The sequence below is a fragment of the Rattus rattus genome, chromosome 6, assembly GCF_011064425.1.
Source record: "Rattus rattus isolate New Zealand chromosome 6, Rrattus_CSIRO_v1, whole genome shotgun sequence".
Lineage (NCBI taxonomy): Eukaryota > Metazoa > Chordata > Mammalia > Rodentia > Muridae > Rattus > Rattus rattus.
Genome location: NC_046159.1, coordinates 7,339,111 through 7,411,199, shown reverse-complemented (window position 1 = coordinate 7,411,199; position 72,089 = coordinate 7,339,111). Strand labels below are relative to the sequence as shown.

At 39.0% G+C, this 72,089-nt stretch overlaps 1 protein-coding gene across 1 annotated transcript; it reads left to right on the top strand.

The window, feature by feature from the left end:
• Positions 1 to 16,977: 16,977 nt before the first annotated feature.
• LOC116903125 (solute carrier organic anion transporter family member 1A4) lies at positions 16,978 to 66,421 on the top strand. The gene is made up of 15 exons (XM_032905477.1): positions 16,978 to 17,064; positions 28,113 to 28,230; positions 31,771 to 31,912; positions 34,013 to 34,145; positions 38,137 to 38,240; positions 41,927 to 42,073; positions 47,089 to 47,187; positions 48,287 to 48,508; positions 53,877 to 54,041; positions 55,566 to 55,761; positions 57,915 to 58,080; positions 58,295 to 58,467; positions 61,666 to 61,730; positions 62,699 to 62,816; positions 64,706 to 66,421. Exons 2-15 carry the CDS (start codon positions 28,171 to 28,173, stop codon positions 64,899 to 64,901), a joined length of 1,986 nt encoding a protein of 661 aa, XP_032761368.1. The 5' UTR covers positions 16,978 to 17,064; positions 28,113 to 28,170; the 3' UTR covers positions 64,902 to 66,421.
• The last annotated feature ends 5,668 nt before the right edge of the window (positions 66,422 to 72,089 follow it).

Here is a 72,089-nt window from a genome sequence, read left to right as displayed (position 1 = left end):
GGACATTAACAATTTCCATTTTTAAGATAAAATAACTTGTATCAGATGAAGTGTTTGTTTGGATAAGAATATTTTTAATTACGGGAAAATTAAAGTTAGTACATGTTCGCTGTGTGACATAGGTAGAACATGTGACCATGAAGTCAGAAAGCCCTGAATTCTTTTTTAAGATTTTTATTTATTTTATGTATGTGAATACCCTGTAGCTGTCTTCAGACACGCCAGAAGAGGGCATCGGATCCCATTACAGATGGTTGTGAGCAATCAGGTGGTTGCTGAAAATTGAACTCACAACCTCTGGAAGAGCAGCCAGTTCTCTTAACTGATGAGCTATCTCTCCAGCCCAGCCCTGAATTCTTACTTAATTCTCTAGTTACTGAGTATTGACTTCACTGCACCTGTTTCCTGCTGTAAAATATGGGAAACAATTATTATTTTGTGCAATCAGACATATGTCTCTGTGTGAAATAAATGTATAAGCTTGCTTAGAACATAGTAAATTCTCAATAAGCATTATCATTATTTTATTTTTATTTTTATTGCAAAAAGAGCATAGTAAAATCAAATATGAGTTCAGTGCCTGGAGTAATACTTAGAAAATTTTATCTTGACTATATGTAAATATAATTTCGAATCTCGGGGTTAGACAAGTTTCTTCACTAGGGCTGAGAAACAATACCTTCTTGTGGCCATATTTGGGATTTTTTTTAAATGTGAATCTGTAGTTCATTTTATTGGAAAAGTAAGTTGTACATTATCTTAATTTAAATAAATTGTGAAAAATAACTCTCTAAAAAAAAAAAATCCCAGTGCTCTCCTTCGTGATTCTCATACTGAAATTTGCCACAAACTACACGTATTGTCTTTCTCCATCATTCATATCCTTGTAAATATATTTTATTTCCCATACCCCGCATAAAGGCAATTATATTTTTCTGATTATGGTAGAAGCTAATAGAAAACCCACATAAAAGCTGTAGAAAGTGTAGTCATAGTTGTGTTGATTTCCCTTAGAGAAATATCAGCTCTTGACTCATCAATGCAAAGGGAACTCCTGAGCTTGAGCTTTTGGCAATTTACCAGCATTGTCTGGGGTTGCAGACATCAAAGTGGTTTACAAAATGGAGACAAGATTTTTGGTGGGAGTGATGACAGCATTAATTCAAGATACCCTCTGTATCTCATTGTCTTTCACCGTCAAGAGGCAGCATGACCTCAGAAACCTCTTATAAAGAAGAACAAATAATTAGGGCTGGCTTACACTTTCAAAGTTTTAGTCCATTGTCTTCAAGCATGCTGGTATGCAGGCAGACATGGTCCTAGAGAAGTAGCTGAGGGTTCTGCATCCTCATCTGCAAGCAGCAGAAGTGAATGCCACTCTAAGTATAGCTTGAGCATCTCAGAACTAAAAATCCTTCCCCAGAGTAACTAACACACTTCCCCCAAGAAAGTCACACCTCTTCCAAAGCCACACCACCTCCGAGACCACACTTCCTAATAGAACCACTCAACACTTAGAAGCATTCAAACACTTGAGTCTATAGGGGTTATTTCTATTCAAACTGCCACATTTCACTCCTTGGCTCCCATAGACTTGTAGCCACATTATAATGTAAAATTGCATTCAGTTCAATTTCAAAAGTCCTCCTAGTCTATAAAAGTTTTAAACGTGTTTAAAAGTCCAAAGTCTCTTCTAATCATCCCCTGTAAAATCAAACTGAAAATCAGATCACACATAATTCTAATATAGGATGGCACAGGATATATTATTACTCTTTCAAAATGGAGGAAAAGGGCATATGAGGAGATACTTAAACCAAAACAAGACCAAAAAAAAAAAAAAAAAAGAGGCCAGTCAAACTCTAACTTCTGTCGTGTTAAAATGCAGTTCAAGTCTCCAGCTGCTTTCTGCTTTGTTGACCTGAACATACCTCTCTCTTCTAGCTGTTTTCATTCCATTAGCAGCTTTATTGGGCAGGTGTCTCATGGCTGTGTTGTCTCCACCATGTTGGTGCTTCCAAGGCAACTCAGGCTTCACCTCCATAGCGTCATATAATGACCTTCCAAGCCTCTACACAGGGTCAGCCCTGCTGCATAACTGTCCCCTGCAGTGGAGTTGCTTAGTTGCAGAGGGAGATTCCATAACCCTTTCCCCTATCCTTAGCTCTAAAGCCAGAACCTCATAGCCAAAGATGCCACATTCCCCTGCTTTCTGTGGCTAGAACGTGGCCCCCTTGTTTAATTATATCTTCATCAGCATTTTTTGTTATTGGATATTTTATTTATTTACATTTCAAATGTTATCTCTTTCCCCTCTGGAAAACCATATACCATCCTCTTTTCCCCTGCTTCCATGAGGGTGCTCCCACACCCACTCACCTACTCCTTCCTTCCTCCCCTCCCTGGCATTCCCCTACACTGGGGCATCTAGCCTTAACAGGACCAAGGGCCTCTCCTCCTATTGATTCCTCACAAGGCCATCCTCTGCTACATTTGTGGCTGGAGCCATGGGTCCCCACCATGTATATTCTTTGGTTGGTGGTTTAGTCCCTGGGAGCTCTGGGGGTTCTGATTGGTTGATACTATTGTTCTTCCTAAAGGTTGCAAACCCCTTCAGCTCCTTCAGTCATTTCTCTAACTCCTCTATTGGGGACCCAGTGCTCAGTGCAGTGGCTGAGCATCTGCCTCTGTATTTGTCAGGCTCTGGTAGAGCCTCTCAGGAGACAGCTGTATCAGGCTCCTGTCAGCAAGCACTTTTTGGCATGGCAATAGTGTCTGTGTTTTGTGTCTGTATATGAGGTAGATCCCCAGGTGAGGCAGCTTTCTGTGTTCAGTGGTTTTCTTCACTGCCAAAGCTTGGTTGTCCTGAAACTCAATCTGTAGATCAGGTTAACCTCCAAATCTGAGATCTGCTTTCCTTTGTCTTGTCTCCAGAGTGCTGCTACTAAAGGAATGTATCACAATTCTTGGATTTGAACTATTCTTTACTTTCAGAAATTGGGAGCTCACCTGGTGGGATCTTTCCCCAAGGTCACCAGTTCCTTTATATCATTTGATATCAGACTGTTCTTTAACTTGTTTATCTCCCTGAACTCAGGACTTAACTGCATTCTTCTTCCCGATTCCTCTTTTCTCCTTAGATGGTACATTTTGTGTACCAGCTTTTTCCTTTTCATTATAGATCTGCATATAGAATGAACACTAATAACCATGCTACAAAGTCAATACTAGGCTGTTTTGAGATTTTTCTGCCAGTGCAGTTAATCTGAAACTCTTCAGTTTAGACTTAAGCAGACTTTGTTAGACAGGAGCACTGGTGAACACACTGACTGCTCGTGCTTCAACAGGATTTGTCCCCTTCACATCTGATATGGAAACTTAATCTACATCATGCATTGGTAAGAGAGATCATGGGCTAGCAAGTCAGATTGGGGAGAGGTCATTACATGGGGGTTCTGCCCTTTGAATGGTTCAATTCAGGCATCTAATTAAAGAAAGTTACTTTGAGAGATTGTGTTATAAAAGCCTAGGTCTACTATGCCTCAAGTTTTCTCATATGATTGCCTGTGCTGCTAGCACTCCACAAATCCATGGTCTTGTCTTTGATACATCATTCTTGGAAGAGATATTAAGCCCAAGTAAACATCTTTAAAATAGTAACCTGAGCTGTGTTTAGTACTGTTTCATTGGCAGCAGAAAAAAAGAGCAAACAAACATGCTAACCCTGATGCTTGTTACAGTTCTACCAAGTTACATGTGCTACCTACATGCTACCAGCTATCTACTATCCTCAGTTGTTTTTCAGAGTTAAATCTCCATTTGAGTCTCAAAGAGCCTTGTTCTAAAATATGCTTTCCTTTTTGTTCAAAGATTTACTTAATTTTATTTATGTATATGTGATTTGCCTGAATGTGTAGCTAAGTACCATGTGTGTGCAGTACCCATGGAGGCCTAAAGAGGGAATTGATCCTCAGAAAGGGAGTTACTTACTATTATGATCCACCACGTGGGTGCTAGCAACCAAATCCAAGTCCCATCCAAGAGCAGCAGGTGCTCTAAAGTTGAGCTATCACTTCAGCCACCTAATATGACAACTCTCAGAGCCATCTGTGGCCATCAAGGGCAAAGTCATGGAGCTTCTCAAAGTACATACCACAACAAGGTATGTTTGGAATTCTACAGTGATAGACTGGTGGAGGGAATGGTTGTAGACCTTGTTTCTATGTCCTGTGGAGCAGGCTTTCTTCTTTAAGTTCTTATAAAATTCTCTTTTCTTATCTCCGTTGGGAAATCTGACTGTTTTATTCTACAGAGTGTGAACTTGTACTCTCCTGAAATCTCAGCAGTTATTCCAGAAGCATTTTTACTTCTCCATGGCTGAATTTTAAACTTTGGTTGACCCATGTATGCAGACAGAGGGGCAAAGGGAAGGAGAAATATAAGGGCATTTTAAATGTAAAGGTAATTGTAAAGACAGTTGTAAATGTGAGATGAGCACACAGTTTGTCAAAGGCTAAGCATATTTGTAAAATGCTACCTCTATAATGTAAAAATTTCCAGAAGGCCCATTTGGAAAACCGCTTGCTTTGCCTGAAAAGATTCCACACCTTGTGAAGCAGGTGTTCATTTGCTAACAATGCCAAAGTTTTCCACTACAGTGACTTGTCACTTACACTCGCAAACAGCTCTCCTGTTTGCACTTGAGTTGGCCTGCCCTCTCGTCTTAAGCAATTACTAGTTGTGGGTTGGGAAGACAACTCAGTAAAGTAGTTAAAGTGCTTGCCAAGCAACCATGAAGACTTGGAGTTTAATCCCCAAAGTCCTTGTAAAACCAGGACCTGTATGGCAGCACATAATCCCTGGATACAGAGGAGTCTCTGGGCAAACTGGCTAGCTAGACTAGAAGTGGGATTTGCTTTTGAGAATCTTCCTCAATAAGCAAAGTATGAATGATCAAGGAAAATTCCCAACATCAATCAATAGCCCTCCATATGCACATGCTACACAGGTTCATTCAGGCACAAACAGCTACACACACACACACACACACACACACACACACACACACAATTTACTTACTCCTTACTTCTCATACCTCCTACCAGAAAACCCTTCCAAATATTTTTCATAAGATCCCATGGTATTAATATCTTTTGTATTTTTAATATCTTGAATATCCTTAAGTAATCAGCTTCTCATATGAATAATACCATGACCTTCCCTCTCATTTTAAAATAACTTCTGTTTTTCTTCTTTTATTCCTGCATTAGCAGTTGTCTTTATAGTCAAAATTTTAAAATTTTACTTACTGGGTGTATGCATGTATGCATTTCATGTGTGCATCCATATTAAACTAAATCGTCAGTTTGTAATTTGAGTTGGAAACCTGCATCTATGTTTGTCCTCCTTTCAAGTTAAGAAAATATACACAGCATTAATTAAAATGGAGTACATATATAGATAGAGACTTCTCAAGAGAAGAATCACAAATGGCCAAGAAGAACTTGAAGAAATATTCAATATTCTTAGCTACAGGGCAATTCAAACCAGAAGACTCTGAGTTCCATCTTATAGCTGTCAGAGTGGCGAAGATCCAAAACATAAGTGACAGCTCATGCTCATGATGATGTGGAACAAGAATACTCCTCCACGAAAGTACAAACCTGTACAGACACTTTGAAAATCAATGTCTATTTCTCAGAAAATTGGGACGTGATCAACAAGTCCCAGCTATACCTGGGCATATACACAAAAGATGTTCCACCATCTTATAAACCTTGCTCAATTACGTTCCTAGAGGATCTAGACATAATAGCCAGAAACTGAAAATTACTTAGATATCCTTCAACCAAAGATTGGACTTAATGTAGTGGTACATTTATGCAATTGAATATTACTCAGCTATTGGAAACAGTGACATCACAAAATTTGCAGGCAAATGGATGGAGCTAGAAAATATCATCATGAGTGAGGTACCCCAGACCATGAAAGACAAACACAGTATGCACTCATTTACAAGTGACTAGTAACTACAATGTAAAGAATAATCATGCTGTAATCTACAGACACACAGAAGCTAAGTAACAAGAGGGGCTCCAGGAGTGGCAGGTGAGAGGATGCCTGGATTTCCCTGTGAAATACTAATAGAATAAATATTGTAGGTAGACTTGGGGGCATGGCAACAAGAGGGATAAGGTGGGAAAAGTATAGAGGGAGAGAGTATTAGGAGAGACAACTGGAACTGGGGATCCATTCAGGGGCAAAATAAAAACCAAGTGTAGTGGAAACTGCCAGGAACCTATTAGGGTGACCATAGCTAAGATTCCAAGTAACAGGGGATGCAAAGAATGAACCAGCCATCTCCTATAACCAGGCAAGACTTCTAGTGGAGCGATTGGAACACCAACCCAGCCACAAAAACTTTGACCTACAATTTGTCCCTCTATAACCACTGCCATCCCATCTGCTTTCCCCTTTGTTTCTATGTGGGTTCTCCCCTACCCACTCACCCACTCTTGCCCCAATGCTCCAGATGTGCTAGTAAAGGTGACATAGAAACTGTAGGAGAGGCTGATCGGTGACTGGTCTCCCATGAGACCCATGCCACAAGGGTGAGCCTACCCATACCACTGTCTGGTGGATGAGAAACTAGAGGCTTGATAGTACAGAGACCTAGGATAGAACCAAAGAAAACTGGCATACACACACACACACACACACACACACACACACACACAACCAATGAAATGATGCCTAATAATATTCTACTATATTCATGGTGCCTAATCCAATTGTCATGAAAGAGGCATTTCTCTAGCTATTGATGGAAACAGATGCAAAGACCCAGAGCCAATCATTAGGTGGAGTTTGGAGAATCCTACTGAAGAGGTTGGACACGGATTGAAGGAGCCAGAGGGGTCAAGAGCAGTACAAGAAAACTTACAGAATCTACAAACCTGGACTCATAGGGGCTCAATAGTGAGGAAGCCTGCATTAGTCTATTCTAGGCTCTTTGGACATATGTTATAGTTGTGTAGCTTGGTGATTTTGTAGGACAGAGGGAACAAGGACTGTTTCTGGTGCCTTTGCCTGCTTTGGGACATGGTTCCTCCAACTGGGTTGCCTCATCTAGCTTAATTTTTTTGCAAAGTAATATGACTTGTTTGGTTGATATTCCTGAGAGGTCTGTTATTTTCAGAAGGGGAAGTGACAGAGGAATGTATGGCAAGGGAGTAGGGGGATGGGGAAGATGTAGGAGGTGGGAGGCAGAGGAAGAGTATGGAAATTTTGGTGAGGGTGGAATACATAAGAATTTTTTATTAGTCATTCCATTCTTTTATATCTCAATTGATATCTCCCTTCTTGGTTAACCTTCCACAGTCCCCATCCCATCTGCCCTCTCCCCCTTCCCCTTTGTCTCTATAAGGATGCTCCCCACCCACTCACCCACACTTCTGTCCCACTGCTCCAGCATCTCCCTACACTGGGGCGTCAAACCTCCACAGAACCACAGGCCTTCCCTCCCACTGATGTCAGACAAGGGCATCCTCTGTTTTGTAAATAATGTGTGTATATGTTTGCTTGGATAAATGTGTGTGTGACATGTTGTATTGTGACCTCAGAAATGAGAGCAGGGTGTTGGATACCCTTGACCTGGAGATATAGGTGGTTATGAGCCACTATGTCGGGGCTTGAACATATGTCTTCTGCAAACACAGCTATGCTCTTAACCAACGATCTCTCTCTAGTCCCAACTTTTCTTTCAGTGAGAGAACCTAACTGCTCCCTCTCCTTATACAAAGGATTATGCATGCAAACAAATAAAGAGCTGTGTTTGTATAGAATATCTTAGTAAGAGGTGAAAGAGTTAAAAAACAAATTATCTATATATGTTCCCAGAAAAGGTGTTTAATAGCTGGAGTAAAATGTAAGGTCTCATGTTTCTACTAAATGGAATGACAATGTACTGTTTAAGTCAATCTAGGTAAAGTTCTGGCCAAAAGCAAATAGGAAAACATGACCAAATCCAAGCAAACACCAAGCAAGAAGTTCAAACAGTATTTCTCCTTCCCTACAGTCTAGTAAACAAGCATTCAGAGGACAAAGTGCTAAGAGGAGACAAACAGGGTCAAACCAAAGGGAATTACAAATAGATATAACAACTGTCCTTGGTTAATAATTTTAAAAATGTGGCACAAATTCATTTGAAAGTTCATTTTTACTTTAGTGAAGTAGGAAAGGTCAGAAATGTATTGATAGATGGATGAAAAGAGTAGTTTAATGTCAGCCAAATATGTTAGAGGAAACCCAAATCTTGAAATAGGAAGCTAAGTCTTTTTAAGGTTACCTAAATTGGATAATAAGAAGGAAATTATTTTTTGTAATGGGGAAAAGTTTATTTAAATGCAAACCAGTGTGAGTTGTGGAATAAGAGGTGAAACAAACTAAGAGTCATGCTCCATGAGAATTAAGGAAAAGACATGATGAGACATTTTGGCTAAGGACTTAGTTCTTCCTTGTATATATTTCTTTTGTTTTCTGGAGAAATAATATCTTAATCTTCTTTTAAACTTGTTTTAACTAATTGAGTGAGTAGTTTGTAGTGTAATAGGAATCTATTTTCATGGATGAAAGTGAAGGATAGGACTACAGAATGGAGGACCACACTGACCAGAACTGGCAGTGTCAGTGGCTCCTTATTGCGCACGCGCGCGCGCGCGCGCACACGCACACACACACACACACACACACACACACACACACACACACACACACACACACTGGAAAAGTCATCTGTGACAAAGTGTCCTATGTGAACAGGTGGAGAGGACTGAAATCAACCAAGTAGTGAATATATAAAAGCAATGGGAATTTTAGATTTTAGCATGTGTGTTGGGGACTGTAGTAGGCCTCTGTGTGCATGGACTACTATGACACTGCTGTTTTCATGGTTGCTGAAGGAGGATCTGATTGAACTAATACTGTCAATCCCTTTTGACCTTTATGCCCTTCAGAATGCTTGCCATTCCAAAAGACCTGGGTTCACTGAGTCCACTGATTAATTTTTTACTTTCAACTTTGTGCCTCTGTGGCTAATCAAGGAGCAGGTAGGTTCTTGTTTTGAGGTGGCTTCCAAAGGATCTCAGAGTTCGGATTCTAGAATTTAAATATTTGGCAATTACACATTGAAATGAGACTATTGCTTCAGCTGGTCAAATGTCTTGCAATCAAACATGAGGATAGATTCCAAAATCAAAATGTGGTCAACATCACTTTCATACTTAACATGCTTTAATGATATGAAATGCATATATGTGAACACGGATTACAATCTACCCAAAACTTATTATATTAACAACAGAGAAAATTGATCATCGTAAACACTTAAGTGAAAATGCCCCAACGTTAGACATGTATTAGAGAAACTCAAAACTTTGGTAGTTAAGGAGTGGAGAGTGTCAGAAGCATTTGTCCCCTCTGTGATCCATAGTTGACATTTGGAGGCTTGCTACCCTTTGGAAATAGTGTTTTAGCAACAGAGACATTGTTTTCTAAGCAATAGCCACTCTGATGGTGTGTTTCTCAACATAGCACATGAACCCATGATGCAGGAAGCTCTACGATGGGAGACTAGGGCAATTGTTTAGCTGGTCAAGCGCAGCTATAGAATCATAAGGACCTGAGATCAAATACAAGGGACCCAAGTATAGCTGAATGTGTCTGTAGTACTAGCTCTCACACAGAGACGTGCACACACACACACACACACACACACACACACACACACACACATACATACATACAGGCACCCATATACAAACAAACACATCCAGAAGTTCATAAAGAAAAGACAATAGTATGAAAGTCAAGTAAATATCCTGATGGAGTTACAGCCAGATACTTGGGTATTCACACAAAATGGAACACCAAATGGAGCACAGTTACATTTGACCCCATTATTTGTAAAATTCATTGGTGTTGCAATGCTGCAAATATACACATAAGGGGAAACCTCTGGAATGGTAACAAAATTTCATTAGAGACACAGATCAAACAAGGGCATCTGTCAGTAAGGTGCATGACTTTATAATATGATAATGAAAATCCATTATACAACATAATTGAGGAATTCCAGCAAGAGAATCAACTACCCTTATAGAACCGAAGGGAATGTCATGGGTTTTTAAGAAAATGTGCTTGTCTTTGAATATAACACAAACTTTACCAATGTGATTGTTCTAGAGAGATCTCAGAATATAAATGACATTAAGAAGAATATCACTTACCCATCCTGAGCAAACTGAACTGAAATCTTCTGTGTCCTACCTAAAGCTTCTTGTCAAAGAAAATGGCCAAAATACCCAAGAGTCTAGAGTCTAGAGTTGGTTCTTATTCTTAGTCAATAACACATTTCGAACATATTTTTCCTTAGTAAAACAAGATGTAAAATTCAACCTCCTATACCAACTGAAGTCAGTTTCATCATACTGGAATAATGTCACCCTAACTGTCTGTGGAATCTCACCACCGTAAATCTCACGGTCTTCCCTGAAATGATAAGTAAATTGGTGTTTCCATTTTCTTCAGTTAGTAGAAGACAGTAGTGTTCAATGTAGTGTCCAATGGGAGATAGTCCCTGATTGAGGGGAGTCCACTTATATTTCAAAGTCAGTCCTGAAGTAGTCTGAAGTTTGTTAGGTGTTGAAATTAAAGAAGGTTCTTAACAAGAAAAGAAGTAAATTTTTACAGAGATATTTATATGCTATAGGCAATAGAGGTATATATTTATTGGCCATCTGCTGTACACAGGACCATGCCATAGCTACTGTGTGTAGGACATAGCACGTGCTCTGTGTAGCTAGTTCTCATACCAGGAAGAAATCAGCACAGGACTGGAAATAACTAGTGTTGCAGACATTTTAAGGAGACACGAGAAAAACATGAGCCAGGAAAATAAGAATTTGGCAGGGGGAGGGGGAGGGGAGGAAACAGTTTGACTTAGTAAGATTATTCGGTGAGTAAAAGCTCTTGTCACTAAGCCTGAGGACCTGAATCCAATCTCAGAAATCATAGGATGAAAAGAGAGAACGGATTCTTGACACTTGTCCTCTGATCACCCCACATGTATGCAATGTCACTCCTGTGCTTGCATTCATGCACAGAAACCATTCACATATTCACACCAACAATAACTCAAATATTTTTAAAAAAATAATAAAAAGATTGAAGCTAAGATTTAGATGCAGCAGGGCAACCAAGTCTCCTCTTCAGATCCAGTGCTCTGTTTTTCTGAACTGGGGTGTCATGATTCCCTACTTCTGTGATTCATGTTCCATCCCCCACTGGACAGATTCTCCTGTGTGTGGAACACTCCTAATACTAAAATCTGAATTTCCTCCTTTCCCCCTCTCCCTAACTTATTCTATATATTACTTATCAGACTGACTGAGGCAGAAAACAGCCTGTGGGTTCCCTTTGACCTTTGCCCTTTCTTCCTGATGTAAGTCCATCCCCAGAGGTTGGTGTTACTGGTATTACTGGTGTTACTGGTATTATTGATTGGACTTCTAAAAGGTTTTAAAATAGATGACTCCACCAAAGGTATTTTACAGAAAAATGCATGAAGCTTGTTATGATATCTGGAGATAATTAATACAAACATCTTGTTTCTTACATATGACGTCATTAACGTGTGATATACGCTTTCTGTAGTCATGGTGGTAGTGAAAATAATCTGTTGACTAAATCTGAAGGTGGCATGCTGTGGCTTTGCATTAAGTTGCTACAGTCCATAGACGCTGGTATGGCGATGTTTCAGATTTCGAACCGAAGGACTTAACATGATTTTTAAAGAATCAGTAAACTTTTATGATGTTCATTTTCTTTAAAAAAAATGGAGGACATAAGAGAATTTTTTTAAACTTTATTGTTAGATTTTTTCCAAGTGTAAAACACCCAGGTAGATTTAATTTTCTTTACTAATTTCTATTTCTAAATAGTGTTTCTATTTACTATTTCTATTTCTAAATAGTGTTTTCTGAGTAGTAAGTCCACATAAAGAGGGACTACGTAAAATGTTTGAGTCAAAAATTAAATTTGAGAATCAAGGGAAAATAATTTAACCATTTTTAAGCTCAAGAAGTTCATCAGTATAGCTGGGTTTTTTTGTTTGTTTGTTTTTTGCTTCCTTGTGGGTTTTTCTTTCCTCCACTCTTCTTCATTCTTTCCCTACTCCTTCAACCCTCTAACACTAGACAGGGGAGAAAAAGAGAAGGGAGAAGGGGAAAACGAAGAGTCCCCTGAATCTAATTTCTTTTTCCTTTTTGTTTCTTCTTTGAGCATGACGACTAAGATACCACAACCAACCTCCCTGAACTATTAACAAGCACCATCCACCTCTCCAGGCCCTAGTATTTTTATACCCTCTGAAAAGTTTCCAGAATTCCTAATGTCACACAACCGTAGAAACCATCTGCAGCTGGCAAAACTATTTCTTGGCTAGAGCACAAGTCAAGTAACAGTCAGCTGCTGCCGTCTTTCTGAGGCAGCCCCACCTCCCACACCTGGGACTAAAACAAAAGTGCATTCTTGTAATGTTTCTGTGTTTTCTAAAGAAACTAAAATCCCAAAATTCTCACCACATTCCCCTTTCCCTGCCATCTGTTTAAAGCTATTAGCTGGACTATTATAAATTATAAATTTATAAATAGAGACATTCTCAGTGAACTAAGCGATTTTGGGGTCAATGACCAAGGTTTTCAGGAAAGTTCTGCTCGATTCTAATCTTTATCAGTTTCAATGGTATCAACAGGTTTTCATTTCTTGTATATATAGGATATAGATATATATAGATATATACACACACATATGTAAATTCAAGTTCCCAGTGCAATACTTTTGCAGACTTCCGTTCTGATGTTCACATCCTTATAGAATGTCGGCTGACTGAAGGCCACAGCATTTTCTACAGCCCAGTGTCTCTCAGCTGCTGTTATTCCTTTTCCATTGGCATCCAGAAAGCTGAAAGTAACAGCACGATTTATTCAGTCTCTGGGGGAGGGGAGGTGCATCTTTTTTCTTCTTTTTTTGTTTTATAAGCATTGCCTTTAAGGTGCAATTAGATCTTCCTACAACTGCTTGTCCTGTAGAATTGTGTTTTATAGCTGTAATTTACTTTATATTATAATATGCAAAGAATTTCTTCAACTGACTGCAGACATATATAGGGGTCATTGAGAGTCTTAATTTATACAGGTATCCCTATCATAGCCATTGATGTCAGTCCACGTGTAATTACAGGTCACCCTTTGGAAATTCAAAGCACTTTCCCATTGAAATTCCAAATATATATCAATGGTGTGGTGTATAAACTCTAGTTTTCTGAGTTCTGCAGAAGGAAACACATCCCTCTGCCAGATTTTTTTCTTTTGGTACTACTAGGGCCACTTTCAGCAGGTGATGGAGTTTGGTTACACGAAGAACAAGTAAGATATTTTCTTATAATTTCCTTGGCTTGTTTCCAATCTATAAAAACATTTCCCTTTAAATATTTATCATTAACACGGTGTTTTTTTTTTTAAAGGGATTTTGGCTTCTAACGCATTTTCTATCAATATTCATTATTTCCTTATTTTCTTAGGCTAATGGACCTGGCAAGCCTCTCTGAGACCAAAGATAGGTGATATGTAATGGATAGTTTCTACACATGGTTGCAAAAATGACACGTTGGTACTCCTCATGCATACCTTCTTTATCTAATAAACACAAGGGCACCTGGCCACAAATGAACACTGAAAGTTGTCTGACGGTCTGGAGCGAATGCCTGGCAAATGACAAGTTACACATACACAGACCTCTGAGGAAGCCAGGCCTTGGTTATCTCCGACATTGTTTCAGAATCCCAGTTCCTTTTGGGAAATGTACACAAGTAGTTTGTTTTCCACCTCCCACGTGGAAATCTGGACAACCCTGCTCTGATGTTGATGGTATGCACAGGCAGGGAGGCATTCTAAGCAGTGACTCGAGACACCTGTGGGTCCTGTGGCTCTCAGTAGGGAAGAGGAATCTGGACTTGCTCATTAAGCTGAAATCTCTGTAAAGCAAAATAAGAGAGCAAATGAGAATTAACAGACACCTGAGTGAAGTAAAAGCAGTTAGATAAGAATTCGCAAAAAGAATTAAGGTTCAACATTAGTCTGGCAATTGTTTAATTTATTTTTCCTTTTGAGACAGGATCAGCTTCTATACCACCATGAACTCCAGGCTTACTTTGAACTTACTTGCATCTTCCTGCTTCTTCTTCTGCAGTATAAAAATTAGGGATTATAGGCTCATGCTCCTTTTGTCATTTTTTTTAATTATTTTAATTATTTTATTTATGTGCCTGTACACCTGTGTGCAGATGCCCATGGAAGCCAGAAGCAGGATTTCAGCATTCCTTTCTGGAGTTCCCAGTGTTTGAGTGCAACCTGATGCGGGTGCTGGGGTCTCATGTGCAGTACTCTGGCCAAGGAGCAAGAGTTGTTAGGGAGTAGCTCTCTAGCTCCTGTACCACATTTAACTAAAATCAAATCTTCACTGATACTTACAGATAACAGCATAGAAATTATTAAGAAGAATTAAAACTAAATGTAAACCCATTCAGAAGAGTCTGGCTTACCACTTACACACAGACACAAGAGAAGGGTCAGATTCCTACAGTTAGTCAGAGTCTTCAGGGGTAAATATTGTCTTTGACACTTATAACCTATGTGACACTGGACAGTGATTCAACCCGTCTCTACTTTAAATCCTACGTCTTTAAAATTGGGTGACAATACTCCAGCCACAAGGCTTTAGAATTGAATGCTCTGATGTGACAGAAGTTTCCAGAATAATGCAAAAAAAAAAAAAAAGGTGAAGCACGTCAGGTTAACGTTTATTTTTTATTAACTATAATCTCCTGTGATGTCCAACTTTATTATAATAATATGTTCTCTAAATGAGATCAGAGCTTTCTTTCCAGTGTAGCAGCAGTCCGCGTCAGGAACAAAGACTCTTTTAGACATTTCTTATTTGTTAATCACTCAACTGAAAAGCACATATCCCAGACAGAGGCCATATTACTCTGAGCTGTAAATAAGCAGGCGTTTCAGAGTGTGGTGGCTAGTCTTTGGCAAGTACATCTACTTACTGCCTGGCAGTAAGCCTCCAAACACTTGGTCTTTTCCTTGTGGATAGACTGTGCTCTGAGCTCTGATGACTGCGGCCTTTTTACAGCACTACTGAAGGGATGAGTTCACGCATCCCACTCCGTAAAGAGCCCAGTTGACGCAATGACAAACATTTATGTTTTGTGTCACTCAGAGGTGTGTGTATAGGAACTGAGAGCTGCTTAAATAAGCAAGGTGCTCTCCCCTGATTGAAATCAGAATGGCACTGAGGACCAAAGCCTATTATGCAGGAGCAAATAGCTACCATTAGCTGAATGTTGCTTGTGCACCTGTTTTATAATAGGAATTAAGCCTATTTAATTATGCAGTGAGGATTATGGCTGTCTTGATCAGTGTTCACGTGTCTTCCATCAATTTTCACCATGCCTTCCTCATTCTCTGCCTCAGAGACTGACATATGAAGCTTAAGTTTGTTATGTTACTTTTTCATCAGACTCTCCTAAGATTGTTGTGGCTGGGAAATAGTTGCCTGACATTGGGATTATGGAAAATTAGTAAAAAAACAAAAAAAACAAAAAACAGGGCCTTTCTCTTTCTGATACTACCTTTAACCTTCTTTTTAACGCCTTGGTGACTGTTTTCCCGCATTTCTGCTGTCTATCATGATTCCTTCGCCTCCCTTGTACTTTGAGAAAGAGAGATGTTGTTTTCATTTACAGGTAGAGAACTGAGTGGCCTGTCTAAATGCACACAGATAGGTGGCGAGCAGATCTTCAAATTTGTGCTAATTTTAAACAGGTGTGGTTAAATTAGTTCGCTGCACCCAAATGAAAGACCGGACTGGCTTTCATCAATCTCTTTTTCTCTACGAAATTGACTGAATCAGGGCAAATGCTACCCATTGCCACTGAGTAACCCAGTCTTCCCAATAGCCGCTGAGATCTCTTGAAAGCAAGCTCAAGCTGTTTGTCTTCAGTTCCCTAACATCTACTACTGTGCTTAGAACTTAGTAGGCCCTCAATAAAAATTTGTGTAATGAATATTAATCACTACCAGCAGGACAGTGCATTAGGGAGCCTAAAGCTGCCTGGTAAGACTTAGGTAAAAAATGTGGAAACTGGCTTGTCCTGCAACTGTCTCCTCTTTTTCCAGATAAGTTTGGCACAGGGAGTGACATCGATGCCATTAACATCTGGCTCTACTAAAGGCAGAACTCATATTTTGAATTTCCTCTTCTGTTTCTCAGTTTAGATTTAGAACATACCTAAGCTGACAAACTGGCTAGATTGCTGGTGAAGGAACGGTCTATGTTCCAGGATTATTTTGCATGGTAAAACCACATGAATTGGAATTTTCTTGATATCTGATAAGATTTCTGAGGTACCTGGAATATAGAAAATAAAATGTACATATATATACATATACGTATATATGTATATACATATGTATATACACACACGCTCACACACACAGACACACACAGAGAGACACACACAGACACACACACAGAGACACACACAGACACACACACACAGAGACACACACACACACACAGACACACACACACACACACACACACACACACACACACACACACACACACACACACACACACACACGTGGAATTTTGCATTGTCTCCTTTGGTTTCTGATCAGAAGGAGCTGACCAAAATAAAATCACTCGCTAGGAATCAAACAATTCATTGTATTTCCCCAAGTCCTTTCTTGGCAAGTCCTTCCTTGGCTTGGTATTGGTTGAAAGCATTTTAGCTGGAAGGCGTCCAAGAGGCTGTCTCTCCCAGTTAGAGGCAATCTGAGGATTCTGAAAATAAGTGCTTTTCGTAGGACTTTTGCTGCTCTGACTTTCTTTTAGTCTCAGCATGGAGAGGACCGTCTTCTAAAGCTTCTTCATGTATGTACTTCTTACTTGGCCATGGTAAAGCAAAGCCTTTGCTTCCTTAATTCAGTAGTGCAGAGTAAATGAAAAGGACAGCACGCATTTTCTGAAGCTGAGTGTGTGGATACTGAGTGTGAGTGAGCTTGTTTGTTCACGTTGGACAACGCCGTATTCTCCTGTGACTGAGATGTTATTAAGGCCACCAACCAGAGGGTGCTGCTGACCCCTAAGAGTTTCTGCTTAGGGAGGGGAGAGTGCCTGGTGAAGGAACGGTCTATGTTCCAGGATTATTTTGCCAGGTAGTGACAGTTCTAGAGGTCTGCTTTCCAGGATGCTCACCCAGGAAACTACACTGCATTCTCAAAAGAATAGGGCAGATAGATGCTCCACCAGATACCTTTAAAACAAAGCAATGCAAAATGTTTCATATTTGTGCCCAGGTTTGCCTGAAAATGGGTGCGATGAACTCCTATTTCTCATGTGGATGCTAAAGAGGGGGACACATCGCATAGCTAACTGCTTAATTACAAGTGCAATGTCCTGCTTTCATTAGCATTCATGATTGACTTGGGTTTATTGGTGATACTGTGTGATCCTGGGAGCAGGAGTCATTGTTTAAACAACCCTGTGCTAACAAAGGACGCTGTTTACATGGCTGTCACTCCGTTCACATTTCTCATTTAGGATCAAAGAACTCTACAGGGGAATACGGCATGATTCAGAATTTGGTTATACTGGCTTCGCTGAGTCAATAAAACAGATGTTCCCTTACCTCTTTTTCTCTATAGACAAGTTTAAGATGCATCTAAAATATATATTTTTCAGAGAAAAGGTTGGCACATCAGAAGAAAGTAGAGGTTAATTTACTAACATTAAATCTGTTTTCAAGTGCCTGACTTTGTATGATGTATTTACACTCAAGACACTTCTTTGTAAAATTTCTGAGACAGCAAAAGTGTTTTTGAAAGAAATCTTTAAGGTGGTGATAGAAACTACCACTATCTTCTAGAGCCTAGACCCACTTTCTCTTGGCCAAAAGATGAAAAATAGATATTCAGAATAGTTATATTTTAAACCACCAAAGAATGTGAAAATAGCTTTGACATGGAAGAGGAGAAAAGTTCACTCTTACTGTTGAGTAGGGAGACCAGTCAGGGCTCAGACAAGGACAAGGAGAAACAGAAGAAAGGCTGATGAGAAATTGCTCTAGGGATGACAAAATGAGGCAGGTGGGCAGAGTTGAGGATGTAATATGTCAGCTATATTCGAAGTAGATTTGAATTACGAGTTTTCTCTCTAATGGAAATCTTCCCCTTTCTACCATTTGGCTCCTCTCAAGAAGTTAAGTGTTCCTGGAGTTTTATGTGGGAGCCTTGAGTCTGGGGTTTTCATTCAAGTGTTCGCTTGGGACTGCCAAGATAGTTTATGTAATGTTCATACATATATTGTCAATTTTCAACCCTATTTACATAAGTAAGTTGAACCTCAGCCTACATGGCCTGGTTCAATCATAGTGTGTTTATTTATTTTTTTATTCATTTATTTATAACAAATTTTAATTTCCCAGGAGAACAATAGGATCCTGGGGATCTAGGTCCAAGCAACTTTCTCTGGTGTTTGATCAGTCTTGAGCAATTCAGCCTTCTATAGAACAGCCGGCTTGTCTTGTTACTTGTTGAATACTTGTGTTTCATGAAGTTAATAGCACAGACCAAGTGCTCGATAAGGATTTGTTGTAGTTGAAAGGCAGTGAAGAGAACTAGAGTCATGCAGCATGGCTCAGAGCTCTGATAAATGTTTAAAATTATTTATAAATTCTGTATTAATTATAAAATAAACATTATTTGGAGAATTTTCAGTGCTGTGGACACAGCTGAGAAATCATATGGATATGTTAAAATAAATTTGTAGATTAATTATGAAATTAAAATACTTTGATGGTGCCAAAAATTATTTTACTTTAAAGATACAAGATAGATAAAGTTTGATAAGACTGGAAGAGTTGAATAGAATTCAAGTCACCTTTCTGCATGGCATATAAATGCTAGTACTGACATATTGCCTATACAGAGAGGGACATGTTTACCTATATATAATATGTAGGTCATAAATAACCACATCTAGTTCTCTTTTTAGGTGTCTGGTCTTTTTCCTAAACTCTACATTTTTAAACCTATTATTGTTGAATTCCTCCACAGATGGTAGACTTATTTATTGTTTTTACTTAGCTTGTTTTTAATGATTAAAATTCAGTATCTCCTCAGGTTTCTTTGAAACAACAGCGTCTCTGAGTGTTTCTCTTTCTGAGACTCCAGGGAAGTCTTGGAATGCAAGGAACTCAGGGAGTAAGCCTGGTCACACAGACTTTGTTGGCTCAGCGAGGCAGAGATTTACTACAAACACAATGGATGTCCTTACTTTCTTTTTTGTTGTATTTAATCACATTAATAGATCAATATGGAGTGAATTTGTTTGGGGTTTCCATGGATCAGAAGCTGAACATATTTTCTCATAGCTTGTGATACCGCAAAGCCTCAATGTCATCATAAGTGGACTGCATCGTTCTTTGACTGTGGAGCCAGTGACAAATGCACAATTCGATGGGAAGGCGTTCTATTGTTAGACTCCATTATAGTGCACTGAGTTGGGATAGGCATTCATTCTCAATCCTTAACAGGAGTTCCTCCTATGGGATTGGAAGAAATAAACTCCTTTAATTGCAATTTGTGAGAGGGTCACATGGCCAGGTCTAAGAAACCTAAATGACAGTCACTGTGAAAGCCACAGACTCAGTACTACAACTGCAAAGGAAAACAAAAAACAATGTATTTGCATTCTTAAAGGCAGTAGCTTTCCAGTGAGTTCAAAGGGCATCTCCTGAGTCTCATATGCTTTGACTAAAGAATAGAAAGCTTCATTTTATCCAGATCACTTGTTTACAGTCAGAGCCTAACAAGTTCCAAGGCTATCTTTAGTATTTTCAAAGAATAAGTATAGTTATTTGCACTGGCTTTTTCATTAGAAATCAATCAACTTCAATCTTCTCCTATGGATGTGTTTATAATGACAGTCAAAACTTTCATAAATAACTTTATAACATTCAAGATATTGATTAAATTGTTCCTATTCAAGAAATTCTTCTCTCTCTCTCTCTCTCTCTCTCTCTCTCTCTCTCTCTCTCTCTCTTTGCTATAAGTGAATTTATGGGTTTGAGTTTAAGAATATGTATGTGTACACGTGCACATGTATATATATATTTGCCAGTCAGGTCCAGTTCTGGCCTCTGGGTGTATAGGTTGGACACAAAGTAATGAAGCTTAGAAGAGTTGGTGAATTCTACAGAATCATGGCTGACATGAGTGCCCCCTCCCCCAAAAAATAGCCTTCTCACAGATGGTTTTCAGTGAAACAGCTCTCCTTTATTGGGGGTTACAAAGACTATTAAAACCTTGGGGAGAGGTTAGTGGTTTGTGTGGGGGTGGGGTAGGGGGATAAATGGACATTATTGCCCGGGGCTGAGGTGCTAGGAATGCTTCACTTGCATGAAGAGGAGTTCCAGGCACTTGCTAGACAAGCAAGACAAGGGAGAAAGTTAAACGTTTGATTTGTCTACCAGGCTATGTGACTGTGTCAAGAGTAGTAGAGTTACGTATACAGCAGAGGATGGCCTTGTTGGGCATCAGTGGGAGGAGAAGCCCTTGGTCCTTCCAAGGTTCGATGCCGCAGTGTAGAGGAATATCAGGGCAGCAAGGAGGGAAGGGGTGAGTGGGTGGTGGGGGGAACACCCTCATAGAAACAGGGGGAGAGGAATGGGATAGGGAGTTCATGGATGGGAAACTGGGAAAGGGGATAACATTTGAAAGGTAAATAAAAAATATCCAATTAAAAAAAGAGAGTAGCAGAGTTGGGTGTTGTGCAGGTTATATTGCGGGGACATGCAGTCACAGAGCAAGGAGGGAACAGTCCTAACTCTTGCTGGTCTTGGGATGAGGTATTTCAGGGTTGGGATGTGTCTTGACCTCATTCTTACTACAGACTAGCTCCCCGTGTCATAAAGCTGGCTAACCCCACATCTCCCCCTTTTTGTTTTATAAAGGGGTGGTGGTGTCTTGATCATTATTCCTTATGATGGGAATGGTTTAGTACTGAACCAGAACCCAATTGCCAGTGATTTTTACAGTGCTACTATCTGTAATTTTAGAAATTAGATGAGGCAGGATGCCAGGTGAAGTGGTGCTCCAATGGCCAATAAGGGGCCAAGTAGGTGCCTGGAGATTTTCCTTGAGGTCTTTGAACACTTACATGTTTTGTTTCACCAGCTCATATGCATGGACATAGAAACAGCATTCCTTCCCCAATACAATGCATATCCCTCCCTGTTCTGCAGTCATTAAGGCCAGAGCTCTCTGGCTTTGGAGAACAATCCCCATCAGGTACTTGACCTGTCATTGGAGGGACTAAAGACTGTCCATGACCTGTTATGCTTATTCTGAAGTCTTCATCCAGGTATTGTGTCTTGTCCTTTTGTTCTGAAAACACAGACTTTTGAACATCACACTGTAGGTACATTTCTTCCTTAGCACATGTATGGAATGGGGGGGGGAGCATAATCTATCTAATAATGACTCTCTGCTCTGTGCTTGAGCAGGTGAGTCTGTTAACTTTATGAGTCTGTTGGGACTGCATGACCAGACCGTAATATAAACTTTCATCCATGCCATATGAAACAATGGCATGTAATAATAAGTCATGAGGAACAGATAGCCAAAGAGATTTTTTAGCTACACAGAGACATACATATCTTAGGTGCTCTCTTGAGCTCTTCCCATATAGAGGAGACAGCATTTACATATCATGTTTTGTTGTTTTTATATGTTTCCATCTTCGTGTCTGCAGCCAAGATTTTCAGAAAGTCTTTCCTAACCAAATCTAAGTGTTATTAGATTTGAAGCTACAAGTTTTTGCTTCCTTTTGAAACAAGAGAAAAGCTTCTTCCACACAGTTCTTAACACATCCTTAAGATACATAAGCTGACTTAACTCATCAGCCCTTTCCAAAATGTAGTACATTTAGCATCTATGTTATCTTTCTCATCAATATTCAAGAAATTTGAATTCAATAAAGCATCATTTATCCCACCTTCTTAGTGCAGCTGAGAAAGGAAACCTATGCTAACCTACGTGACCTGTATAGAGAAGCATGGAGAGACAATATTTTGGAGAATGAGGATGTGTCTTGGTGATCCTTTAAAATGTAATGCAAAGAAAACCTCAAAAAGCTTAGAAATTATGTACCTAGAATCAATTTTACTCCCATCAAGAAAATATATCAGTTTGGAGATTGCTAACTACTAGGATGTATCGTAGGTAGCTTAGTTATTAGAAAAATTCTGTACATTACAAGAGATGACATGATGCCAAAATACAATATTTTTGTCATTATCAGTAACAGCTTGTCTGTGTAAAATAAACTGGCTCAAATGAATAGTCTTACTTCTATTACATTAATTAAAGATTAAATAATAGAAACAAAATAAAGGAGGACAAAATATCTCTGTATAAGTTTTTGTACATATTTCATATTGAAACAACCTGTTAAATATATTGGTAAATAAAATCAAAATATACTAAAGTAACTTTCACCTATTTTGTTAGCTTTTAATATGGTTACTGAAAAATATAGAATTATCCATAGTTTATATTTTATTTCTATTAAATGGTGCCTTTTAAGAGCATAGACTTTAATTAGGTTGATTGATACCAGCAGCAAACCTATTTATAACAGCATGCCTACAGAGCAATATAAAATAGATTAGCATATTGGCAGCCATTATCAATCATAATTCTGTGTTTTTATTTATTTAGTAATTAAAGACTGCATTTGTAAAAAAAAAAAAAAAAAAAAGGTAAAATACGAGCTAGTTACATGGACCTTAGTAATTTTAGATCCAAATGGAAATATGTTATTTTAATGTTAACCAAGGTATATTGACCAAATTAGCATGAGTACTAATCAATCTTTTCTTAAAGACAGACCTAAATCTATAGTTGTCGATATATAAAATTTCTACAGATCAATAATCTAAAGTTCCCTTTACCTGGGAGAGGTGGATCCAAGATTATTTTCTGTGGCTTACAAGGATTTTTAGGGATATTGAAACCTACATTGTAGAGAAGGCAATAGATGCACACCTTTGTGTTACATTAGAACATTGGGAAATGGCTTTGCATTTAAAGCACAAACATTCTTTAGTTTGACTTAAATCCATCAAATGGGGCTTCTTTTCCTTATCTGGAAGAGTGGGTGTATATAAATTTTACATTTTGAGTCTACACTTAAAAGAAAGCCAAAGGAAACTTAACAATCCTTAGCTGTGGCTAGGATGTTATCAGAACTTCATTGTTCACTGTAAAGACCCTGAACTTTATCTAGTACATTGTAGCGGATACCTCTGGAATCCTATGATCATCACCTCAAAATCCACACCAAATCCATATTGAGGCATTGCTTTATTAGTCTGAAAGGAGATACAATATCATTTAAACCATCGACTTTAATTCTAATGCTGTAAATCTTTTAAAAATGGTAAAGAAGTTTAAAATCACCCTATTGTGGTTTTGTAATATTAAAATAAAGTAGTTTTTATGAGTAAAGGCATAGAGCATAACCATAAGTTTCAGGAGACAAAACAACCAAAGTACAATTGAGTTTGGTATCCAAGCGATCCATCTGTGATTCCTGTAAGTTACTTTTAGTCAGAGTCAATTTTCTTTTAGCCTCAGCTGATAATTTTCATCGACTACTTAAGTCCAAATCATTACGTTAATTTTTAAATACATAGCTTATTTTTTGAGTGGTTAATCTAATAGTGGGTTGTAGCTTGTCCTTCAATGTGTCCCATGAAGGGAACATTGGCAATCAGTTATTTCTGCTATTAGGGAGGAAGAAACACAAAAGGAAGCAACAGGAAAATTCAAAGTTTCGGTCATCTGGTCCAAGTGGCATTGTTTCAAGCTAAGGCATCACAAGCTGCAGCTTTAGCAGCAAATCTCCACCCATCATTCTTATATAATTCAGGATTTGCAGCTCTGTGACCCTTAGCTGAAAAGCTGCTAAGTAACATGTTTGCTCTGTCTACGCAGAGAGTTTAACTTGGCAGTGAGCATATGAGGAAGATCCTTTCCATTCTTCCACCATTCATTCCTCCATTCATTCCTGGCTTGGGAGAAAGGACTTTTGGGGTCTGGGCCCACCCTGACATTGCCAGCTAATAGCTCTTTGTTTGTTTGTTTGTTTACCACCCCCCCCAGAAAGTAGACCAAGCAAGGAAGAAAGATGCAGGGGGAGGGCGTGAGTGGGGTCAGGGTGTGATCTTGTGAGCCAGAGGGTGGGAAGACTATCTTCAAGCTGGCTGAGGCTCGCTCAGCTGCAACACCTGGCTGGCTGAACTATGGGAAAGCTGCCTATTTAAATTGGTGATCTGAGTTTGCAGGGAGTCCAGCCCTGGTGGGATGGGCATGAACTGGGAATGCCTGAAAATCAGGACTCTTGACAGAGCCAGGAGTAGAAGGAGTGGTGGAGCTAACTAGGGGGTTAATTGGATTTTTCTCTGCTTTGGGATAGGGAAGGGAAGCCAAGGGCTATGTGGCATTTCCTCCTATCTATCAGTCTATCTATCTGTCTGTCTGTCTATCTATCTATCTATCTATCTATCTATCTATCTATCTATCTATCTATTTTTGACAGAATTGTGAAAAGTGAAGCTTTGCTGGCCAGTGGAGAAGGGGAAGGGGAAAGCCACAACTTGGAGTTGGAGATGTGGTTCATCTGCCTTTGTAAAGGAGCCCTGCAGAGTGCAGGGCTGTTAGCTGGCAGGAGGGGAAGTTGATGGGGCCATGCAGCTTCATTTTGGGGGATTTTACGAAGGCCCATATTTTTCTAATCTGAGAGGTTTTTGTTTTGTTTTCTGTTAGTTGGTTGGTTTATTATTCATTCATTCATTCAATTAATTCAAATTAATTAATTTTTAAATTAATTAATCAATTACTTTATTAAATTTCAATCTATTTATTTATGTGATCCTCATAATAGAAATGGAAAGGAAACTTCTGTTCCAAAGAAGAACATTTCTGCAGACTGACAGTACTCAGGGGATTCTCGAACAGCACCAAGACATCAGCCTGCTTGCAAGCTTTAAGCGTTCCAGCGACTATCTTATATGGTATTTACTGGTCACTCACTGTGTTGCCAGTTTTTTGCTTTTTTTTCTTTTTGAGAAAAATATGGGGAGTTTTGATGTCAGGGTTCAGGAAGAGACTTAGAGACCTTTACCTAATACTAGAGAACACCCTGGCCAGTTAGCCTTTTCGGTGTTTAAAACTAAAAAAAAAAAAAAAAAAAAAAAAAAAAATAGACTACCAATCCTCGTGGACACTTGGGCTTTTGAGTTGATGCCAAAGGTGGTGGCGGAGTGTCATTCACTCTTCCCTGCTTAAACCTTAGGTCCTGTTGAATCCACAGGGGCAGCAGCAGCTGCCTTGGATTTTGATTCTGTCCACAGAGTAGGCAGGTTGTAATTGAGGGAATGAAATATGGTTGGTTGGTTGGGTCCCACGGGATCTGAGTTGCATGAGTGCCAGCTTGTGGAGGGAATAGTCTTCTCAGAGATGGTTTTCAGTGAAACAGATCTCCTTTATAGAGGGTAAAAAGAGCTATGCAAACCATGAGGAATAGTAAGGGATGGGATGAATGCACATTATTAGCTGGTGTCAAGGTGCTGAGAGTGCTTTGTTTGTAGGAAAAGGACATGTCCTTACATGAAAAGAGGAATTTAAACCTGTAATTTGGCCACTGGACTATGTGACTACATCTATGGTACAGAAGTGGGGGTTGTACAGGATACATGCACCTGGAGATGCAGACTCAGAGCAAGGAGGGAAGAGTCCTAGCTCTTGCTAGTCTCAGGATAATATCTTTAGGGTTGAGATATATCTCAGCTAGCAGAAGTCATGTAGGGTAGGCTGTGGCAAGCAATTGAGCTTCTTGGAGATGATCCACCATTTTGCATGGCTGTGATAAGTGTGCTCTGTGAGGGAAGGGCTCCAGAGAATTCATCCTGCTCATATTGGTCATATTCATATTGCTCCTTGCTGATATGTCTTCCATGCTCCCCACTGATGTGTCCCTCAAATATCCAAAATGGCCTAGTTTGCTCACTGGGTCTATAATCACTCTGTTGGGTAGCTTTCCTGCAGAATCAATGTGAAGATGAACTTTCATGTAATGATGCTGTTTAGACACATTGATGATTTCATCATTTTTGATAATGATCTCATAGAACTGCTGGATTGATTCAAGTAATTTTAAACTTCCTGGGGGCGGGGGGGGAGAGGACCTGCAAATAGACTTCCATGTCATGAGATAATTCCAAGAAAATAGGCTTGGAACAAATTTATGATCAAGGAAATTAGTCCTTCTAGGTTAGAAATGAGGCTACTAATCTCAGTAACTGAAGGTCATAAACTGGGAATGGGCAATTTATTAAGGGTAAAATGACTGAAAATAAATGATTGACTAGTTTATCTCTATAAGACTTTAAAAAAAATAGATACCAGGCAGATGACCAGCCTCTTGACAAAGTCTTGTTAACTTGTAACATTAAAAACTATTGCTCTAAACTTATAATGAACTTGTGGAGCTAGAAAATAGATAAGGAATGTTTAGTCAGATATGACTCTTAATGGAAAGACATGTAAACAATTCTGCTGTAACTTCTTAAACATTATTGACTTATGACATGAACCATTGCTTTAAACTTACTGTGAACTTGTGAAATGTAAAATTGCTTTGAAAACCATGTAATCAGTTACTCTGCAGTAGCAATTTTCCCTGTGTATATGATAATCACTTTCATAGCTGTGAGGTAATTTATTTAGATAAAGAACTTCTGTCTTACAGGGTATAAAAGCTGAGAGCAAACATGAAATGGTGAAGAAGCTCTTTTCTGCTTCATCCAGTGTATATATGCGTGCCTGAATTTCTCTCTTTTCCTTTCTCTCTGGTTCATGAAGAGTTGACTTGCTCCAAGCCTGCCTGTTACTTGACCAGAAATAGGTCCCTGAGTTAAAGAGCTCAAGTAACTAAGTTTATTTTTCTAACCTTCTGCTGCTATCAGCAGGAGTCAATTGCCAGAAGCCACCAGCTCTGGCCCTGAGAATAACAAAAGAATATTAATTGTGAGAAACTATCAGTTCTGGCCCCAAAAAGTACCTGGGTATCAAGGACGGTCCTTGACACTCAAACTCCTTCTTGCTAAGGGATTGCTTCCACAAGTCAGGTGGTTTTCTGGCTCCACGCATGTGCATATTATGAAGGCCTGAAGGCAAGATCATAGCAGGTTGGCACAGTGCTATGTTCCTGATGTCTGAGTCCTCCCAGGGTTGAGGTTACATTGCAAAGAAGCCCAGCTATTTTGCTTGGTTACTAAGAATTCAAACTAAGATCCTCAACCACTTTGTTTACCCACTAATGCACCTGTTTTTAATTATCAATTCTACACAGGCTAGAGTCATTTTGGAAGAGGAAACCTCAATTGAGAAAGTGTTCCAATGAAATTTACTAATGATACACCCTGTGGTATATTAACTTGATTGGTGTTTGATGTGTGAGGGCCTAGATCACTGTGCGTGGTGCAAACCCTGGGCAGGAAGTTTTGGGTTGTATAAGTAAGCAGGCTGAGATTGTCTTAGAGATCAAAGCAGGAAGCAGAGTTCCTCCATGGCCTCCACATTGGCTTTTACATCCAGGTTGCTGTCTTAAGTTTCTACCCTGACTTCCCTCAGTGATGAACTGAGATATAGAACCTGTAAACTACCATAAAACCTCTTCCTTCTTACTTGTTTTTGGTCCTGGTATTTCATAATAACAACAGAAACAAATGAACTGAAATAAAATAAACTGAATAGAACACCCTAGCCCTAAGAGAGTTTGGGCTGTCATTGTTTTAAAGAATGACTTATTACACTTTAGTAAATAATTTAACTATTAACTGTTTGTTCTCTCAGAAAAACAGCAGTAAGATTGTTTAAGGAATAGATATCTGGAAACAATCAGAAGAACAACATGGGAAAATCTGAGAAAAGGGTTGCAACCCATGGGGTCAGATGTTTTGCCAAGATCAAGGTATGGATTATTTCTATATATGGATGTTTATAGTCATGGAAGTTTTTTGAAACAATCATTGAAAATGCTTGTAATATTTCTCAGTTTGCATGAAGTTTTCCAGCACAAAAGCCATTTACCAAGTATGTCCTTAATTTCTCCCCTTAAAGACATTGGTTTTCTAATTACAGATGCTTAGTCATGATTATTCATCCAGGAAAATTTATCAAAATGATTTAGAACAGGGGTTCTAAACATGTGGGTCATGCCTCTTTGCAGGTGTCAAATGATCCTTTCAAGGGGGTCACCTAAGGTTATGAGAAATCACAGATACTATATTAGAGTCTATATCATCATCAAAATCACAATTATGAAGAAGTAACAAAAATAATTTTATGGTTGGGGTCAACAGAACTGGAGGAACTGTATATAAAAAGACATGAGCATTAAGAAGGTTGAGAATCACTGATTTAGAGGGTCTTAAAGGAGAGTGGGGTTTAAAATGCATTAGATGTGTATTATGTTGTGTAATTTAGCATGAGGTCAGAGGTCAATCAGTGCTCAGCCTTCAAGGGTACCTGACATAAAATCAGGGACCACAGCTAGGAAAGACTTTCCTAGAAGAAGCACTCTGTTGATTAATATGGAAAAAATGGCTTTGTGATCCAGTCAGATAAATATTTTCTTCAAGCATTGGCAATGTAATAATTACTATTTATAAGAAAACAGATCATTCTATTAGCTGCTTTAGTGGTTTTCAGTATTTTAGATACAAATATTGTTCTTATACTTCCAAAGGCATGTTTGTATCACCAAATGTGAACTTACATTAACCCAGGAAATTCGAGCGCTGATCAATTTCTGCAGAGTCCTCATCATCCCTCTCTAAGCTTCTGCTGCCTAAGTCATCCTCACTTAACCTTTATTCACATGTAGTAGAATCCATGTATTAATATAAAAGAGGCTTCAGGCTCAGCCCCTGGAAAGTGATTACCTCTAATGATTTACAAATTATGAGAATCCAAAGCCCTTCAAGGTATCCTTCAGTTCTCACAGTCACTGAGGAGCTCAGACTCCCTGGCTCCTAACCTTCCTCAGATGCTTACTACATGTGTCATTTTGTACAATCTATTCACATCTCTCTGTATCTCTCACTGTTTCTCTCTCTCTCTCTCTCTCTCTCTCTCTCTCTCTCTCTCTCTCCCTCTCTCTCTCTCTCTCCCTCCCTCCCTCTCCCCCTCCTGCTCTCTCTGTGTGTCTGTGTTTACTTATCTGCGATATCTAATCCTAGTGGTATGAGGGATTAAATTCAGGCGCTCACACATGCCAAGCAACTCCTCTGTCCCTAATCGCCACCTGCTCCTCCATTGTTAAGATCCTTTAACTTCTCTAAATTTGTGCATTATTTTATTTATATGGGTACTTTGCCCTTAGGTGTGTTGGTGGACCAGTTGTATGTCTGATATCCTTGGAGACCAGAAGATATTGGATCTTCCGGAACTGTAGATACAGATGTTTTTTGTTTTGTTTTTAATTTTTTATTTACTTTTACATTCCAGATTTATTCCCCTCCCAGTCCATCCCCCAACTATTCAAAATCCCATATCTGCACTCCCCGCCCCCAGTCTCCATGAGGATACAGGTGTTTTTGAACCACCATGAGGCTGCTGAGAACTTAACCCAGGTCCTCAGAAAAAGCAGCCAGTGCTTTTATCTACTGATCTGCAATTTCATCTTCAAAGTTAGCGTAATGATGAGTATTATAACTATTAGTTTCTATTACTAATAGCATTTGTAGAAAGACATCATGAGGTTTCATTATAAGCACTACTTCTCGAGTTTATCTTTGGGTACCATTGTAGGGTTTCTATTGCCACAAAGAGACACCATGACCAGTGCAACACTAACAAGAAAAAATATTTAATCGTAGATGGTGTATAGGTTCATCAGTTTATTTTGTTACTGTCATGGTAGGAACCATGGTAGCCTGTGGGCAGACCTGGTGCTAGAGAAGAAGCCTAGAGTTCTACATGCAGATTGGCAGGCATCAGGAAGTGAGGGAAACTGGTCCTGGCTGTAGCTTCTGAAACTTCAAAGTTTATTCCTAGTGACATACTTCAACCAATAAGGTCACACATACTGGAACAAATCCACACCTCCTAGTAGTATACTCCCCAGTGGCCAAGCATTCACACCTATGAGTGTATGGAAGCCACTTCTACTCAACACCACAGTTACTTTAACTGGGAGTTCAACGACAGTAGATGTTGGTGTAAATAGTATGGGGAAATATTAAAACCATGGGTTTTCAAGAAAAAAAAACTTATAGGATTGTTTTAAAATAATTAGATTTCTGTCCTCTGAGTTTAGAAACATCTAAAATATTTGCATGGTCAAAAGGTCCACACTGAAGGTCCTTATTCTTAAGTCTAGAAATAAAATCATTAAGAAAAGTCTTCCTTGGGAAACATCTCTAGGGTGTGCCAGAGACCTGGGATGGTGGAGACTCCAGGGAGTCTATGAAGGCAACTCTAGCTGAGACTCCTAGCAGTGCGGAATCTGGAGCCTGAAATGGCCACCTCCTGTAACCAGGCAGGATTCCTAGTAGAGGGACAAGGACATCAACCCACCCACAAAACCCACCCCAAATTTGTCCTGCTTACAAGAAGTACAGGGTCAAATATGAAGCAGAGAATGAGGGAAGAGCCAAGCAATGACTGGCCCAGATTGAGACTCATTCCATAGGCAAGAATCAATCCTTGACATTATTAATGATATTGTTATGCTTGCAGACAGGAGCCTAGCATAACTTCCTCTGAGAGACTATACCCAGCAACTGACTGAAACAGATGCAGAGACCCCATAGCCAACCATTAGATTCATCTTGGGAAGTTTTGTGAAAGATTTGGGGGAAGGACCAGGACATGATAGGGACTCCACAAGAAGAACAACAAAGTCAAATAAGGTGGATTCTTGGTGGCTCCTAGAGACTGAATCACCAACAAAATAGCAAGCATAGGTTGGACCTGTACATACGTAGCAGAAGTACAGCTTAGTCTTCATGCAGATTCTCGAACAAGTGGAGCATGAGCTGTCCCTCATTCTGTTGCTTACTTATAGATCCCATTCCCCTAGCTGGGCTACTTTGTCTAGCATCAAGTGGAAGATGATATGCCTAGTCTTGCAATGACTTGATGTGCCTTAAGGCCTTCAGCTATGCACACACTGGTAAATTCATCAAGTATCAATGCTTAGTTGTAATCTAATGGCTACACAGATTAAGCTACCCCATAAAAACCAAATCAAAACTCATAGACCTTAAAAAGAGTACTGCTAGCGATTTGGGTATTAATAGGGAAGACTGGAGGAAAAGAGAGGAAGAAAATAATAATCTAAATATTTCATATATATATGAAATTACCAAAAAGTAAATTTCTTGTGTAATCAAGGGCTGTTTATACCGAATACAATTGGTAGCCTCAGGTGGAGGCTCTTTGATCAGTAAATGACAAATTCATAATCAGAAAATAAATTTCTTTTTTTCTTAAACATTTTTCCTAGATGTTTCTGTTGGCATTAACATGTGCATATGTATCCAAATCATTATCAGGAACTTATATGAATTCCATGCTCACACAAATAGAGAGACAATTCGGTATCCCCACATCTATAGTTGGGCTTATCAATGGGAGCTTTGAGATAGGTAAGTTATTTTTATGTTTACTTATCTTTACATGTTGGTATTTTCTCCTTATTTCCTACATTAGATCATTTAATCCAGCTGAGATCTGTGCTTTCTGAAATTGATTGGTAGCCTTGTTTGCTGTGAAATTGATTGGTAGCCACTTATTTAATTATTCTCATGATGTCTGCTTATGATTGCCACATACTCTGACAGTTCACCCCCCCACCCTGAGGAGTACAGCAGATATAGAATATTAATATCGAATTCTGTCATTTGATAATTCAAAGAGAAGGTAAGGAATTTTTGTGGCCAATTTAGGAGAGGACTGTGGGAGCCTGGGGAAATTTATATTTTTAAAGAGAGAGCAAATGTTTCTCTTCCACATCTGTGTCTTTGAAGTAGATGGCTCTCTACTCCTAGTCAGTAGGGAAGATGGGGACTCTTTCCTAGGTTTGAGTTCTACAAGATACAATTCTTAAGAAGATAGAATGAACTCCAGCTCCTGATTTGGGGTCATAAACTAAGATAGGAGAGTACTTTGAGCAGTATTGGTATTTGGTCTTTGAAGGTCTGATAAAATTCTGCACTAAACCCATCTGGTCCTGGGGATTTTTTTGGTTGGGAGACTTTTAATGACTTATTCTATTTCCTTAGGGGTTATGGAGTTGTTTAGATAGTTTATCTGATCCCGATTTAACTTTGGTACTTGGTATCTGTCTAGAAAATCATCTACTACATCTAGAATTTCCAGTTTTGTTGAGAATAGGCTTTTATAGTAGGATCTGATGGTTTTTTCTTTAATTTCTTCAGTTTCTGTAGTTATGTATCCATTTTCATTTCTGATTTTGTTAATTGGGATACTGTCTTTGTGCCCTCTGGGTAGTCTGTCTAAGGATTTTCTTGCAACCCCATAAGAAGAACAACAATATCAACCAACCAGATCCCCCAAGTCTCCCAGGGCCTAAGCCACCAACCAAAGAGTACACAGGAGGTAGGGGGCATGACTCCAGGTGTACATGTAGCAAAGGATTGCCTTATATGGCATCACTGGGAACTCCTTGGTCCTATGGAGACTTGATGACCCAGGATAGGTGAATGCTAGGGCTCTGAGGCAGGAGTGGGTGTGTGGGTGCGGTAGCACCCTCATAGAGGCAGGGGGAGAGGGAGAAGAGAGGGGAAACTGAGAATGCCGATAACATTTGAAATGCAAATAAATAACCAATAAAAAATGAAAAAAAAAAAGAGTACAGAGAGGGAAAGATTCCCTTTATAAACCAATTGACATAGAACCCTTGGTGCCTCTTGTCTTGAATTAATTCATAGGTTTTCCTTTTCTCCTCATGAAATTGTCCTTAATGTATTTAAATAAACAAAGAAAATTTTCACTAAGTTGCTCAGGCTAGTCCTGAATTCACTCTGTAACCCAGGCTGACTTTGATCTTGCAGCCTTCCTCTTCTGGCCTTCCGGTAGCTGGGGACAGAGGGTCTGTGCTACCAGGTCCTATTTGTTCTTTCAACTCCCAACATGTTAATCAAAGGACTCTTTGTCAGTACAAAGCTTCCCAACCATTTTTTAAACCAATCTTTCTCTTAAATCAAAAAGATGAGTTTTTATTTTGAATTTTGATTTCTGCAATGTAGCCATAAGTTGGATAATAAGCCCTAGTTGGAGCATTAGGACTCTGAACAGCATTACCTGGTCTTAGGGAAAAAGTGACAACTAGAAATAGACATCTGTCTTGGTCATGTTGAGCAATAAAGGCATTTTAAAATATTATGTTTAAAACATGAACCCATTTGAGTCTGCATACAGCAGGCATGAGAGGAGAGATCAGAGATGGCATTCATTCAGGTCTACACTTGTTTTTGTACCTAATCACAAGGGTGAGATAATAGTGAATAGAGAAATTAGCATACTGTAGAATAATAGATATACTTCTCTTATGATCTCAATTTCTTTAAATCTTAAAAAAATTGATAAAACATCCTAAGCACCCATCCCTGTTTTCTTAATGTGGCTGTGAAACAATGAACCCTAGAGTCCAAATGTTGGAGAGGATGTTGACAAAGAGCTGCTAATACTTTACTGAAACGTGCATTCTCATTCTTCCCTCCCAGGAAACCTTTTGTTGATTATATTTGTAAGTTATTTCGGAACAAAACTTCACAGACCTATCATGATTGGTGTTGGATGTGCAGTTATGGGCCTGGGGTGTTTCTTAATCTCGCTACCCCATTTCCTCATGGGCCGGTGAGTATTCTAGTCTTGATGATATTCTAAGTTCAACTTTCACCTACAGGAAAAGAGCCTCAGAATTTCCACTCTGGGAGGAACAGTACTCCCCCAAAATACAGAAATCTAATACAGAAGTTAAAGTCTTTGGTCTGCCAGTATGAGTTATGCATCCTGTGGCCTTGGGTCTATTTGAACTCCCATCTAGTCTATTTATGAAGTTGGGACTTGAGGCAAGTCTTTCATGAAGTTCAAACACATGAACAGATTCTCAGAACCTGCTAATGCATGTGCTGAGTCCTTCCTAAGGACTATTTAGAAATGTTGGTTACAAGATGTCTACAGTATGACATAATTATGGGTCACCAAGAAAAATTAACTGGAAAGCCTGATTATTTTCATGTTTTTTAAAGCAGCTACATGGAAAATTGTCAAATTGAAATTATGTTATTTCTTGCCTCAGTTCCTGATTTCTGGGGATAGTTTTTAAGTTTTTTCTTTTGTTTGCTTGAGTGTCCTGTTAGTTTTTAGTACTTTGGTGTTCAATGATATAAAAGTTACCATTTTCGTTGACATGACTAAAAATGTTTTCTACCATCGAACTATGCTAATTTTGTTATAGAACTCATTCTTTAAAAAAAAAACTTGGATTTACAACTTAGTTCACTTTTCTTCTACTTGATTGATTTTGTATCACTGAATATTAGACAAGTCCATCAGCAGCTGGCAGAGGGAACGAATGTCTCTTGGCACATACACTGTTGTCATGGGATCTATTGTCTCCTATACTCCTCCTGCTTGTGAACTACAAACTTATAGGTCAGCTCAGTGTCATCTCCTTGGAACTCTCCACCATGATGTTCTTTTTCTTCTTTCCTTCATCTACTTCCCCCTGCCTCCCTTTCTTCATTCATTTTCTTATTTCTTTCCTTTTAAGATCTTTTATCTATTTATTTTGTGTGTGCGTGTGTGTGTGTGTGTGTGTGTGTGTGTGTGTGCACCATGTGTGTAACTGGTACATACAAAGATGAGAAGAGGGTGTTGGACCCCTGGAACTGGAGCTCCAGATGGTTGTCGACTACCATGTGGGTGCTGGAAAATGATCCCAGGTCCTCTTTAAGGACCCTTAACCACTGAGCCATCTCTCCAACCACACATTATCTTTTTAAAAACATGGCCTTAGTGTGTAGCCCAAGCTTGCCTAAAATTTACTATGTAGCTCAGGTTTACCACAAACTTTCAGTGAACCCCTTGCTTCAGATTTCCAAGGGCTGCTATTCCAAGGCTGAGCTATAACAATTGCCCTGCTTCTCCTCTGTCTTGCTCTTAATTAGTCACTGGGGGAGCACCCTAATCCCTGTTTGCTGCTTATTCTCCTTCTCTTTATTCTGCAGAAGAAAAGAAAATTCCTTTGGCAATTTAAGCTATTGTCACAAATTTGTAAAATTTGGAATCAGAATTAGTATTCTAATTCCTGTGTTTTCTTTCCTTTTTTTTTGTTTTGTTTGTTTTTAGCTCCATTGTCTGAACTTGATAATTATTGATATGAGTCCTTTGCCAGCTCTATCAGATGCCTGTGCTCAGGTCATTTTGTGAAGTTTCTTGTAGTCTTTTCTCCTCCATATTATATTCTTCCCAACTCAATTCCTTTTTCTGCAGCTGCTATTTGAACAATGGCACCATATGTTTTATTCATATTTTGGCATCTTCATTTTTTAACTTCATGATTTCTCATCTCCTTGTTGATTTCTGAAAGATTTAACTTTGTCATGCAGTCTCTTGCGTGGGCTTGTCATATCGTTGACATTTTGCTGTCAAGGACACCTCTTTACCTTGTCTTTCTCTTCTTATTATTTTGGGGAACATATTTAGTGACTTTTCCTGTGTGACTTGCTCCTTTTGTCATCATTGTCTCTTTTTCAGAAGGATAAGTCAATGTGTGATTGAACATGGACTGGATGATTGTGAGTTTTCTCTGAAACCTGTATAGATAGCTTATATATCTAGGGAGGAATTCTTTGCACTTGTCATAGGGGTAGAAACTTGGCTACCAGCCAGAAGGGAATGGGAAGATCACTTTTTGCACAAGTTTTTAAAACATAATGACTCTCCTTTTCGGCATCTGTGTCCTCACAGTACCGGCTTGCATCCTCTTGCATCTGTTAGCATTCACATGGAGAGGTGGAGGAAAAGCCTGAGGACCTAGTGCAACTTCACTGTCACATTAATTGCTCTGCAGTTAAAAATCTTCATGAACTTTGGATCTCTTGGCCTTCATCATTAGAGTGCTGGGAATACAGGTGTTTCTCACCATACCTAATTTTACTGATTGCTCCAGATCAAATCCTGGATTGGTGTTTGCCAGACCCCACTGACCGATTGAGCTATATCTCTATATCTATATCACTTTGTTTTTGAGGTATTGGCCTTCCCTCACTTCATTTTGAAACCCTTTACTGCTCTTTTATTGCCAATTAGGGGAATCACTGGACCTTGAAAGCACAACAGAATTTTAAATGGATAATTAACTAAATGAAGGTTATTTGATCTTCTTGGGTGATTTTGAAGGGAACTGAAAGTTTGTGAATGGAATTAAATTTGTTTTTTTTTACTTTCTATTCAAATCAATGTTAATAAATAGTTGGCTATTCTTGTGTTTCCTCACCTTCTGCTGAAGGTGATAATTCTTTGAAACTGACCTCTCTTCATGGCATCATGAGGAGATAGACAGGCATGTCTCTACAAATTCACTGACAACCTCTGTTGGCATGTCCAGGCACTTGTTCTAGGGGAAAGTTATTCTCATTTCTGAGTTATAGCATGTAGCATAGAAGTTATACTGTTGGCAGGTACAGCGCCACACTAATGCTGAAGTCAGCAGCCAATGTTTTCCTCTTGTTTTCTTTCACCTAAAAAATGATGATCCAACGTACTCTCCAATGGAGATAGATGAACACATTTTCCTCTATGTTTACATTCTGTTATTTTCTTTCTTGGACAATGATTCTTGGTGATGTGCTCAAGTTAAATGTCCACATTTTATTGGCACTTTTGGTCCCATGACACTGTTGTCAGGTGATGGATTCTGTCATATCTAGTTATAATATGTAGATTTTTCTTCTGTTGGAGTTACTGAACATATGAAAGAATGATTGTTTGAATTCTCAGAAAAGAAGGATAGGAACATAGCTCAGAGAACCCAGACCATGTTTCTTATTTTATATTGTTTGTGTCTCTCTAAAGATTTTGTCTTCATTCTACTTTATCGTGTCTCATTTTTTTTCTTGCTTTTTGTTCTTTTATCTCACAACAATTATTTCTAGATAATTGTCATTTAGAAATCACAGAGAAATGACATTAGAGAATCTGAAAGCAACGTCACATAAACAGAGGGACTTGAATGCTAACTATAAATAAGTCTCACTTTTTTTTATTATCAATCCCTTTTGATGATATTTCCTACTTACTTTTATTCATATGTTTTTGTTTGTTTGCTTGCTTGCTTATTTTATTTCTTTGAGAAAAGTAAAATACATCCCAGGTTGGCCTCAAACTAGGTATATAGCTGAAGTGGCTTTGTGTTTCTGCTTCTGATGTGTTCACCTTTCAAGTGTTTTGGTGGCAGACATGGGCCACCACACCAATTTTGTGCAGCTCTGGAATTTGCATCTAGAGTTACCTGACCAATTTAGTGTTTTAATTATTTATTTGCTCACTTGTTTATTTGTATACCTGCATTTATGTACATGTGTGTATGTACGTACACATGTGCATGCCCATGAGGGTTCCAAGTACTGAACTGAGATTATTAGGCTTTTGTATCAAGTACTTTATCTACTGTGTCATCTTGCTCGGCCTGCCATAGGATTCATGATTATCAGACTGAATGCTGTGGAAATGTCTTCATTGGCTCTTGACACCCTGTTTTCAGGAAAGCAGGAGTCAGTAATCTGCAGATGCTCTCCTTGTGGTCAACTCCTCACAGTGAATGTTTCCTGTGTCCACACAGATACAAATATGAAACGATTTTACCTACAAGCAACGTGTCCTCAAACAGCTTCTTCTGTGTGGAAAACAGATCCCAGACTGTAAATCCAACACAAGACCCCTCAGGTTGACTTGTGCTTCTAATTCTTTTGGGTCAGAGACATGAAAAGAGAATGCATTTTTATGAAGGGCTTTAATATGGCACTGGATTTAGTAGAAATGTAGGACAAATGAACAAAATTTATTTCCCTCTTCAGGGAAGGGAACTGTCTAATAATCTAGCATATTCTCCATCCTGAGTCTGAATATACTTATTAAGAATCCTTTGTTCCTTAGGCAACATTGTAGAGTTGGTTCCACATGAGAAAATGATTTAGAAGAATGGATTTAGACATACTCTGAATCTCCATGACTGGTCTATTTTGTTTTTCTGTTGCTGTAATAAGACATTGACTAAAAGCAACTCAAGAGAGGAAAGAGTTTATCCAGTTTACCAATTATAGTCCACCATGAGGGAAGCCAGGGCAGGAACCTGCAGTTACAGACCAAAGCAGAGACCATTGAGGAATGCTGTATCCTAGCTGGCTTCTCTGTCTTGCTCAGCTATATCTATTCTACAGCTTAGGCCCACCTGCCCAGAGGCAGTGCCACCCACAGTAGTCTATGTCATCTCGCATCACTTAGCCAAGAAATAAAACACATCCTAGACATGCCCACAGGCCAATGCGATGGAGGTAATTCCTCAACTGAGATTTCTTCCTGGGTGTCTAAATTTGAATCAAGTTGACAAAAAGTTATCTATCATAGTGATTATACAAATAGGAAATAGAGTCAGAAAGCAGCTTATCTGGACCTGTGCTGTGTACCAAGTTTCATTCTTACCCAAGAACTTGCCTTTTAGTCTCCCTTTCCCTCGTTAACAGAGACGTTACTGTGCAGTTAAACCAAACGGTGGTGCTTCCTTTATTTCCTCTTGGCCCAGGCCCTGTGATACTGGCTCAAGTACAAGCATATGCTCTATTAGTTATGTTCACTGTGATTAAAATCCAAGGGAAGAACTCAAGGGAGAAAGTCTTTATTTTCTCTCACAGTTTTAGAGGGTTTAGCCTGTGGTCACTTGGCCCCGTATTTATGGACAGAGAATCATAGTGGCATGAGTATTGGCTGATACTGGTCTTTACCTTCTTGCTGGGCAGGAAGAATATAAACAAGATACAGGAAGTGGTGAGATATAATTTCTGTGAACATGCAACTCCCCATGACCAACTTTCTCCAAATGGGCCAACCTCTAACCTTTCAGTACTGCTCAATGATATAAGTCTCATGACTGCATCAACAAATTAGTCCATTGATTATGTCCCAGCCTAATGACCTGCTCTGGATAAGCCCTCCCAAATACAGCAAAATTCTGTGTAAATGTACTTCATGTATTACTGCTTCTATTTTACTCTGATAGACACCATGATGAAAGGAACTTATACAGGGATGAGTTCATTCATGTCTATAGTTCTAAATCAGAGATTCTCAACATTCCCTATGCTGCAACCCTCTAATATAGTCCCTTATGTTGTGTTGACCCCAACCAAAAAATATTTTCTTGCTACTTCATACCTATAATTTCCCTACTGTTATGAATCATAGTGTAAATATCTGATATTTCTGACTGTCTTAGGTCACCCACTTAAGTGACTTAGAGGGATGGGAAGCAATCAGGGCAGGGAGGCATGGTAGGAAGAACAGGAAGCTCAGGGCTCACATCTCTACTGTTAGCATAGGACAGAGATAGAGCGATCTGGAAGTAGAATGAGGCTGTTAGCTCTAGAAGCCTGCCTCCAGTGGCATTCTTTCTAAACCTCCCCTAACAGCACCATCAACTAGAGACTGAATTTAACACCAGAGCCTCTGGGCATTTCCACTCAACCCCCTACAGTATTTACACAGAGGGCCTGCTTTGGTTCCAGAACTGTATCTGCACACATGTGATTCAAATATACTCATGAAGGTGCACCATTTGCCTATCCATTCGACAAAGTGTTTTTAAAGTCACATATGGTAAAAACCCAGCACATTTCCTGAACATTTTGTCTGGAGGTGATTCAGGCCAGAACATCTCCATTTTATGCTGGATTTTAATACCGCAGAAATTGCAGTAGTCTCCAAAGCTTGAATGACACTGTCTCAGGAAATCTGTGGAACTCAAACAAACTTGAGTGTCAAAGAGCAGTGATGTCTGAAGCTCCCAGCCACAGAAACCTTATAAGCCCAGGACTGTGATGAAATGGAGTGTGTTTTTCTAAGTCAGTCCCAGTTCCTGATTAAGGACAAGGAAGATTATTTTTATTAACAATGCTTTTGACCTTAGCTTGGCTTGTTCCCCAAGTAGCTCTGAATTTATTTTTACCCATTTATTCTAGTCTATGTCTGCCGCATGGCTATTTATTACCTCCCCTCAGTTTCATACATCTGACTTCCTCTAAGTCTTTGTGGGGAATCTTCTTTCCCAGCATTTATATCTCCTTCCAGAATTCCCACCTTCTACTTCCTGCCTTTGCTCTAACCATCATATTTTTTATTTTACCCAGTCACAGACTGCCTTAGACAGCAAGGGTGGGCAGTGACATAACTTCACACAGGGCATATAAACATAATGCCTACAACGTGAGACAGTAACCTCCACACCACCATTCTCACCTCCTGAACCGACTTTGGAAAATCTTCCCTTTGTCCTTCTTGCATTTCAGTTAAAATTAATATCTCCCCATGTGCAAAGCCCCAGAAAAGCACTTGATTCTTCTAGTGTCTGACACTTGCCTTAGAAGCATCTCCCAGTGACCTCTAGACAGAAATCTTGTTTCTTAAAGATAAGAATCTGAATTCCTAGATATGCAAACTGATTTTACTGTACTAGGAATGAATAACAATCATACTTTATGGCCTAGCTGTGCTCAGGACATATACAGGCATCCCCTGACAAGTCCACAGGAGCGGATTCATTCTTCTTCAGTTCCCTTAAAACATGATGTCATAGTTTGCTTCTGGAGTGACAGTAGTTCCTTTAACTTAGAATAAACTTGGGAGCTGTGTGCAAACCTTCAAAGATTTTTTTCTTTTGCCTTTCAGTTCCCTTTGGCCTAGTTTTTGATACCCAAATGATTTTCTGATACAGAAACTGTTGGAGTACTTTATTGATAATAAATGATGAAATGTATAGAAAAAATAGACATTTACTATTCGCTTCAACATTTAGTTTCTAAAAAGTAATTTATGCTGTAAATAATTTCAAACTTCCACCCTTCTGTCCGTTTTGTGTAAGTACAGCATGAATTTTCAGAGTACACATGCATGTTTGTTTTCCCTTCCTCAAAGTTGTAGAGGGATTGAATGAGGCAACACACTTACTAAGTAACAGGGTCCTCTGATTGATGTAAAACTGAGTCCATATAGCTGAGGGAGAGTCCTAGTTTATAGCGTTTGTTTATTTCTTTGGTGTATAGTCTTATGATCAATGTGTTGTCACTAAAATCTTAGTGGGGAAGAGGTATTGATCTGTAGTTATCTCTCTTACTCAAGTGGGATTGGCTCCAGTACAATCCACTTGTACTCCATTGCTGAGTATTCTTTCTGAGTACACAGTAAAGGTGACTCACTGATTTAAAGCCAGAATAGTAATGTAAATCATTGGATGGTTATCATGAGCTTAGGACTGAAGGAAGGCTTACAGAAAAATTTTAATTATTTTGTAACACTTTCAGTTTCTTTCAATAAGTCATAACTGTCAAATACTCATGCAGTTTTCTCTTATTTTAATGCAGAGTGTGTGAAAGAAATGAAATCATTAATGTGGATATATGTACTGGTAGGAAACATAATACGTGGAATTGGTGAAACTCCTATCATGCCTTTGGGTATTTCCTACATTGAAGACTTTGCCAAATCTGAAAACTCTCCTTTATACATTGGTAAGTTTGAAAATCATTCTTAGTATCATTTCTTAGATAGCAAGTTCTTGGAATGTAGGAATTGATAATCGATTTGGGTAGTTTCCAGGGTATGGGCAGAGTCCTACCACTCTGTAGGTAATAAGATTGTTCAGTGTGGGGTTGACCAGTAGCTCCAGACAAGGCCTTCATCCAGCTGCTTCTCTCTGTTGGAGAGTCCTCTGATCTGCTGAACCTACAGTCCTCTAATCCCACCACCCTGTCTCTGAACTATTAACAGATTCTCCAACATTTCCTGGAAAAAAGATTCAATTTTTTTTTTCTATTTTGCTGCTTTTAGTTTTTCATCTATAAGTTATCGCAATTTCATTATTGGCCAATTTTGAATTTTGTGTCTGTAGTATTTTAAAATATAGTTTATTTTCTACTCTCTCTATACATACGTGTGTGTATGTGTGCGTGCATGTGTGCACGTGTGTGAGTGTGTGTGTGTGTGTGCGTGTGTGTTATGCACATACAAGCCAGTGTGTTAGTCAGAAATCAACTTTTTTGTAGGAGTTAGCCCAGGGATTGAACTGTTGTTTTGGGGTCATGTTTGGCGGGCAAGTGCCTTTCCCTGCTGAACCATCTGACTTCCTGCTGTGTTTCCTCTTGTCATGTTCTCTTGCAGAGGAAGGCTTACCAAACACTGTTAATAATATCTTGTCTATCATGTTCACCACACCCACTGGTTCCTTACTTATCAGCTGATCTCTTTACTACTCCAGGCTCTACACCCTGATCTCCATGATGCTAATGATACAGTTTCCTTCCTTGTAACTCCTCAGCCCAGAAAGGTTTCTTCATTTCTTTATCTAATATCATTCTTTTGGTTGTATTCCTTTCAAATTATCTTTTAAAAAATACTGTATGCATCTCTTAGGCAAGAGCAAATTTACTATCCATCTCCTTGTATTGTCTGCTAGTTGATTTGAGTTTACTATGAATAATTTGCTTATGTTCTTAAGTAAATCCATCTGTACTTGATTATAAACCTGAAGCTTTGTATACAGGGTTTTCTCAATTAGTTATTTTATTTACTTACATTTCAAATGTTATCTCCATTTCCAGTTTACCATCCCCAATCCCCTTTCCCATCCCCCTCACCCATGCTTCTATGAGGATACTCCCCCACCCACCCACCTACCCACTCCTACCTCACCACCCTAGCATTCCCCTATGTTGGGGCATCAAGCCTTCAAAGGACCAAGGGCCTCTTCTTCCCTTGATGCCCAACAAGACTCATTCTCTGCTACATATGCAGCTGGAGCCATCAGTCACTCCATTTGTACTCTTTGGTTGGTGGTTTATTCCCTGGAAGCTCTGGGGGTTCTGGTTGGTTGATATCGCTGTTCTTCCTATGGGGTTGCAAACTCCTTCAGTTCCATTACTCCTTTCTCTACCTCATCCATTGGGGACACTGTGCTCAGTCCAATGGTTGACTGGGAACATCCACATCTGTATTGGTCAAGCTTTGGCAGAGCCTCTCAGGAGACGGCTACAGCAGGCTCCTGTCAGCAAGGGCTTCTTGGCATCAGCAGTGGTATTTGGGTTTGCCATCTGCATATGGGATGGATCGCCACATAGGGCAGTTTTTGGATGGCTTTCCTTTAGCCTCTGCTCTCTTTGACCTTGTATTACCTGTCAATAGGAGCGATTCTAGGTTAATATTTTTGAGATGGGTGGGTAGCCCCATCCCTCAACCAGGGGCTATGTTTCACCTCTGGATATGGTCTCTACAGGTTCTCTCTCTCCTTTGTTGCATATTTCAGCTAATGTCATCCCCATTAGGTCCTTGGAGCCTCTTGCTTTCCTGGCATCTGGAACTTGTAGACACATCACTTAGAAAAAAAAGAGTGGAAGAGATGACAGAAATAGGCAAAGTGTTAATTGAGATGAATTAAAGTAAAAAAATAACTTTTGTCACATTTTAGAGACTTATTAATTTGACAATAAAATTTTCCAGTGTTAATCTAGTCATTCTCTTTATGTCCGCCCACAGACATAATTACTTTCCTACAATAAATTGTTATATTATGGATCTCTTTATATAAACTCCAGAGACAAATTATATACAAAAATATATAAAATATAATAATATAATTTGCATATCTTATGTTTAGTACATAAATATTTAAGTTTCTTAAATAATAAGTATATAATTATATAAATATTATGTATATGCATATATAATCAAATAACTGTAAATAAATAACAAATTAGATATATAGTTTTGTATATGGCTTTGTAACTGAAGAGATATTAAAATGAAATATAAAAACTGAAAGTTATTGATGTCAACAATAAGTTAAACAAGAAGAGATCAGTTTGCCTTGGGAAGGCACATATTTACTGAGAATCCCTATGTCCACATACTTAGAAATTTTTCTACTTAGTGTGTGGAGTGAGAGGAAGAACTTCAACAAGGAGTATCCATGGGAACATAGTAAATGATAAATACACAGTTTAATGAAGGTGTTAGGAGGAAACAGACAGAACAGGAGTTGGCCATAAATATCAAGCAAGTTAGGATAAAAGTCAAAAGTGTACAGGAGCCAAGATGGCATACAGTTCCTGCAACAGACTAGACGAAATCAAGGCAAATATTCCCACCAATCCCTGACTCTGGTAACCAGCACAAAGCCACAGCTAATACCTGCAGTGGTTAGGAGGGTTCAGTGCATGAATGAGAGATGCTACCAACAAGCTCGTGCCCTCTCTCCACTTCAGTGTCAGCCCTGTAGCCTCCATGAAGGAGCCTGTATATTGGATTTTAAGTCCAAGCCAGAGTGCTGCTGTGCTGCAAGGAGTCTGCAACCTGCAGAGCTTGCAGTGTTTCAGGACAACTTAAAAAGTAAGGTCTAGAAGGAAGATGCTTTTAAACCTTTGTCCCCTATCACTATCCTCTTAACTCCACAAAAAGAAGCAGTCTAGACTGGAATCCAGTGAGAGGAAGTCTTAAAAATTGTGATAGGGATTCAGAAGTGTAGCTCTCCAGGGTTAATGGCTGCTAGCAGGGGTGTGGGTGAAGAAGGTTCTTGTTTAAAGTGCTGGACACTGGGAGTTTGGCCATGCCCCAGTGAGTAAATGGATTGGATTTGGATTTTCCTCTTCTTTTTCTTCCCATTTGTGGGAATATGGACCTGAGAAGACTGAGAAGTAAATGTTAGTGAAGTTCATTATGTAAAACTCCCAAATAATCAATAAAATAACGACAGTAGTGGACAAAGTGATCCATGTGATACCAAGAAAGAATCTTCTAATCAAGTAGCATCTGAGTAGAATGAGAGGCAGGCAGTGTAGGGCAGGAAAGAACTCGGTAAATGTTGAAGATCTTGTGAGAATCTTTTCATATGAAGCATCAAACAGAAGGAAGTGTTTGAGAGAACAAGGCAGACAGAAAGGTTTGGTATTGAGAAGTCAGGCACACAGAGGAAGACTAACCCATAGAACCACAGAGAAGGAGGAAAAGGCAGAATCTAAAGTGAAGAGAAGGAAGTTGACATTGTTCAAATCTGGATTTTCTGTGGGTAGGAATGGCTCAGGAGAGATTCTGAACTACAGATATATTGGGAGATACTAGACGTAATTTCAAAGAAGGTAGGTATGGTTGGAAAGGATCAAGGAAGTGAAAATAACCATGAGATAAGAAAGGTGACCAGGATAAGATCAAAGAGAAGTGTTGTTATGAGGGCACATTCTTTCTATGGAAGGAAGCTTCCAGAGTGGAGCTTTGATGAAGCTGCAGTACAAGGTGTTCATTACAACACACAGTGCTCTATAAACAGGGTTAGTTTAATTTCTGTCACTGTGAGAAAATGCGCCTTTGGAGATAAAGGATTCCATTTGGAGAAAAGGGTTAAATTTTGTTTAGGATTCTATCACAACAGGGAAGTCACAGTAGCAGGAGTTGGAAACTACTGGTCACACCCACAAAAGCAGAGAGGGTGAATGTATGCATTTTATACTTTTGCTTACATGGTTGTGCTCAACTGATTCGTCACTCTTATACAGTTCAGAATCTCTCTGGGGAATGGTACTGCTCACAGTGGACTGGGTCTTCCCATATTAACTTAATTAAGACAATCTTCTACTCCCATGTCCACAGGTAAACACAATGTAGGCAATGCTTTATTAAGACCCTCCTCCCAGATTATTCTGTGTTGTGTCAAGCTGACAATAAAAGCCAGCCATCACAGAAACCCTCTGAAAACATGGCTGTGGAAGTATCAAAGGGCCTTACTCACATCACGGCTTTGATGGGACTGTCTGTGATAGTACAGCCTTGCTGCTATCTCAGAGTAGAAGAGGATTTGAATGGCGGTTTTTAAGTAATGAGACTTTTGTAAGAATAAACTTTCATTCACTTTAATAAATCCCAGAGTTAGTGGCTTATAAAGAGAAAGAATTCATTTGGCTCATATCTTTGGAAGTTTTGATCTCTGTCGCTGGACAGTATAGTTTGGTATCCTGTCATGAGTCACCTCATTATGGTGGAAATATTGGTGGAGTCCAACCATTCATTTTATGACTGGAAAGTAATACAGAATCAGGAAGGTGTTGTGACCCTACTCCAGATGACTTGAAGCCCCACTACTATGCCCTGAATGGGAAGATATCCAGCAGATTCCAGTGGTGGCCCCCTACCAGAAACAATTCTGTAAGTGGACGTTCTAGAAAACATCCCATATTAAAGCAATGGGAACTCCTTTCTCAATATTTATAGAAAACTAGCACATGTACAGATAACATACACATGTACATGTGGCATTTATGAATAGGTAACATAGACATATGTTGACTATGTAAAAAAATGTAAGCTAGTGAAGTGTGTGGCTCAGTAAGAGTTCTTTCCTAGACTCCTACATTTGATACCCAGCTCTGCGAAGTAAGGAAAATAAATCTAGGATTAAATTTTTTTTCAGTCTCAACCCTTTTATTTTTAAAAACAAATCCTTTGTGTATTTGTGTGACTTCCTATCTTTGTTTTCTTCCAGGGATTTTAGAAACAGGAATGACCATTGGCCCTTTGATTGGACTTCTGTTGGCTTCTTCCTGTGCAAACATTTATGTAGACATTGAGTCTGTGAATACAGGTAACACAATGCATTTTATTTATACAGCCCAGTCCCAGAGTGTGGGAGAATGCTCTGGAATGCTATACCACTGCCTCCTCCTTTGATCCTGTTGGTTGGTTATCACATTTGAGATGATAGACCTAAAGGAACAGAGGAAAAGATAAAATGTCACCTTCTGATTCCAAGTCCACCATTCTTCAATGTTTCAGCCCCATGTTTCATTTCAAACCATAAAGGTTTATTTCTCAAGAGGCTGTCACAGTGGATAAAGAAACAAATCTTTCTGTTATTTGGTAAACACTAATTTAAAAGATTTCACGTGACAGAAATACTTACGTATTGCTGTTAAAATATATCACCATATACTGCCTGATAAAATTAATTTTCTTAATAAATACACAAACCATAAAAAGTAATTGGATAGCATGTATTTTATTCTCTCTCTCTCTCTCTCTCTCTCTCTCTCTCTCTCTCTCTCTCCCCCCTCCCTGTGTGTGCGCGCGCGCGCGCGTGCGCGTGTGTGTGTGTGTGTGTGTGTGTGTGTGTGTGTGTGTGTGTGTGTCTGCTGTGTCAGAAGAGGGTATCTAATCTCCTGATATCAGAGTTACAGACAGTGGTGAATTTCCATATGGGTGCCAGGAATAGAACTCAGGACTTCCGCAAGATCAACACTATCTCTTAGCCACTGAAGTGTTTCTTCCACCCCTCTCCCTCACCCACTGCGATGTTTTGAGAAATGGCTATATCAGGTTGAAGCTAATTCCTTAAATATATCTCGAATCCTGTTTCTCTCTTTTTGAAATTTAGTTTTAACTGTTATGCCACAAAGGACCTTAGATCCTTTTCTTCTCACTTGATTTTAATTTCACCCAATTGATCAAACTCATACACTCTTTCTAAAGATCACAGTGGAATGGCAGATGCTAGAAATCCCAGGATTTAAGAGGTAGAGGAAAAGAATCTCAAAGTCAAATCCCGAAGAAAATCAAGAACAAATTGTGAATTGATTACAAATTACATACAAGGTTTATGCTTTATGGAATTATGATGACTAATAATTTTCTACAGTCTACACAGGAAAGACTGAAGCTAATGCAGTATCCGTATTTCTTCACAGATGACCTGACCATAACTCCTACAGATACACGCTGGGTCGGTGCTTGGTGGATCGGCTTTTTGGTCTGTGCAGGAGTGAATATCCTGACCAGCTTTCCCTTTTTCTTTTTTCCCAAAACACTTCCAAAGGAAGGATTACAGGAGAATGTGGATGGAACTGAAAATGCCAAAGAGAAGAAACACAGAAAAAAGGCCAAGGGAGAAAAACGAGGAATCACTAAAGGCAATGATGGAAACTAAACTCTGTTTGGTTTAGCTGTGTCTGGGATCAGTGGGCACTTGACTCTTGTGCTGAGTTGAGACAATTTGTCACTAGTCATCACTACTCAGCTGTGTTAGATGTCTTCCACAGTCACCACTTGGAAACAACTGACACAACAGGGAACCTGACTTACATTATATACATTATATTACATTATATTAGACTTATGAAAAATTCAAGTCAGCCTGAACACTCAATGAGAAAATGTATTTTACCATCTGTTTTGAAATTGCAGAATGTTAGACTAAGTGGAGAAAAACACGAAAACAGGAATGAGCAGAAATCCAAGCCACAGATAGTGGTAGAGGAAAACCTGTTTGATAAAGAAAATTATACTTTAGTTGTGAGCATTCTTGAAGTCAAGGCTGAAGGGGAAAACAGGATAGGTGACATAATCCTTTATGTTTGGAAGTGTGTGATAGTTTAAAGGAGAATTGTTCCCTTAGAACAGACTGTTTTAAGACAAGCAGGAATGTTGCTAATCAACAATGCAGAGTAGAGATGCTCCTGTGAGAAGCTACGCTAGGGCTTCATGCATAAGGGGTGCGGCTTGGGCTCTGGAATTCTGAGAGTGTATCATTGGAAGTTAGGAAGGGCCAGCCAGTGCTTTACCTATCAAATGAGGGTAAGAGTGGATTATATTCCTGGGTTTCTATTTCGTTCTGGCACAGACTACTGCAGTGGGTACCTTATTGATGATACTGCTCTTTTCTATTACTTATAACCTCCAACACTGTCGTGCTCTGAATAGCCTTAAACACCAGGGCTGAGGAGCCAGTGACACTTGGAGTTAGTGTAGAGGTGTGAATGTTCTTAGGATCAGAGCCATGTCAAAGATTCTCCAGAAAGGGCAAATACTGACTGTTTTTGTGCAACTTTGTGGTCTGCCAGAACAATCGCATTTTCAAAACAAGGAAAGTGTTCAGCAGAGAATAAGACATACAGAAAGTAACTGTGAACTGTGGAGACTCGTTTAGGAGGTCAGGGATGTCAACAAACATGAGTGAGTTCCAGAGCTCCCAGGAATACAGACTGCAACCAGCTCACTCATAAAGATGGCTTTTGCCACTAGAGTCCATTTCTTTTCATTAAACTGCTCTGCCTCTGCTTCGAAATGGTATCTTCCTGATACTTTTCTCTCAATGAATTCTAGGCAATTTATGAAGGATAGTGTAAAATTAGAAAATCAAGACAGAGATATGAAGGCATGAGAAGGAAAGAGGCTGTTTGCTGTGGATTTCAGCCAAATCCTCTCCAGTGAGATCCAATCCATTTCCTAGAAACAGGCGCTACAAATTTGACTCTCACTTCTTAAACAGGGAACAGTCTTGGCTTAGTCACTTGGAAAGTGCTTGGTATGCACCAACGAGTCAGCATTCCTCATAGTGAGACCTTCATGTTGAGATGTTTAAAATATCATTACTGCTTCTTTTTTCATTAATATATATGTTTATTCACTTCACTTCCTAACCACAGCCCCCTCCTCCTGGTCCCCCTCTCATGGACCTTGCCTCTATTCCCCTTCTCTTTCATCTCTGAGAATGGAGAGGCATCTCATGTCACTGCAGGACTAGACATATATCCTCTGCCACTGAGGTGAGACAATACAACCAAATTAAGGGAACAGGATCCACAGGTAGGCAACAGAATCCACTTAAGCCTCCATTCCAGTTGTTGGCAATGCCCATGAAGACCAAGGTACAGCTCTGCTATATTTGTGCAGGTATCCTAGGTCCAGCCCTTGTGTGCTCTTTGGTTGATGATTTGATGATTTAGTCTCTGGAAGTGCCCCAAGGGTCAAGGCTAATTGAATCTGTTGCTATTTTGTGCAGTCCCTACCGCCTCAGGTCCTTCAAACTTTCCCCACTCTCTTCTGTAAGACTCCCTGAGTTCAGTCTAATGTTTAGTTGAAGGTTTCTGCAGGGGTTCAGTCAGCTGCTATATGGATCCTCTCAGAGGACAGTTATGATAGGCTCTTATGGACAAGCATAACGGAGTATTTTAATAGTGTTAGGGATTGATGCTTGCCCACGGGATGGTTCTTAAGGTGGACAAGCCATTTATTGGCCATTCCTTCAAATCTCTGCTCCTTCTTTGTCCCTGCGGTGCTTGAAGGCAGGACAAATTTTGGATCACAAGGTTTCATGGGTGAGCGGGTATTGTTATTCCTCCAGTGGGGGTCCTGCCTGGCTAGAGGAAGTGGCCACTCAGGTTCCATATTCCAACTGCTAGGACTCTCAGGTGGAGTCATCCTCATAAGCTTTCTGGAGTCTTCTCTATCCCAGGCTTCTAGCAAGTCCTTGAGATACCTCCCTTCCCCCCACTACTACCTTTTTCAGTTCATTTACCTTGTTCTCTCTCCCCAGCTCTTCCTATACCTGATGCCCCCTTTTAGTCCCCTTCAGACCCCCCTCTCCCATCATTTCCCCTCCATCCATACACCTCCAATGACAATTTAATTTTCCCTTCTGAGTGAGATTCAAGCTTCCTCTCCTGGACACTCATTATTAGCTTGTTTGAATCTGAGGATGGTATCTGGATCTATGGATAATATCAACTTATAAGAGAGTACATAGCATGTGTCTCCTTTGATTCTGAGTTACTTCACTCAGAATATTTTCTAGTTCTATCCATTCGACTGCCAATTTTTATGGTGCTCTTGTTTTTAGTAGTTGAGCAATATTCCATTGTATAAATGAACCACATTTTCTTTATCCGTTCCTTGGTTGGGGGGCATCTGGGTTTGTTCCAGTTTCTGGCTATTGCTGATAAAGCTGCTATGAATATAATAGAGAACGGGTCTTTGTGGTATGGTGGGAGCATCTTAGTATATGGTCAAGAGCGGTATTGCTGGGTCTTCAGGTAAGACTAGTCATGATTGATTTGCAGAGTGGTTGTACAAGTTTGCCTTGTTCCCCTTGCTCCACATCCTCTCCAGCTTATGCTGTCAATTGAAGTTGTTTGTTTTTTGTTGTTTTGTTTTTGTTTTTGTTTTTTACTTATTTTATGTATGTTAGTACACTGTCGATGTCTTCAGACACACCAGAAGTGGTCATTGGATTCCATTATACATGGTTGTGCGCCATCTTGTGGTTGCTGGGAATTGAACTCTGGGCCTCTGGAAGAGCAGTCAGAGTGCTTTATCTTTCCAGCACTGTCTCTTGGGGTTTCAAACTTAGCCATTCTGATGGGTGTAAAGTGGACTCTTAGAGTCATATTAATTTGTATTTCTCTTCTGACTAATGATGTTAAATGCTTCTTGGCCATTCATGATTTCTCTGCTGAGAATTGTCTGTTTAACTCTGTACCCCGTGTTTAGTTGGATTATGTGGCTTTATTGGTATCTAATTTCTTGAGTTCTTTACATACTTTGGATATTAGTCCTCAGTAGGAGGTAGGGTTGGTGAAGATCTCTTCCCAATCTTTAGGTTGCCACTTTGTCCTATGGATAGTGTTTTTTGCCTTACAGCATCTTATTGTTCTTATTGCCTGAGCTTTTGGCGTTCTGGACAGGAGGTTGTCTCCTGTACAAATGCATTCAAGGCTGTTTCCCACTTTCTGTTCCCTTAGATTTACTGTGCCTGCTTTTACACTGATTCCTTTGATCTACTTAGCCTTAAGTTTTGGGCAATGTGATAAATATGGATCTACTGCAGACATTCAGTTAAAGTAGCCCCATGGTTGATAATGTTTTCTTTTTTTTGTCTTTTTCCCCATTGTGTGGTTTTGACTTCTTTGTTAAATATCCAGTGTCCATAAGTGTTTGGGTTCATTTCTGGGTGTTTGTTTTGATTTAATTGATCAGTCTATCTGTTTCTATACCAATACCGTGCAGTTTTACTAATAATTATCTGTATGACAGCTTGAAGTCAGGAATGGTGGTAACGTCTGAAATTCTTTTATTGTTTAGTAGAATTCTGTGCTAAAATTATCTGGCCTTGGGATTTTTCTTTTCAGTTGGGAAACTGCTAATGGCTGTTTCTATTTCCTTCGAGGATATAGGACTGTTTAAATAGTTTACCTGATCTTGATGTAACTTTGGTAAGTGGAATCCATCGAGAAAATCATGTGCTCCATTTACATCCTCCAAGTTTGTGGAGTATAATCTTAAGTAAGACTTAATAATTCCTTGGATTTCCCTGGTGTCATTATGACCCCTTTTCATTTCTGATTTTATTAATTTGGATATTGTCTCTCTACCTCTTATTCAGTTTGGATAAGGGTTTATCGTGTTGATCTTCTCAAGGGACCAGCTCTTGGTTTTGATGAATCTTTTTTTTTTTCCGGAGCTGAAGACCAAACCCAGGGCCTTGCACTTGCTAGGCAAGTGCTCTACCACTGAGCTAAATCCCCAACCCCTTGATGGATCTTTGAATTGTTTTCTTTGTTTCTATTTTATTGATTTCAGCCTTGAGTTTGGTTATTTCTGGCCCTTTGATCCTCTTGTGTTTTTGTTTCTTTTGTTCTGCAGCTTTCAGGAGTGCAGTTAATATGCTAGTATGAGAGCATTCCGATTTCTTTAGGAAAGCACTTAGTGTTATAAACTTTTCTCTTAGCACTGCTTTCGTTGTGTCCCATAAGTTTGGGTATGTTATGCCTACATTTTCATTGAATTATAGAAAGCCTCTATTCTTTATTTATTTCTTCCCTGACCCAGTGGTCATTGAATATAGAGTTGTTCAGTTATCGTGGGTTTGTGGGCTTTCTGTTGTTTCTGTTTTTGTTAATGTCAAGGTTTAATGCATGGCGATCTGATAATATGCAAAGATTTATTTTAATTTTCTTGTATCTGTTGAGGCTCGCTTTGTGATCAAGTATATGGTTAGTTTGGAGGGAGGCTCTGCGAGGTGCTGATAAAGTTTCTAATGCATGTACTACTGCGAAGCGCTGGAGAGATGATGATGTTGTCTGGGCTGCAGCATAATTTCTAGAACCTTCCTAAGCTCTTAGTTTATACATTCTTGCATAAAGTACTGATAGTATTACATTCTGAACTAAAACTTCATCAAATCGAGTCTCAGGCTGATTCCAAAGATCAGACTAGCCAGCTCTAGTGAACACAGGATATTAAATGAAAGGGTATGACCACAGAAGCAATTGTATCTCCTTATAGGTATGTTTGATGGTGCAGTTGTGATCTGGTTCTTGTATAGCCAGTTGTTTTATTAGCTTCCAGATGTGACTTAAACAATGTTTAGCCTAATAGGAGTAAAGATTGATCAAATGCATTTTTGTCACAACACAGAATCTGTGAGAAAATTTTAGGAGAACATTGGATACAAAATACCAGGCTAAATTATCTTCGTAACTTGACACTCTCTTATTTCAGATTTCTTTGTGTTCATGAAGAGCCTCTCCTGCAATCCAATTTACATGCTTTTCATCCTTATAAGTGTTCTCCAGTTCAATGCATTTATCAATTCATTTACCTTCATGCCTAAGTATCTGGAACAGCAATATGGAAAGTCCACTGCTGAGGTAGTCTTCCTTATGGGTATGTAGTTTTGTTATTTCTTTAGTAGCATCCCCCTTCCCATAAGTACATTCTCTTAGTTTTGCTGCTGTGATGAGACACCATGACCTAAGCAACTCTTAAAAGGCAAACATTTAGTTAGAGCTGGCTGACAATTTTAGACTAGTAGTCCATTTTCATCATGTCAGGAAACATGGCAGCATCCCAACAGATGCGATGCTAGAGAAGGAGCTGAGAGTTCTGCATGTCCATCTGACTGCAGTCAGGAGAAACTGACTGTTCAACTCTGGACAGAGCTTCAAAGCCCACTCCCTTCATGATGTACTTCATCCAACAAAGGCCACTCCTATTCCAACAAGACCACACTTCCTAATAGTACCATTTCATATGGGCCAACCATGTTCAAACCACCACAGACATGATAAACGATATCTATCCTCAAGAGCACAATAAAGAATAAGATAATACCACAAGGAGACTACAATGAAATGAAATCTGTTAGGATATTTTTTATAAATTTCTTCTTTCCAGTATCCATGGAAATCAAGAAAGAATCGGGAAAGAAAGTGGGCATAAATATGCTCTCTGATGTCTCTCTAATTAGAATGAAGTCTCAGCATAGTTATGGACATCTTTGTAAAAACTCATATCAGTACATTTTTCAGACACCAATATGTTAATTCAAAGAGGAATACTTAAGTCACTGGAATTCTGTATTTAACTTCCACATTTTTTTGCTCTCCACAGTACTCCTAGTTCAGTTGTTTGGACCCTGTTGGTCTAACAAATCTGTCCAGCCGCATTCTGCTTTTCTTGTTAGTCCACTAAACCCAAGGATCTTAATTTGCTCTTGAAAAGTGAGGATCATAGTCTGACACCTATCCACTTTATCTAGGGTTCTCTGAAAGTCCAAATCCAAGCACTCACTATCATATGTAAATTAAATGCAGTGGTGTGGAGTTGCAAAGAATGGTTGCATTCTTCTAAGCCTGGTGCTGTTGTCGTGGGAATCCACCCTAAGCAGGATTTTCTCTTCCCCTTTCTTTTTCATTCTTTCTTTTTCTTTCATTCTTTTTGATTTGGTTTTTATATAGAGAAAGAAAGTCAGGGGGTAAAACCCCTGGACAACATAAACAATGTACAAAATGTTCTAAACTCGGAAAACATGGACTGAGCAGCAACCTTCAAAATCACCCACAGCTGAGTGAAATTCCCAATATACAGAGACAAAAGAAATACATGAAACATCTAATACCATAAACAAATGTACGTGTTTGAGTGAGTGTGTGTGTGTGTGTGTGTGTGTGTGTGTGCAATGTTTATAGGATATTTATAACCTGCTGCAAATGATTGAATAAACACTAGTAGTTTTTTAAAAGTGACTTGATACACATATAAAGACCTCTTTTTATATAACATGTGAGTGAATAGGGGTTAGGATCACTGTATATTGGAGCTAAACTTGTTCTTAACTAAGATGTATTAGATAAATTCATAATATTTTTATCTGCTCTTTTATCCATACCATTTTACTTGCAATTTCAGGTCTTTATATGTTACCTCCAATATGCCTCGGATATTTAATTGGTGGTTTGATTATGAAGAAGTTCAAGGTTACTGTCAAGAAAGCTGCATACTTAGCATTCTGGCTCTGCCTGTCTGAGTACCTTCTGTCTTTCCTTAGCTATGTGATGACCTGTGATAATTTCCCAGTGGCAGGCTTAACAACCTCTTATGAAGGGTATGTTGTTTCCTAATGAAGATCATAATGTTTTGACAAATTGCTAGTACATATTTTCATGGATTGAATATAACCAGATCATTTTATTATGATTTAATAGCAGTGATTCTTGATTATTTTGCATTTTCCTTCCATCAACCCATCAAGCCTATAGAAACCTGCAGAAGTAAGCTCATTAAAGATGTCTGAGGACTACCAGTAAGTTTTTGATTCAATAGGTATATGGTGATTCCAATAGTGGTATCCTAATCTACTTTAAAGTGTAATGAAGGAAAATAACCTGGAGCTTTGTAGCCTCAATTATCTACATATTTTATACTCCCATAAACAGATAGCATTTAAAGTTAACTATCTGAGTTAGTAAGCCTTTATGGGTTTCTACAGTAGTCTCAAATTTAGCATAATTAAAAGTAACTCATGGTAAGTCAATTAATATATGCATTTTTGTATGGCACTGGGATAGTTATATTTCATGTACTCTGTGGTTCTAGATTTTGGGTTTCAAGGGATGTCTGGTCATATTGTGTATTAGCATGAGAATTTTAAACCTTATTTTAGGAAACAGTTATATACTCAACCAATCAGTTAAAATGAAATAGAACCTATACCTGTACGTTCCTTTCAAAGAACTAGAGAGATGATTCAATAATCAAGAGTTCTCTGAGTATGCAGGAGGACCTGAGCTTAGATGCCCAGAATCCATGTAATGCTTGATGGTAGAATATCTGTAACCCCACTGTTCCTACAGTGAGCTAAGTGGCACAGGCACAAAAGCCTGAAAGTTCATGAGCCTACTAGTCTGCTCTTTGTGGCAGTGACCAACAGGGGACTTGGTCTCCAACAAGGTGAAAGATTATCTTCTGACATCCACATTCATGTTGCTGTACAATACACACACACACACACACACACACACACACACACACACACACACACACACACACACCCCACATGACAGAAAGTGACAGAGACAGAGAGACAGAAACAGAGAAACAGAAGCAGAGACACAGACACAGAAAAAGAGATTAAAACTAATTTGAATTAAAAGTAAAAACTAAAATTCCTTTCAAAATTCTTAAGAATTATAAGATTAGAATAATTTCTAATATAAAATCATGAGTAAATACATATATATTTATATCTGATATAGATGCATATATACATACATATCATATGCATATACATCATATACATATACATGATTTGGATTTGGATCTCCTTTAAAATATGGATTTTTCCATTGACTTTGAAGAGATACAAATTGGAATGCAGTAGGGATTAGTGTATTGAAAGAAAATGGCTCCAAGACCCCCATCGTAGAATTTTACATACTGAGTCCATCTCCAATCATGCTGGCTCCACACTGTGTTTTAGGAAAATGATTTAAATTCAGCCTTTGGATTCCCACATTTACCTGTTTAAATCTCATTGTCACTGTTGGACACTTTCTTATAAGAGCATCTTGGTTATTCAAATGACTCTGTTTTGGGAGCTAAATACAGCGTCTATCTTATAAATGAAAATTGCAGGTTTTGTTCAAGCTAACACTCTTTCATTATTTCCCACCATGCAAATCAATAAGAGATTAGCCCTCCTCAATTCAGCTCTAAAAGCACTGTATTTTCTCATAAGATAGGCACTTAATGTTTGTTTTGGAAGTAATTTTAAAAAGCAGTCATGCAACCACTGGAGCAGATAACTTTGGGCCAAAAACATAGTATAGAGACCACATGTTGATATATGGATGATTTTTGTTTCTGGGAGACAAAGATGAAGCATGATAATATGTTTCTTCTTCTTCTTCTTCTTCTTCTTCTTCTTCTTCTTCTTCTTCTTCTTCTTCTTCTTCTTCTTCTTCTTCTTCTTCTTCTTCTTCTTCTTCTTCTTCTTCCTCCTTCCCCTTCTCCTCCTCCTCCTCTTCTTCCTCCTCCTCCTCTCTCTGTCTCTCTGTCTCTCTGTCTCTCTGTCTCTGTCTCTCTCTCTCTCTCTCGGTCTCTGTCTCTGTCTCTCTATGTCTCTGCCTGAGTGTGTGTGTGTGTGTGTGTGTGTGTGCGTGCACACACATGCACACATGCAAATGCTGAGATGAAGAGAAAATTTAAAGTATTTGGGCAGTTCTTTAGTATCCATAACATTATTTCAATTCATTTTAGAGTTAAGCACCAACTATATGTGGAGAACAAGGTCCTTGCTGACTGTAACACAAGGTGTAACTGCTCAACGAACACATGGGATCCAGTGTGTGGAGACAATGGCCTAGCATACATGTCAGCCTGCCTTGCAGGCTGTGAGAAGTCTGTTGGAACAGGAACCAACATGGTAAATGTCCTTTCAGTGTTTGGGCTGGTATTTTGTGTACTGAATTAATATGTACTATGACCCAAGCCTTCATCTTCTAAAAAGAAAAATGTAATCTGACCTTAAAATAGATTAATATTTTTTGTGAACAACTCAGTCTACTCTGTATACACATGCTTCACCTTAAAATTCCTAGATTTATGTTTTGTTTGGTTTGGTTTGGTTTTTGTGACAGGTGTTTCAGAATTGCAGCTGCATTCAGTCATCGGGAAACTCGTCCGCAGTCCTGGGGCTGTGTAACAAAGGCCCTGACTGTGCCAACAGGCTGCAGTACTTCTTAATCATAGCAATATTTGGCTGTTTCATATACTCGCTGGCAGGCATTCCAGGGTATATGGTTCTTCTGAGGTAACAAATAACTCATTTATATTTCTCTCTGCCCTTCTTAGTATGTACATATGCAAGTGTGTGTGTCTGTGTCTGTGTGTGTGTGTGTTTGTGTGTGTGTGTGTAGTGTTATGTGTGGTGTGCTTGTACAATGTGAGCTGTTTTGTGACACAAAGAATTCAGGGAGGTCAGAAGACAATGTTGGGGAATCCATTCTCTACTTTTACCTTGTATTTGAGGCAGGATCTCTCTTTTTATTTCTGCTGCTGTGCTGCCTGTGTACTCCAGCATCCCTAGGTCCCAAGGTCCCAAACAATCCTGTTTGCTCTTCCTGTTCCCCTGAAGGAATGCTTGGATTACAGATGCCTGCCGCTGAATTGGCCTTTCATGTTTTAACATTTTTATGTATATTCCTGGGCTCTCAATACTGAACTTGAGTCATCAAGACTTCTTTTTACCTTAAGCAATCCTGTGCACTCCAGTATACCTGGTGCCCAAGCAATTCTGTTGGCTACTCCTATTTCACTGTGAGAATGCTGCCACAGATGCATGCCACTGAAATGTTTTTTCCATATGTTCCTGACTTCTGGGGATTGAACTGGTGTCATTAAAATTTCCCTTACCCCCTGAGCCACCCCATCAATGTCATTTAGATGTTTTTAATCATTATTAAATTCCTTTTCCCAAAAAAGGCACTTGGAGCCATGGTTCTAGAGTCTTAATGCCTTAACATACATTTATGTGGACTCTAAGCACTGCTTTACTAGGCACTGCTAAATTTAACAATAGCTTAAGGTTTACTGTAACTTTCTCTCCTGTCATTTCCTGCTTTCTCCCATTATTAAGGATGAATGAATGGATGTCTCGTTCTGGACTCTGAGAGTAGTTACCCGGCACTCATTTCCTAGGGCTCAGCTAACTGACTTGCAGAGAGTAAAACTCTGTGTGTGTGAAAGCTCTAGGTTCCTTTGACATCCTGCTCTCAATCTATCATTAACAACAGCAGCAGCAGCAGCAACAACAACAAAAAAATAACAGAATGCAGTAACATACTCTCTAAAGAGGAGGTACATGAAGTCAATGATTGACACTCAACTCCCTGCCAAAAAGCAAGGAAGTCTCAGAGATATGTTTCACAGTTTTCTGTTGTAAGGAGGTGTTTCTCCAGTTCTAAAAACTTCATACCCACTTACAATGTGAAAGGGTTCAGTCCCCCTTTTCTGGTCTTACTGGAATTTAGAAGCAAAGTTGAGTTAGTCTGCATGTGTCATTCATAAAGTTTATCCTTGTAGACTGGACCAAGCTTCTCACTTTTCATTCCCTTTCCCTGTGTTTTTCCATTTTCTTGCCCACATTCCCTACCCACCTTGAACCCCTTCTCACCTCTGCTTTATTCATATCCCTTCCTCCTGTCTTCTTTGCTTCACTTCTGTTCTTCCCTCACTTCTGTTCTTCTCTTCTTTCTTCTCCTCTCTTCTCCTGTCCCCTCCTTTTCCTTGTTTCTTCTTCCTTTCTCCCCAGATTCTACCCAATATACAACTCACTAAAATAAACATGACCTTATGTATTCATTTTCCAGTGTAAGCTGTTATATTCTTGATTTCTAGAAATGGAGATGCAGTATATGCTTTGTTCATGGGTTCATGGCTAGAAAAAGGAACCAAGTATTGCTAGTGAATAAGGTTTAAGACTTAGACTTACAAATGAGGGACATTTGGCTGTGACATAAGTCACCCCATCACCTGCCAGACAGATTCAGCTGATGGGGCTAAATGATGTCTCCTTTCTCCCTCACTACTCCAGGTGCCTCAGCTGCAAAGCTGCAGGCTCAGTTGATAATGAGGTCTTTTCTTCATAGAGGATGAGGGTCATAGGTGAAGGGCACATGAGCAGCTGAACTCTCCTGTTAGAATATCCAAACACACTCTGTAGAGATGTTCTCAGATCTGCTGCGTGCCTGTTCACACTTCAGTCCCTCACTCATGTTCACAATTCTCTTACTTTCTGAAGTACCCACTGGGTGTAAAAACATGGCTCATCATTGTTTTAATGTATGATTACTTAAAACAGTTTGTGTATAAGTTAGTGTCTTTGTTCATGTGCACGAGTGGGGTGTGTGTGTGTGTGTGTGTGTGTGTGTGTGTGTGTGTGTGTGTGTGTGTGTGCATGTGTTTGTGTGTATTCACATGCCCTGACATGCCTGTTAAAATGAAGAGACAGATCACAGGAGTTGAATTTATTTCCAGTATGTGGGTTCCGGGTATTGAACTCAGTGTTTCAAGCTTGGTGGCAAGCAACTTTATCCACTGAGCCATCTCATAGGCCCTAATGTAAGTTCTTGTAACAAGGTTAAGGTCTATTGAAATTGTGTTTTTTACTTGTTCTTTTTTTCTTTGTCGAATTCAATGATTGTGATAAGAATAATGGATGATATAATGCTACTATTTGGAAGCTAACATTGCTCTTCTAATCTATTCTGTTTTCATGGACTCTTTCATGGAATTGCATCCAAAAGGAAATCTCAATACTTATGCTATTTTTAACTAAAGGTGTATTTGGTGGGAAAAGACCATATTTTAAAAGAGCTTCCCAAGAATATTTTTTATCCTGACTGCTTTATAGCCCTCTCTTTCATGTGTAATTACTGAAATTATCTTGTCTTTTTCTGTAGATAGAGGAGAGACAATTATCTAAAGTTGTCAGCTCTGTATAACCAAGTCTTTTTCTGAATGTCATAGCCTCCACAATGATTTTTTTTCTCTGCTTGTCTATGGAATCACCTCTACAATTATTTTGAATTTTTATATAACATTTATTAGCACTTTTTATCAGCATGAAAAAATGCCTGGCCAACAACTTAAGAATATAAATATTTAATTTGTTTGTGGTAATATTTAATTTGTTTGGGGTCCATTAAAGTGAGTATAGCCTGGTGGTTGCCACGGTAACCAGAAAAATAATTTACCTAGGTTAGTAGACAATGACTAACTGTTAAAGGGCTTAGCCCTCCTTTAGATGTGTGGAGGTCAGGGACCAGCTTTCAGAAGTCCTTACTCTCCTTTTTCTGTGTAGACTTTACAAAGGTAAGGCAATATCATTCTTACTTCAGGATGAAAAGTTTTAACTATTAGAATTGTGTCATTGGAAGGGTGCTAAGGCAGATATGGACTGGCATGATAAACTTTTACATATGTATGTATGTATTTATTTATTTTTCAGGTGTATCAAGTCTGAAGAGAAGTCACTTGGAGTTGGGTTACATGCATTTTGCATAAGAATATTAGGTATGAAAAATTTCCCCCATACATTAGATGGAGATTGAATGTTTAGTAAATCAATTACTTTTCTTTGAATAAAAGAATAACATCTATATTATTAGCCAAAAACACAGATCTAATATGAAAGGGAATAAGGGGGCTTATTTTTAAATCAAATATGAGTCAACATGGGTCACACAATTACAGGTTCCAACACAGTAACAGATGTTGATGTTTGTAGTTGGAGAACAGAGTCATCAATAAAGCACTTCTCAAATATATCTTTGAAAGCATCTGATAGGTTGGTTACAGCAGAATGTGGAGTTCTGTGCTGTAGGCTCAGATGATATCTGATAGCATTCCTAGTGTTTGGGAGGGTAGAAGTTATGGAAATAACTCAGATACATGGATGGGCAATGAATAATCAATGAGAGAGATAGCTTCTCTCTGGATCTTCAATGTCCCAACTAACCACATTCAGGAAGTCCAAGGACTTGGTAACACCATTAGCATAAGAATGCTCTGCAGACTTTACCTGAATTTCTGTTTGAAGCACTTATGTTTGGAACTGACCACTTGTAATTAGTTTGAGAACGAAGTAACTTTAGAGATGAACTTTAAAGAACTTACCTGAACTTAGCTACACTTTTCATCTTTTAGTAGATTCAAGAATAAAATGAGAAGGAAATGGTTATGTTAGATGGACATAACAAAAACCAACTAAGACATTTATGAAAATTCATGAGGTTCATGATTATGAGCTCAATGAATACATTCTTCTCATCTTGCACATAGTCTGCACTTCTTGTTTCTAAATCTAGAAACTTTACATTAGTTTATAATTTATAAAAGTATATTTAGAGCATTTGATTCATAATTTATGTGTTCTTTTTTTTAAAAAAATAGGGAAATTAAAGTACTTCCAAATAAAATGAAAAACATTTCTTTTCTTTCTTCCTGTCAATGAGCTGTTTTTCTTTCTCTTTTCATTGCAGCTGGCATTCCTGCACCCATTTACTTTGGCGCTTTGATAGACAGAACCTGTTTACATTGGGGAACCCTGAAATGTGGTGAGCCAGGGGCATGCAGGATGTATGACATAAACAGCTTCAGGTAAATATAACTTTGAGATCTAATCTTATAGTGTATAAAATGTCTCTGTTCATATATAACATGCTCTTTAGTGATAAGATTATATTTGGCTTCATTTTCAGAATGGATATGGATGGTACAACTCTCTTATTTTTATACTTTAATACCTTCCATTATTTCAAAAGAACTTGGTGTGTGTGTGTGTGTGTGTGTGTGTGTGTGTGTGTGTGCGTGCGCGTGTGCATGCATGAAATTAGGGTCTCTGTGTAGAGGCTCTAGAGCAGAAGAGGAGACCTTCATCTTCAGCTGACCTAGAATGGCAGGAAAACAGAGATTAAAAAGAAAATGACAACTAGACACAAAGACACGGGACAAGATGCTGTAAATGGGAACAAATCTCTCAGCTCCTACCAACTTATATCTATAGACAGAGAGTAGGGACTCTTCCCTTATTCAGGGGTTGGGACAACAGAGTCAGCATGATATCTGTCATTCTACCTCCTGGAAACTTCATAGCTCTCTCCTGCTTGCAACCTGACTAGATGTGAAGCCTCAAATATCTGTAGCACCCACTCAGTTAAAAAAAATCATGCTGAGTGCTGTAACCAGAAGCTATCTTGAGATGGGACCTGCTGTCTAAATTTGACTGCCAGTATCAGTTTAGGAAACCTGTAATTCCCAACTTCACTTAGTGGTTACTTGCCTCAGGAACACAATATTGGCTCAGTAGAATGATTTTGGAATACATTCATAGTTATTTATAAATGTGCATATGTCAAAATATCTATTAACCTACTCATATTAGGTACAGAGATTTTAAGGTATATTTTATCCAATTTACAAAGAAAATGTGTTTATAACTGTATACAAGTTATTCTATAAGTTGTTCTAAGAAGGGGGAAAGGGAAAATTAGCTAATCTATTTCTGGAAGTTTGTGCAGACTTCATACTTTAACTGAACAAGATCATCAAATAAAAGAATAAAAAGGCTAAAAAGATGATGGCTGAGGGGTTATGAGCACATATTGTTCCTGTGTAGGGCATGAGTTTGTTCCCCATAACCCAAATTATGGAAATCAGAACTTCCTTTACTCCAAGTTCACAGATATCCAATATTCATTAACACATACCTACTACCGAGACCCAACACGTATACATAGATAAAAAGAATACAAAATACTATAAGTTGATCACTATATATGCAAAACTAAGCGTGAAAACTATCTACTAGTATATAAAATGATGAATATGACTAATTTTAGATACACAAGGATTTCAATAGCTCAAAAAACTCACTGTTGTAACACAACATACAAGTGCTGAAAAGAAAAGCAAACTTGAAAAGTGACTTTGCAGTCTTTTATGCATGTGTGATCAAATGTTGAGCCAATAGAATAGAAGAGTTGCCTTAACTTGCTATAGAGCTTCACTGGCTCAGTATATAAGAGAACATGCAATAACGACAGCGGAGGCATGGTGCTGGAGTGGAGGAGCCTGGTCATGCTGTAAATGCTCTGTCCGGGAGCTCCAGGTATTAGAAGTTCAGAGCACGGTGCTCACGTTCATGGTAGAAATCCATTGTCAGCTAAAACTTTCTGAAAAATATTCTCACAGACACACCCAGGGAAGTGTCTCTATAATGTTCCTAAATCCAGTCAAGTTGACAACAATACCAGCCATCACACACCCCCCCAGAAAAGAAAACACATTTAAACTTCTATGACAGATAATGTTTTCAACATTTTCACAAACAGAATTAATAACTCACCAAAACAGACTGTATAAAGTACATGGGAAAAATAATCACGTAATATTTTTCTTTAAAGCATAAATGATGATCTGTAAGAATATTCCAAATTGACCTTCACTGAACACACTAAGATTTAATACAGATTAGTTATTTTCTGTAGGCGCCTTTACCTTGGATTGCCTGCTGCACTAAGAGGAGCAAGCTTTGTCCCCGCCTTCTTCATTCTAAGACTTATGAGGAAATTCCAGTTCCCTGGGGACATTGAGTCTTCAAAAACTGATCATGCGGAGATGAAGCTCACCTTGAAGGAAAGTGAGTGCACAGAAGTCCTAAGGTCGAAAGTGACGGAGGACTGAAAATGAAGCTGTAATGAGTTTTCTACTGCCCTATGCAAGGCCATGAAGAGAATGTACACTTCACTAGTTTTGAATCATGAGAGATACAATTGGAACTCTTAGGTTATCCATAAGGCTGTCAAAATTACTTCACCCATGATAAAATCATTTACTGGTAGCATTTTCAGAAGGCTGACATAGTACTAAAGACTTTCCCAGGGAAAACTTCTATAGTGGTCTTCACCCTTAACCTTAAAGCTGCCTTCATTTTCAACCAGCATGTTCTCTTTTAACTCAATCAAGGGAAGTGGATGTTTCCCACACATCCTCAAATATCTTTGAAACTTTCCTATTGCAGAAATATCATTTAGATGTTTTTAATTTATATGCTGATGCTGGAGATATTTAGAGATCAAAATATACATCTTGGTTAAGCCACATTGAGTTAGTTTGTTTTGATTTATCCTCTGCGTGAGCAAAACTTCTGCATCTGTCGTTGTGTACTTAAGAGTGGTAACTCTCTTTTACTTCTAAGATTAGACTCTTCAGAGTGTGCCATCCCCTGTTTTCAGTCCCTTCTATCATTACTTCTGTCACACAGTTGATCATTTCGCATATGTCACTGAAAACTTTAATCAGGTTGTTAACCAATCATGTAGCAAAGATGATTGGGACTCTTTCTCTAACAATTCAAAGCTGGTCATGAAACTTTTTTAAAAATCAAGAGTAGGGGAAAACTAGTCCTTTCAAAGGCTCCTTGTAGAGATGGGCTGTATCTCAGTGGAATAGTTATTACCTAATGTATGTGAGGCCCCAGGTTCAACCACAAGGTAGGGTAAACCAATAAGGTAATAAAAATAACTTAAGTCCAGACACATCATCAGATATTCTAAAAGGCTATTCTCATATTCAGGGAGCTTCAATGGCTTAGTGTTCATTCTATTCAAGAGCCATGGAGCACATGTTTATTAACATTCATAATAAACTTAGAATAAAACCTTTAAAGAGGGACCAGATAGAAAGTTCGATGGAAAGAACTGTTTGCCACTGAACCTGACAAGGTTGTTGTGATCCTTGGGATCAACGTGAAGGAGAGAACAAACTCTCACAAGTTGTGCCATATCTCTTTTTAATTGTGCATGCCCCATTGCAAATCAATTAATAAAAAAAAGCATTAAAAGTTTTAAGACTGACTTTTGCTGTAAAATTATAGCTCATAAACGTGAAGGTACACATCAAAAATAAAATCAAGTTGTGGTTGTTTTAATGAGAAATATCCCTCCTAGGCATAGGCATTTGGATACTTGGTTTCTAATGAATGACTCTGCTTAGGGAAGATTGGATGTGCATCCCTAAGACAAGAGGTGAATCACTGAGATGGGTTGAAAGTTAAAAGCCTCACCTGCTTCCAGTACACTCTCTGCTTTGTGCTTTGGTTGATGATATCACGGTTTCCTGCTCCAGCCACCAGGCCTGGTGCTTGCCTTCATGGACTTCCATCCCTGGAGTCATGTGTTAAAATAAACTCCTTTTTTTATGTGTTACGTTGTGGTGTTTTATTTATTGCAGCAGTGAAAAGTAACTGATACAGAAGTCATCTTATTTTGCGGTTGATAAAACAAAGTGTTTTAAGGAAAAAGAAGCATTTCTGTTGTTTTAGAGCTGTGGCTCAGGAGAATAGCTTGAATATATATATATATATATATATATATATACATATACATACATACATATATATGTATGTATATATATATATGGTTATTTATGCAGAGTGAAGTGAGAATATCTATAGGCCAGAGCAGAATAAAGGCAGGTACAATCTCAATAGCTCTTTATGGGAACCAGATTGTTTGTGGTAGAGTTATATCGACAGCTTTCTGTTACTTGAACTGAGGCCAACCCACTTTCAAGAAGGAAGTTAATATTTTGTTCAAGCTTCCAGAGGTCTCAGGCTGCAATCATTTGTCCCTGCTGCTTTGCACTTGTGCCTGTACAGCACTTTGGGGAAGAGACTCAGGAGGGAAGCTGCTGATGTCACAGTGGTGGAGAACAAAGAGAAAGGTATTGGAGGGGCCAGGGGACCATTATTGTCTCTTCCAAGGGCTAATCACCATGCACCTACATTCCCCCACAGGCCCCATATTTTATTGTTTCCTTTAATGGCACCTTGCTGAAGACTAATATTTTAACACAGGAGCCGTTGGGGTGTAAATCCAAATAACAACAAAGAGAAAGTGGACAGCATAACTGAAAGGCTTTCTACAGCTATCTCCAAGGTTGTTGTGGTTTCCTGAATTAGCTGATGTGTATTATAAAAGAAAAGTCTCATGGGGATGGAGAGATGGCTCAGCGGTTATGAGCATGTGCTGCTCTTGCTCAGAATCTGAGTTTGGTTCCCATCGCCCACATCAAGAGACTCACAAGCACTTGCCACCCCAGTTTTGGGTGATCTGATGCCTCTGTCCTCCCAGATACCTGTGCTCATGTGCACATTCCAGTGCCTGGGAGTCACCCTTGTGAAGGAGGTCATTTTGCAGTCTAAGGGCAAGGGTCCTTTGTTTATACTTCTTAGTAGGGAATGCAGACCAAAAACATAGACAATGGAGTGCTTGGGGATGTCCTCCTGGTGTCCCTGAGGTCTGAGGAGGTAGGTCATTATTCTGAGCTTTATTCTCATCTGGGTCTGAAAGCTCAGCAGATAGAAGTAGAGGAGAGGAAGAGGGAAGAGTGAAGAGGGATAGAGACCTGCTGGTGAAAAGTTTTCCATTTAGCATTGTTTTGTATTTAAACTCAACAGAGTACCTAATAGTTTGTCATTGGTAATCCCAATGTAACCAACACTGCAAGTGAAAAAGTCACCTTTGTCAAACACAGAAGATGGAAAAAGAATTGGGAAGGGAAGGAGAAGAAATAATTGTGTGTCGTTTAACATGCATGATAGAATTTCACTATCACATGGGTTTGTTAGCACAGTTCAGTTCACTACAAAGGAATCAATGAGAAGTTTACAAGCTCACAAGTGGTTGTCTCTGGGCCATTGTGAGAAAAGGCAGGGAGTACAAAGGCCTATACATTGGTCTTTCAATTTAATTTCTTTTATGGGCTCATAACACACCGTTCTCCTTGGAGAAGTGTGAAGTGGAAATATATGGTTTCTTTGCAGACCTCATTTGTGTCATGTGTTGTTTTTCTGGAAACTCTCTTATGAGAGGATGTTTTGCTGAGGACAGACCTGTGCTGTTTTTCTGGAAGTAGTCTGGATGAATGGTACATAATGTTGTACATGTGTGGATGCTTGAGAGAACTTGTGATGTTTGGAAAGGATATAAGTATATTCCAACAGACTGTGGGTTACTCAGTGTGGCATTGGTACACCTTACCGTTCTTTGCTGGTCATCATTGTCTTCGCTGATGACACTATATGATATTGGTTCGCCTTGCCATTCTTTGTGGGTCACTGTTTGTCTTGACTTTGTAGAGAGAAACACCATCAAAGGACTTCTGGTGGTGGTCTAGCAGGTTCTTGCCACCTCCTTAGATGCAGCCAATTGGCAGAGCCTCGAGGTTTCTTCTGAATCGACCTGCCACTCCTGATTAGTGAATGGTGTTTGAAAGTGGATCAAGCTGCCACTGCCGACTCATGTGAACTCAGCTGCTGATTTCTTGAGCAGATTGGATTTGTTCCAAAGAACTATTTCTAAACAGATCTACATCTTCTTTTGCTCTATTAACCATTCCTTCCCACTACCTTTAGTGGGTGCTGGGCTAGAAGGGAGGCTAAAGCATCGAAGAATATTTATCATAGGTAGGATGTGAAGAATCTAAGCATACAGAAGGTACATCCCCTTTGGGTACCATTCCCACCTTGGGGAATCTATTCCCAGCAGATCTGGGCATACTCTCTTCCACTGAAGACCAACAAAGTAGTATAAGTAGGACAAAATAGGATCCAATGGCAGGGAGCAGAGACCAAGAAAACCTCAATTCCACTTGTTAGGGGAACCAGATAAATGCCGAGCTGCACATTTGCTACAAATGCATAGTGGTCTAACTCCAGCTCCTGTATGCTCCCTGCATGGAACCTAATTGGCCCGGGTTATTTGACTCTGTGGCTCTACTTGTGGTGTCCTTGACTCTCCCTCATCTCTACCCCCTACTCTACCACAAGATTACTTTGGTTCCACCTGAAATTTGTCTGTGTATTTCTGCATTTGCATCTGTCTGCTGCTAGATGAAACCTCTCAGGAGACAGATATGCATAGCAGAGTATCATTAATAATGCCAGGAGTTGACTCTGTCTTAGTCAGGGTTCTCTAGAGTCACAGAACTTATGGAATATCATTCTATATTGAGGGATTTTTTTGTGATGACTTACAGTCTGTAGTCTAACAATGGTCAGTTGTGAAAGGGAAGTCCAAGACTTTGGTAGTTGCTTAGTCCCACAAAGCTAGTTGTTTCAGCTGGTCTTTTGTAGAAGTGGTTCAAACAAATGAGTTGGAAAGTAAGTGCAAGCATGTAAAGAAGAGTGAATCTCCCTTCTCCTAATGTCCTTATGTAGGCCTCCAGCAGAAAGTGTGGCCTAGATTAAAGGTGTGTACTATGCCTGGATCTGAAACTTGCTTTATCTCAGGCTGACCTTGAACAGAGATCCCCTTGCCTCAGTCTCTGGGGATTAAAGGAATTTACTACCTTGCCTGGGACAAAGCTTTTCATGGCAACTATGCCTTAAGATATCCATGCCAAGATCCAAGTCTTCAGCCTCAAGATCTGTATCACAGGTGAGCCCCCGAGTTCTGAATTGTAGATCATTTCAGATATAGTCAAGTTGACAACCAGGAATAGCCATTACATTCTCTCAAATGGAATGGATCTCAAGTTGAGCAAGTCACTGGTAGGTTGTATCTGCTGCATCTTTATCTATGCACATTTTGTAGGCAAGACAAATTTTGAGTCAAGGGTTCTAAGGATGGATCAAGGTCCCACACCCTTCTCTGGAAATCTTTCCTGGCTACAAGAGGTAGTAGCCATTTCAGTCTCTATATCCCCCTCTGTTAGGAATCTAAGCTAGGGTCACCCTGTAGACTCCCCATATCCTCTCCCATCCTAAGCCTCTAGCTAGTCACTAGAGATGTCCCCACCCCATATCCATTCTCAATCCCAGGCTTCTCTTGCTGCACTTCTCCCCACACCCAATTACCTTCCCCATTCCCCTCCTCACCCACTCTGCTACCCAGTTCCCTCTATCTACCTCAAATAACTATTTAGTTCCCCATTCTGAGTAAGACTCATACATCCTCCGTTGGGACATCCTTATTACACAGTTTCTTTGAGTCTATGACTTATAGCATGGTTGTAATGCATTTTATGGCTAATGTCCACTTATATGTGAGTATATACCCTATGTGTCTTTCTGCCTTTGGGTTACTCCAACCAGGATGATATTCTCAAGTTCCACCCATTTGCCTGCAAAATTTATTTTGTCTTTGTTTTTAATCACTGAATAGTAACCCCTTATGTAGATGTACCATGTTTTCTTTACCAAGTCTTCAGCCGAGGGATATCTAGGTTGTTTCCATGAATAAAGCTGTTATGAACACAGTTGAGCAAGTGTTCTGTGGTCTAATGGATTAGCTTTTGGTATATGCCCAGGAGTGGTATACCTGGGTCTTGAGGTAGTCAATCCCAGTTATCTGAGAAATGCCAAATTGTTTTCAAAAGTGATTATACAAGTTTGCACTCCCACCAGAAGTGGAAGAATATTCCCCTTGCTCTCCTCACCAGCATGTACTTTCACTTAAAATTTTGATCCTAGCCATTCTGATGTGTCTAAGATGGAATCTTAGGGTCATTTTTATCTGCATTTCCCCTGGTGGCTAAAGTCATTGAATATTTTTTAAGTGCTTCTCAGCCATTCAAGATTTTTTGGTGAGAATTCTCTGTCTATCTCTGTATGCCATTTTAAAAATTGGGTTACTTGGGTGGTTGAATTCTAATTTCTTGGGTTCTTTATAAACTTTTGATATTAGCCCTCTGTTGTATGTAGAGCTGGTAAAGACCATTTCCCAATGTGTAGGCTGCCATTTTGTCCTATTGATAGTGTCTTTTGCCTTTGGAGTTTCATGAGATCCTAAGCCACTGGTGCTCTGTTCTGGAAGTTGTCGCCTATATCAATGAGTTCAAGGCTATTCCTCACTCTCTAATCTATTAGATTTAGTATATCCAGTTTTATGTTGAGGTGTTTGATTTACTTGTATATAAGATTTCTGCAGGGTGACAGATATGGAACTATTTGCTTTCTTCTATATGACCAGCACAGGTTTTTTTCAAGATGCTTTCTTTTATTCCATTGTATGGTTTTGCCTACTTTTTCAAATTCAACTGTCCATAGGTGTATGGACTTATTTCACCATTTTTGTTTCAATTCCATTGATCAACCTGTCTGTTCCTATACCAATATCATGCAGTTTTTTATTACTACTGTTCTGTAGTTTAGCTTCAAATCATGGATGATGATACCTCCAGGAGTTCTCTTATTGTTCAGAATTGTTTTGTTATCCCAGGTTTTTTATTTTTCCATATGAAGTTCCGAATTGCTCAGAATTGCCCTTTTAAGGTCTGTATGGAATTGTGTTGGGATATTTTGATGGGAATTGCATTGAATCTGTAGATTGATTTTGGTAAGATGTCCATTTTCACTGTTTTAATCCTAGAGATCTATAACCATGAAAGATCTTTTTATCTTCTGGTATCTTGCTCATTATTTTTCTCTTCAGTAAAGTGAGGTTCTTGTCAAATAGGCCTTTTACTTGCTTGGCTAGAGTTACCTCAAGGTATTTAATAATGTTTGTTGTTATTGAGAAGATTGTTCTTTCCCTTATATTTTTATGGCCTGTGTAAAATTTGTATAAAGAAGCTCCTGATTCTTGTTGGTTAATTTTGTATCCAGCTACTTTGCCGAAGGTGTTTAATAGCTGTAAGAGTTATACAGTAGAATTTTGGTGGTTCCTTATGTATAGTATCATATCATCCACAAATAGCAATAATTTGACTTTTTTCTTTCTAAATTGTATCCACTTAAACTGCTTTTAGTTGTCTCCTTGCTCTAGCTAAAATGTCAAGTACTACATAGAATAGATAGTTAAAGAATGGGTAACCTTGTATTGTCCCTGAGTTAGTGGAATTCCATTTAATTTGATGTTGGCTATTATT

What these genes read in the sequence shown, in the direction of transcription:
- LOC116903125 (XM_032905477.1), top strand. Translation starts at nt 28,171, where the DNA reads ATGGGAAAATCTGAGAAAAGGGTTGCAACCCATGGGGTCAGATGTTTT. An exon ending in GATGTTTTGCCAAGATCAAG is followed by an intron (nt 28,231 to 31,770) that starts GTATGGATTATT and finishes CATTTTTCCTAG; the next exon opens with ATGTTTCTGTTGGCATTAAC. An exon ending in AAAACGAGGAATCACTAAAG is followed by an intron (nt 48,509 to 53,876) that starts GCAATGATGGAA and finishes CTCTTATTTCAG; the next exon opens with ATTTCTTTGTGTTCATGAAG.